The sequence below is a fragment of the Chelonoidis abingdonii genome, chromosome 2, assembly GCF_003597395.2.
Source record: "Chelonoidis abingdonii isolate Lonesome George chromosome 2, CheloAbing_2.0, whole genome shotgun sequence".
NCBI lineage: Eukaryota > Metazoa > Chordata > Testudines > Testudinidae > Chelonoidis > Chelonoidis abingdonii.
Genome location: NC_133770.1, coordinates 161,397,215 through 161,467,649, shown reverse-complemented (window position 1 = coordinate 161,467,649; position 70,435 = coordinate 161,397,215). Strand labels below are relative to the sequence as shown.

Below are 70,435 nucleotides of genomic sequence, written 5' to 3'. Positions count from 1 at the left end.
ATCAGTAAAATGGATACCATATTTCCTGCCTTTCAGTGGGTGTGGGAGTTGATGAATTTTTGCAAAGTGCTTTGAGATGCACATGTGGAAAGTATTAATGAGATGTTCTCAGCACATACTAATTGTTGCACAGGTGAAAAGTATAGAAGAGGTCTAGGGGTGGTGTTGATGCACTCAGATTTTCTTTTTTTCTCAGATCCTCAGCCAGTGCTGGCATCCTGCACTGCCTCTTTGTGTTAATCTAGACAAAACTATTTTGTGCTTTTGTCTTCCTTCCCTTCATATGTTTGCAGAGAACCGCTAATGAAGCGAGGATCTAAAGGAACTCCTTTCCCCTTAGGACTGAACCTGATTAAAATACACTGCAAAAATGAAGCCATTTACCAGTACCATGTGACTTTCAGGTAGTGACCCCTTGCACACTTGAACATCTATCTCAATTATAGTAAGGTTTGTAGAGGTATAGAAGCTAGTGAAATTAGCAGCGGAACTCCTATGACTTCTATAAACTTGCCCTTCTGAATGATTTTCAAGCAATTCCCATGGAGATTTGGAGGACAGCATGCCTAGGGAAAATAGCTTTAATTTAACTTGATTTCACAATTCCTGAAATTAAGCATTGGGGAACATTCTATCCTTTGAGTATCTGGATTTAATTAGAGGAATGTTATGGTAACAGTTCTTCCAGAATCCTTTTAATGGTCACAAAATTATCCTGGAGATGTAACACAATACAAATCCATTCTGTTGGCATAAAGCATTAATACTGTACCATCAGCATTAATAGTTACTCTGGAATAGCCACTAGATGGGGCAACAGTCACAAACATTACATGTTTTAGGTCTTCTTTGCAATAAGTTGCCATAGCATAGGATAAGGATTGTGGCTGTGTTGGTGACACATAGAGTTGATTTGAATCCCTGCTTTCTTCTTGTGTTTTGATATTAATCTGCATATTGCACTGATTTTTCTTCTGTTGCAGTTTCATGGGCTTGGTTTTGGGTTATGGCTGTGGCAGGGTTGTGAGGTGTAATACCAAAGCATTCTGAGAGCCTGTAATGGACACAATAGTGTTAACTAGAATTTGAATGCATACTTGTATTTTCCAAGTAACAGGATATTGCAGACACTATAAAGCATTCTCTCTCCTCTTCTCTCCACTTTCTCCTTAACTCCCTGACCTGCAGTCCTAATGTGGAATGCAAGAGTATGCGGTTTGGGATGATGATGGAGCATAGATCGGTGACAGGAGACGTTATCGCATTTGATGGCTCTATCCTCTACCTGCCTGTCAAGTTGCCTCAAGTAAGACATGATACTGGTGCAGAAAACACACAGGCTGGCTCTTGCATGGTGCCACATGATTTGAGCTATTATAGAGTGCCAGAATGTATCAGTTGAGTACCTGGCTTATTTAAAAATTGAAAGTGAAACTTACCAGTAAAAACTGAAGGTATTTTATCCTGTGACTGGCATATCCTAAGACAGTAATTTTTATGGCCTGGTTTAGATTTACATATTTCATAGAATATGTGTAAAATTCTGGTGAGCACAGAAACAGCTGGCGATTTCAAATATTTTAAATGGCTTCCCCCCCCTCTCGCAAGTAAAGAAAAGCACACATTCCCCATACGCTTCAGGAACTAGAAAAGGGAATAATCTGCCTCTAACAAGAAGATAAGGAAGGGAGCCTAGCGTGTGTGGCAAGGGATCATGGCTTTGGTACCATTCTGTCTCCAGTTAGCAGAATTGCTGCACAATTGGCAGTTTGGGGGACCCAGGACTAGAATAGACCAGGATCTTACATGTCCAAATTGGTGTACTTCAGCAGTTACATTTGGGAAGTTTGCACAGCACCCGTCTGCAGTACTTATCTTTCAGGAGCACAAAATTGTCATTCACCAGCAGGCAGCACACACAGAGATTTGCTAATATAACTGTCTTGGAAGTTTCAAGACTCTTATCACAAAACATATCACTACAAATCTCCTGGGTCAGAACAAATATGTGGTTCAGCATCTTAATCTATCTCAGGAGCTGGAAGCGGGAGAAGGGGGCTGTGATTTTCCCGACATCACTTCAGGTGGAGCAATGTGTTGAGACCAGATACTTGCATCTCCCCAAAAAAGTTTCCCTTCCTACTAGGGATTATCTTGTATGGAGCAGCTCTTGCTTGGAAGACACTGGATGCTCCCTAGTGATGCAGAGATTAATCCTTTTGGACAACAGGAAGGACCTGCTGTAGCAAATTCTCAGCTACAAGGTGGCTCCAAAGAGTTTTTATAGTTAATGATCTGAGTAATTTCACTTCTTGCTGCTGCTAAGATGTCTTCATCCCTTCACTAGACTGTTGATCTGACGTGTCAGAGAAAGACAGATGGAGCTGAGATCTCCATAAAGCTTCAGATGACCAAAATCTTAGAGCCCAGCTCGGACCTGTGCATTCCGTTTTACAATGTGGTCTTCAGAAGGTAAGGAAAAGTTGAGGCCAGTGACTTGGCATGATGCTTAACCATTGACTTGAATACAAGGCTACCAGCCAGTTGACAGGACATCCCAATTGTGTAATGACTGTGCTCTACTAGAGACTTGAGTTGCCTTTATTCAGTCTCTTGCTTCTGGGGTTCGCTCAAGTTTCTAAACAGTTGCAGCTCTGACAGACCGAAGGGATGATTTTTGCCTCAGGCTGTACAATGCTACATTCCTGGTCTGAAGGTTGATGCCTGAGGAAGTGGGGCGAGGGGGTTGTGGATGTGGAGTATAAAGGGAGAGGGAAATCCTACAAAAACATAAGAGGAGGAAGTTCAAATCTTTCAAAGCTAGATAAGGGACTGAGGAAGGGACCTACTATACATATACCAACGCCCTATTACTACAGGGTAATTTTTGCAGACACCTGTATCCTTATCTAAAATCTATCTGTTTATCCTGAACCACATTCAGTAACCTCATCAGTTATTTAGGCATTTATCTCAGACTAACCATCTGCCTTGCCTTCAGGTTATGAATGCCAGAATCTCTTGCAAGGATCATGACAACATTTTGTATGTGTAGACTGGGACATCGGAGGTTTCAGTCCCGTCTCAAACAAATCAAGGAGAGTGTTGTTTGTCTTGAATGAGAACATCTATTTTTTTTTATTGTGCAGTTTCACTCACTAGACTCCATTTTCTCCGCATGGTGTATATAGTTCATTTAGGCAGATTGAACCTGTAAGCAATTTTTTGTTTCTTCCCCTTTCTTTGCTTTGTTTTAAAGAACACTCAGTTCTTTGTTTGGTACGATCTCTAATCTTGATCCTGCACTATTGTCAATGAATGAAAGTTATGTCATTGACTCCACTGGATGCAAGATCAAGACCTATGGAGGGCTGAGGAAATTAACCATATTTTGGTTCTTCAGAGAAAATTGAATGAATCTGTTTTTTGTCTAATTGCTTTTATTTTTTCTTCTATGCTGAAGTTGCACAGGGTTGTTGTTTTTTTTTTTCTGGGAGGTTCTATTTGTATTCCCCAATTTTCTTTGAGTTTTCCAATCTCTTTAAAATGAGTAAAATAACTTTTTATTTTAATGGGCATTGGTAACTTATTTTAATTTTAAATATATATATTTTTTGAGGCGGGGAAAAGCTGTAAAACCTAATGACTAAAGTGCTCTCATGAACACTTACAACAAAAGTCAATTAAGCCATTGTTTTGGATTTAAAATTTTAAACCATCCCCCTCCAGTGTGTTTGCAACACAAACATTCCACTATTGGGCAAGTGCATGAGAACCTGAAAGTGAAGCCAGCTAATCTGTTTTCATTGCCCTGCTTAAGAGAGAGGCAAAAGTGAACAGTAGTTTATTGATGAAATGTTGATTAGACTTGGAAATTCTTTCAGTTTGAGTAATCTTAGGTGGAGGTAGAAACACAGATCAGATTAATCTATACATAATGGTTAACCAAATGAATACAATGACTTAAAAGGCTAGTTTCTCCATATGCAAGCTATTCTAAAAAGGGAATCTGGAAAGAGAAGAGAAATGTGTTTTGGGGGATTATTGGGGAGAATGTTTGCTTGCTTTCTGATAAAAGCCTGAAGTTTTGTGTTTTTCCAGAAAAGTTTTATATTGGAAATTCAGGCCTTGTCTGCTCTGTCTTTACTGGAAAATTCTGTGGTTAACTAGAGAACTCATAGTATTATGATACTCCAGGAACCAAGAGACCAGAACCTGAGCAAGGGAGAGAGACTTGATTTTTAGTCTCTGTTTTAAATGTTTTTGTTGTTGTTGACACCAATTTAACTCAAACACTGACAAACTTGCGGGAGAAAAGAGAATTGTTTTGAAAGATTCAGCAACACTCCTTTTCCCCCATGCCCTCGTCTGAGGTCTGAGAAGTCTCCAACTCCAGTTCTTTAGTCCTTCAGCAAAAACTGGGGAGGTAACATTCCTAATATATTAAGATAAAAGAACAGGCAAGGGGAAAAAAATAAAAAGCAAGCCAAAACCTGTTTCAGGTGTCTTGCCTCAAAAAAAAAAAAAAAAAAAAGATGCATACATATTCCTTTTCCTTGGCAGACGGTCCGTTACTTTTTTTTTTTTTAATGCATATAGGACCCCAGTCCTGCAAAATGGAGTTTTCTCCATTCATGTTGACTCCATTGTGTGTTGAGGATACTAAGCACCTCACAGGATGAGACCTTTAATAACTGTTTTTGTGGTGTCTCCCTAACGGTGTAAGCTATGCAATGCAATTTTATTGGTTACATTTATCTGTCCCGGCCCCTAGAATCCTTTAATTATCCTAGTTTTCTATTCCAGGGTGATGAGGATTTTAGATATGAAACTTGTTGGGAGAAACTTTTATGATCCCACCAGTCCTACAATGCTGCAGCAATATAGGTTAGTACTATTATTTGTCTCCTATTGCCATGGTACCTATGCACCTTTCAATGCTTAAAGTGAATAAGAGGGAGAAGAGCCTGTGCCTTCAGTACGTTAGTCTAACAAGCTGCAGGATGTGTGCGAATGTTTAATGTTCTAAAGTCCTGATTTGCAGAGGTCAAGCCCTGCAGTTGTGGGCTATTGGCAGGAATGGGTTCTATAGATGAGGACTATTGATTGAGAACATCTTCCCAACTGACCTGGGGGGAGGGGAACTCCAGGAACTGACTTTGGAAATGTCCAAAGAGAAAATTCGGGACTCAACAAAAGAAGAGGATCTCTCAGCTACTAGCTCCGGAACCATTCACAGATGATTATTGTTCGCATTGTGGTAGTACACAGAGGCTTCTGTCTGGATTGGGAACCTATTGTGATGGTATTCTGGATGTTCTACAGATTTAGAGGCAGATATGGTCCATGCCTGTAAGTTTACAATCTGTGCTGGCAAAAGGAAGACAGACAAAAAACAATTTGGAGAGGTTGGTGGTTGGCTCATATTCTGTTTCCCACCTTTATGGCTTCTTCTGAGCAATGGGCACGTCCCATGGCGGTCATGTCATGAAAAATCCTTCATTAATCTCCATCCTCATTCAGTGAGAGTAACCCAGGACAGGAGTGTCTGTCCTGTCCCTTACTGGTGGCTTAGACTACTTACAGAGGTTTGAGTCTGCTACTGCCTCTGAGTTAATGCTTTTGGATCCTGAGGTCCCAGGTTCAGTCCTTTCAGACAAACCAACCCAGGCTCCACACTTGGGCTACTTACTGTATTGGTAGGCCTATCACCATTGTGTTTGAGCATCTCAGCTCTAGAAACTCAGACCTTTACAGCAAGGCCTTTGCCACATACATTGTCTGAATGCTGAGGTTCCTGTCTAGTCATTTTTACCTGAAAAAGACTGCTTTCTTTTTGATCTGCAGGTCCGAGATTTTAGCTGAAATTCTACCTGCTGACTAGGTTAAATGTATTCCCTGTGGTGTGCTTGTCTTGTGTTCACTGTACATTCTCTCTGGTAGAACAGGTCTTAGTCATATACTGAGATTCCCTATGACTTATTTGGATGAGCATACTGATTTGTATGCAATCTGTTTTTCCAAAGGTTGCAGATATGGCCAGGTTACTCAGCCAGTATCCGGAGGACGGATGGAGGTCTCTTCCTGTTGGCAGACGTCTCCCACAAGGTTATCCGGAATGATTCTGTCCTGGATATAATGTGAGTAAGAGAAGAGAAATCAGAATTAAACATCTTGTGGGCTCAGAAAACAATGGTGGTCCATACAAAGAACTGCTGTTCAGTAAGTATGCCATGAGGAATAGTTCTCTGAAAGGGGGAATGAGATGATCCCATAGCATTGTCCTTTGAACCTCCCAGAAGATTGGTTTCAGATGAGTGCAATTGAGTTAGGAGTCTAAGCATTGTTATTGTGTATCTTCTGTTTCATTACAGAGCAGTTACGGTACAGATAGTGCAAGCTTCCCCCATGCTGTCTTGTTAGTGCAATTCATCCATGAGCTAGAGAATATAATAATTTATAGTTCTTCCTTGTATAAGAAGATAGTTGAAATCTGAGAGCTTTCATTCATCCTTCTCCACAAAGGCATGTAATCTATCAGCAGAGAAGAGAGACCTTCCAGGATGAGTGCACCAAGCAGCTAATTGGCAATATCATCATTACCCGTTATAATAATCACACGTACCGTATTGATGACATTGACTGGAACAAGACTCCAAAAGACAGTTTCATCATGTCTGATGGAAAAGAGATCACCTTCATAGACTACTACAGGTAGACACTTCTGTATGTGCCACAACAGAGGACCGTGTTGCGGGAAGGAATAATCTGATTAGTAGCTAACATTGAACAGGAAACCTCAGTTTGTGTGCCATTCTGGAGCATCACCTTACGTTAACTTTAATGAAGATGTAGTCTGATCCCTCAGTTCTCATCTCTAGCTCTGTTAGGACAGAGCCTCTTCTGCAGTCTGTGAGCTGAGCTTGTTGCTCTGGTATCAGGAAAGTGCTTCTTTAAAATTGTTCCCCAACTCCTTTTCCAGCAAAAATTATGGTATAACAGTCAGGGAGCTGGACCAGCCGCTGCTGATTCACAGACCCAATGAAAGGCGGACTCCCCAAGGGAAGGTGAGTTGTTTTTGCAGCTGGAAAGTCTTAGTAGTGGAATTTCAGCACCAGATTCCCAATGATAGGTTGGCAGCCTTGGATTGTGAAGGGGTCTACTCACAGGCAGCAGCATCCCCTTTGTGCCCATGTGCCACAATCCTGGTATTGCAGGGGGACCACTTCTAGGAGTCAGAAGAGTTCAATCCCCATGGCCTATTCAGTTTTGACCTCTCTGCTGAGGCCAGTTAGTGCCAAATGTGGTGGCCCCTTAGACAGAGACTGCCCCCACCCAAGTCCTCCCATCAAACCACTCAAACAATTATTTGATAAGGCAACTTCAGTCACTGTACTGAAAACTATCTCTCATTACCAGTCCTCTCAGCCATCCAGGTCTCCTTCTGCAATTGTTCTGTGGCTTCTTTTAACTCTTCTGGTGTCAAGGGTTGGTTCTGCTTGATGTATGCCCTTATCATAGTCAGAAGTGAATTGTTTTGCAGCTCCACAAAGTCATAAGCCTCAAAGTGTTCACTGACCTGCTGTTAGTTAGGAAGGAACCAATGGGGCCAGGCAAAGTACATCTTTGCGTCGATATAACGCTGTCCTTGGGAGCAAACAAATCTTACCGCGTTATAGGTGAAACTGTGTTATATCAAACTTGCTTTGATCCACCGGAGTGCACAGCCACGCCCCCACGGAGCACTGCTTTACTGCGTTATATCCAAGTTCGTATTATATCGGGTGGCGTTATATCAAGGTAGCGGTGTATGTCCAAACTCTGGTCCACGTGCACCCATTTGAGCCCCATCGATGGCAACTGGGATATCAGTAGTGGCAGAAATAGTCCCTTAAAGTTCCTGGGACCTAAACCTGGGACACACTTGATTCCATTCTCTCTTTTTCCAGCAGTATCAGCTCACCCCTTTTTTGCTTCCCCCAGCAGTAGCAAGGGCCGGTAGTATTTTTCTTGTGCATGATATGGCTGGGAGCAACTCACCAGGCAGTATGTGTATGTTAATGTGTACTGGCTCCCCTTTCCCTTCAGCTTCAGAGGGGTGAGATTCTGCTGCTGCCAGAGCTCTCATACATGACCGGGATCCCTGAGAAGATGAAGAAGGACTTCAGAGCCATGAAGGTTGGAGCATTGCTGCACCAGGGCAGGTCTTCAGCCCCCATGAGCAGACATTTCTTGTTGCTTATGTCCTCTGCTCCCGCTCCCAAAACTTGCAAACTAGCACGCAGTTGGTGGTTTATCAGAGTGAATCTAGAAGCCAGTTCGTACTGGATCTGATTATACTAAGCACCTCTAATGCAATAACATTCATATTGATGTCTGTGCACCCTACCCTGTCGTAGGAGATACAGTGCAGTGAGTTGACTGCATGGCCAGTTCTCAGGATTAAACTCTGCACAGCCATTGGCTTGGTCTTCTCAAACCTATTTTCCCTCTAGTGTTCTGCCATAGCCAAAATTTAGAGATTTTAGGCTGAGCTCTGAGATCTGTCAGGCATTTGCAGGATTATGGGCTTATTTCAACAGAGGGGATTGGAGTTGTTAAAGGAGCTGGGGAGTGGGTATGGGTTAGCTAGAAGACTTGGGGGGGCAGGGGTTGAGCTGTACAAGAGAGAGAACATGTGGCAGGGAAGTTTGAGGAACTTGCAATGTCTTGTAATTGCCTATAAATGTAAGGCACCTTGGTGCTTGATAACACACTATTATAAACATCTACGTAAGCAAATCCCCAGATATTGTGTAATGTGGCTCCAAATAAATGGGATTCAGTAATCACTGTCCTCCTTTGCTGTAAGGAGTTACCTGGGAATAACTGGACCAGTACTTGCATTTTGCCACACTCTGATCTTCAAAGTGCATGACTTATTCCTAAGCACATAGCTTTTGTTATGTCACTGTCAGCATTGTCTATGCTTATACACCATGCTGCTGTGTGTGTGTGTGATGACTTATGAAACTGCAGCTGGGTGTCCTTGTGCCAGTGGAATAATATGTGGTGATATCCTGAAAATGATTGCTTATACAAGTCAAGGTCCGATATTGATACAGTTCCACCTCAGGATAGTAACATTCTCAGATGTGACTTCTTTTGTTCCCTTACCCATCCTCTCTAGGACCTAACCCATCAAATTAATCTGAGCCCTAAGCAGCACCACGCATCTCTGAGGAATCTCCTGCACAGGATTGAGGTGAATGAGGCTGCCAGCAAGGAAATGTCACGGTGGGGACTATGTTTGGACAAGGATGTGTATAAGGTAAGATATTTCCCCTCGTACATGAGTATTGTCTAGTGCTTAGAGCAAGGGACTGGATAACAGGGCTCTTCCACTCTATTACAGATTCTGCCACTGGCTTGCTGTGGCCTGGGATGAGTTACTTAACCTCATTGTCTCAGTTTTCCCATCTATAAAATGGTAATAATACTTAGAATCATAGATGATTAGGGTTGGAAGGGACCTCAGGAGATCATCTGGTCCAACCCCCTGCTTAAAGCAGGACCAATCTCCAAATGGCCCCTTCAGGGATTGAACTCGCAACCCTGGGTTTAACAGGCTAGTACTCAAACCACTAAGGGCAAGGGGGTTTAATGTATTGGATAACATGAGAGGTGCTATTGAAAGGCAGATTATTGTCACCCGCTGGAATTCTTTAAGGGAAGTGGTTACTTCCTGCGTCCTAATGACCCTAATGCTGTGAGACTATGTAATGTCTGTCTTCCTCTTCAGAGCAAACCATGCAGATTTTATCCATCTGTAACGGAACTTAGTAAAAGCATGTGTGAATTCCATAGCACACAAGACCAGAAGCAGGTTCTGAATATTGGGGATGTGGCATATCCTCTTGTGATACATGTGTACCACACTGCCAAGGGAACTATATGGCATTTGGTCACCACACTGTGTTCTCTTATACCCACAACAAACAATTGTCTGGCTTCCTGGTGCAACCACTGGAAATCAGCCGATTTAGCTAACTAAATGTCAGTGAATTAAAAACCCAACATGTTCTATGTCCTCCCATTTAACTCCTAGACTAAGGGTACGTCCAGGCTACCCGCCGTATCGGCGGGTAGCGATCAATTTTTCGGGGATCGGTATATCGCGTCTCATCTAGACGCAATATATTGATCCCCGAACGCGCTCCCGTCGACTCCGGAACTCTACTGGAGCGAGTGGCGGTAGTGGAGTCGATACGGGGAGCCGCAGACGTCGATCCCGCACCGTGAGGACCCCAGGTAAATCGATCTAAGATACTTCGACTTCAGCTACGCTATTCACGTAGCTGAAGTTGCATATCTTAGATTGATTACCTGCCCCCCAATGTAGACCAGCCCAGAGATGGAAAAAACCCTTGTAGGTGTCACTCCCTGCTAATGCTGGGTTGTTCCATATGCTATGTTCAAATGCTCTGTCAATTCATTGACCTTTACTGGATCTTGTTCTCCGTCAACTTTGTATATAGCTGAAAACCAAACTGTACCTTTTACTGTCCCCTTTCCTTATTAACAAAAAGTGCATTTAAGTGATGATGGAATGAGAGATCCTCCCAGAATGCTTACATGCAAGGGCCAGCATGTAAAAAAACAAAATGAAAAACCTTTAACTCTGGCTTTCCTGACTTCTGTGCAATTAGTTTCAACCTTAACTCTGTTAATCAAGCTTTGATATTAATAGTCTAGATTTTTCTTTCCCTTGGCAATACTTCTGACTTTTTTTTTAAAAAAAATTCGTAAGCTTTAAGGCACAGCTTAGACATAAATTGACAATACACAGTTCAGTTGACGCTATTTACATACCCTTCATTGGAAGAACAGTAGGAAGAAAGTCTCCTTTCTTTCCCATGTTGATGTATTTGGCAGTGGTATATTGCGCTGCATGAAGCGAGATCACATGAAGTACGCATACTAGAAGGGCAGAGGGGACTTCAGCAGCGTTTCCTGAAGTCTGTAGTATGCATGTATACAACAGTTGCATATCGCTCTTGTTCTCTTCTCTTCAGACACAAGGGCGTGCTCTCCCTATGGAAAAAATAAACCTGAGGACCAGCTCTTTTATGACTTCTGAGGACCTAAACTGGACCAAAGAAATAACAAGAGAAGCCGCCGTCTCTACAGTAAATTCCTTTGCAGACAGAGAGGTTGCTTCCCAGTACCAGGAAGACAGTGGAGTAGCCTGTTCAGCTGATTGTTTTGTGTGTGTGTGTGCGTGTGTTTTTTTGTTTTTTTGAAAGTGTCCCTTTTGATTTCTAAATTGAGAGGGTCACAAGCAGTATTGGTGCTGCCCAGACTGTTTCAGTTCCTACTGGACATGGAGTTGAATTTTTCCAAGGCACCAGCTTTATTAACATTGGCAATGGTTGTCTTTCCAAGGTGTTAGTGGGAAAAGTCTTTCCTCAGAACGTGCATGCTCATTGAAGTGTCTAGTTAGGAGAAAGATGTTCAGAAGTGCTCCATGTGGAACCAGAAGTCAGGATCCTCTCTTTTTATCACTTAATGCAATTTTTTTTTTTTTTTTTTTTTTAATTTTCTCCTCCTGAGCTTGTGTAGATTGAAGTACACGGTGAGTCTGTGCTGCAAGAGAGCAAGGAGCAGGGCCTCTGGAAGCTGACTATGCAGTGCAGATGCACATTTTGTCTGCTTTCTGGCTGTCTTACCTCAAATTTGGTGGGATATGAAGGCAAGACGTTTCTAATAGCTGGGTCTTCTGTGTCCTTTCCTTAGGGTGACCAGACAGCAAGTGTGAAAAATCGGGACGAGGTGGGGGGTAATAGGAACCTATATAAGAAAAAGACCCAAAAATTGGGACTGTCCCTATAAAATCAGGACATCTGGTCACCTTACCTTTCCCCAGCTCATCCTTTGATTAGCTCTTTGACTTTGGGCATGCCACTTAATTTCTCTATGCTATGATTTCCTCATCTGTAAAACAGAAATATATCTATTTTGGTGGGTGGGTAGTGAGGCTTTATTAATGGCTTGGTAAGGTGTTTCAAGATCCTCGGGGGGAAATCACTACCGCCTTCACTTATACAGGCTTTTTGATGATGATGATGGCTGTCTGGTTCTGCTCCTAGATTCCCATGCATTACTGGGCATTGTTTTATCCAAAACGTGTCGTGGACCAAGCACGAGAGTTGGTCAGCATGCTGGAGAAGGTCTCTGGCCCAATTGGCATGCAGTTAAACCAGCCCGCCTGGGTGGAATTGAAAGATGATCGAATAGAGACCTATGCCAGGACTATCAAATCCATGTTGGGCACTGAGGTAATGGAGAGGAAGGGACAGAGTGAATGGGGTTTGGGTAATCCTATTTAGAAAGCTTTTCAGTTGGCATTCTCGTATCTCTAGGAGATTGGGACACTCTGATTGCACATATGAGAAATGTATTTATGAATCTGTCCATTTGGGAGGATCCTTTAAAGTATCATCCATGGACAGACATGTGCGCATAGCGTAGTTTCCTTGTGTTTCTTGTATGTGCGCCACGTTTCCGTTGGAGTCTGTAAGGAGGGCTCTTGTAAAGCATTGACTGTTGGCTTGACATCTGTTGAGTGATACGTAAGCCATGCTGAGCGATCATGGCTACAGTATGCCTGCACTCTGCTGTGTGTCTCATTTCTGCCCTTTTCATCATGCCTCAGTGGGTCACAGCTTAGAATGCCACATTCAGAACAAACCCCTGAAAAATAGGGCAGACTGGTGGTTTTTCTATCATTAGATTACACTAAGCAGTGACAAAAGTAAACTTCTGTCTCACCATGCTATTTAACAAGAAGTCAAAAATGCAGTCTCCTTAGGCATTCCAGCCCTTATTTCACCATCTAGACACTGGACTCTGAGTGGTTATTGAAAACCAGTTTTATCACATATGGTGTCCTCTTAATCCCAGGAGATCAGACACATAGCCAAATAAATATGTAACTCAGATCTTACCCAATAGTCACGCTGCTGCCAGTCTTTTAGTAACTAAAATCTAAAGGTTTATTAATAAAAGGAAAAAAGAGGAGTTGTTAATGGTTAATAGATCATATACATACAATAATTGCAAAGTCCTTATATCGGGTTTGTAGCAGTGATGGTACAGATGGCTGGCTTGTAAAATCTCTCTTGTAGCTTCCAAAAGATTGGAAGGTCCTCAGTCCATAGTTCAGTATGGTCCTTTTAGTTGTAAATCCATGGTTCAGCCAATCAGGGCAGGAAAGAAGCAAAATGGAGTCATCTCAGGGGTCTTTTATACCTTTTGCCATGTGCCTGGAAATTTACTGGTTCAGACACAGCTCACAGCCTCTGTTTGTGCAAAGTCACTGGCCTAAGATGGAGTCCAGGGTCACATGAGCATATCACATATCCTTTCATGCTTTGACACACTGAGGCAGCCATTGGCTCCTTGGAGCCTGAAGCATCCTTCTACTGGGATACGTAAGGGTTTAGTAGAGACCTGGGAAACCGCTAGTATGCTGACATAGTATTAGGGTGTAGAGTTATGGGCAGGCACCGTTTTTTGCGCTTGATAAATAAAGTGCTACCTCGCTCCCTTCCCTTCTGTTTGGTAAGGATTGATAAGTGTTGCAGCTGTGTAAGGAATGTGGTTGTTCAAAGGATTCTCTTTGTGCAAAGAGGTGTTATCTCCCCCCCTTCCTTACTTTTCCCAGCTACATAAACGAACTCGGGCTCATGGCCCCTTCCTCCATTCCCTGTGAACTGCTGATCAAGGGAATTTGTGGCTGCAATTATTGCAAAGAAATGTATCTTCAAGGTAAAATTTGTCTGTAGAATATGCTTAATGCTGTAAACAGTAATCAGGGGCAGGGATGATTATATTCAGTATATAGCTATTAATATTCATTGTATGGGCCTTCATATTACTCAGTAAGGGTTTTGGTGGTGGTATAGTCAGTGCAGATATTTACATACTAACTTAAACAAAAAGAATGTGCTGTAACTAATTCAGTGCTTACTGGACAATTGGGCCGAGGGGAACGAGTGCCACAACAATGAAGCTGGTTTACTCTATCTGCCTCTGGGTCCTCCTGCTCAGTCTCTAACACCCTCCATCCACAGAAAGAATTGTCTGGGCAGAATGAGTGAAATGTCCTTAATGGGCCATCAAGCTTGAATAGCCCATTCACAATGGGCTGGCTAGATTGGATGTAAACTACCCTGTGTTTTGTTCCTGGGGTAACACCCACATTTGAGATAGAGTGATGATAAATGGATTTAAGCAGGATAGTCTTATTTAGCAAATCATCACTTTTCCATTGACACCTTATAGGACATACTTTGCACAAGATTTGTTGCAACTGAATAACAGTGGTAGTATAGAGGATGGGAATGGTCATATTTCAATCATACAGCATCACAAGGGTGTCAGACTCGGGTACACCCTAAATACAAATCATGGGAGCTGGAAAGCTCTGCAGCGCTTTGAAGGCCCTATGCATGGGGGAGAGACCTACTTAGCCACGTTAGACACCATGTACCACTACCTGCGTCTGACGAAGTGGGTATTCACCCACGAAAGCTCACGCTCCAAAACGTCTGTTAGTCTATAAGGTGCCACAGGATTCTCTGCTGCTTTTACATGTACCCTTTGTGGACTGTTTCTGTGGGACTTGTGTATGGTGTTGCTCTGCTCTTCAGCTGCAGCCTATCAAATAGTTTATCTTGAATTAATATATTAATGATAAAGAGCTGCATATTGATTGTGATGCTTGAAGATAGGCGACTGATCAGCAAAGCTCTTGAGAGACTTTGCTACCTGCCCACCTTCTGTTCCTGGGATCTAATGCAGATGTTGTTGTACTTGTAATGTTCCTTTGCATCATTGTGGTGATAAGGACTTGGCCTGTTGACGTTAGTTATTTGTGGAACAATTATTTCCCAGCCCTCCGCAGTAATGCCTTTTGTGCCAGTGGATCTTTCACAACATGCAGTTATGAACGCCTTGGTGCTTGTTATCTCAGTTAAATGAGGCATGAGGTTTGCTTTAATTGCAGTAGTTCATGTCGTGGAGATTGGATGTGAGCCTATCAGTGAAGGACTTTGATACTAGAAAGGAACATTGGAGTTACGCAGTTCATGGTGCTATTACTGAAGACTTGTGCTCCCAAATCCAGTCCATTTCCAAGCCTTAGGTATAAACAAGGGGGTGGAGGGAGCTGGGGAGACCTAACAACTAATGAGACACACGGTTGTTACTGTGAAGGTGCTAATAATACCAAATCTGTTCTTAAAAGTATTGGCATAACTACAGTAATAGGCTCTTGGTGAGGATTCTGCTTGCTCTGTGACAAATAGCTGTGATACTGCTCTTGGCTGCTGCTTTATTAGACAGTGAGAGCTAATGTTCCAGGATTGTGTGTTACTTCCCTTCATCGCAGTGCTACTCAGGGAGGCTGTATTCATTCCATTGCCAAGGCAGAGAAAAGTCTGAACATCCAGCAAAATTTGTGGTGCTAAAGCCTGACTCTGCATTTGTCTCTTGAAGGGGAAGATGCAGATGGTAGTATGTATCATCACTGGGACCAGAGATGACTTGTATGGAGCCATTAAAAAGCTGTGCTGTGTGCAATCTCCAGTACCCTCTCAGGTGAGTCAGATCACTGCAGTATTATAACTTCTTGGGGTTGGGGGTTGACATGCTGGAGACAAGGATTCCGTACACAAAGTTCTTTTCTGGAATGAGACCACAAAATACTGTCCATTTCATCCTTGTCTACATTTGAAGCTTCCTTTCCCATTTCTCTCTGGATCCAGTACACCTCTGGAAGCAGTAGAGCAGGCAGGCTCATCTGGCTATAGTTAAAAATAAACAAAATCCTACAGTAACATAAAATCATGACTATTTAACCTAACCCTTAAGTATACAGTGAACAAGCCATGTAATTTACTGCATTCCTCTAAATTAAGTCCAGAATAGCAAAGATGGCATGCCTAGAAAAAGGCCTCGGGTGGCTGGAACATCATCTTGGTCATCATGTTGTCTATAGTAGAATAACAGTAGGTTGTATTTAATCTGTAATTAGTCACATTCAAATTGTGTTGTGGTCTCTTGCCTTGCTTGTGAATATTGTGTCTAGCCTTAAAGAACTGTTTCATGGTTATCTCTGTAGTATCTGTGGCTAGCTGGGGCTTCATGTGCTTCACACCTCAGCCAACGGAACAACAAGGATAGAACTCAAATCCCCCTGTTCCGAAACCTCAGACCTCTGCCAGTTAAGCAAAAGGAGGTTCTCCTTTAGCTGTGTGACTGTAAGACCTATGGCGACTGTTGAGGAGCTTCGATTCCATTCGGAAGAGGAAGATAGTGCAGATACAACAGCCAGCACATATAGTGTGTGTGTGTGTGTGTGTGTGTGTGTGTGTTTTAAAAAAAAAAAAAAAAAGTGAAACTTGCTAGAAAGACACTTTAGTTTGCTGGAGGATGTAATGCAAACATCATTCCGTTTGGGGAAACATCTTTTCTTTTCCAGTGGGTGGACAGGGACATAAATGCTGGTCTAAAGTGTAAGTGTCCTTAAAAATACTTGGGAGCTTTGGATGAATTAGGAGTAAAGGGCTGGATGGGTATCAGTGTTTGTGTTTGCTGCGTGTGAGACTTTTGCTAAGTGAAGGCTAAATTCTCCCCTCAGATGCACATTCAAAACTCTTGACTTAATGAGAATTACAGTTGCAGATCCAAGGATCAGAACTTGGTTATACAGGCTTTAACAAATGCAAAGTCTTACTTTTACTACTTAAGTTTTGAGAAAAAGCAAAGAAATAGAATACTAATAGAAAAACTTAACAGCCGTTAAAGTTGTATAGTTGGATGCCTTGCAATATGCAAGTATAATCTGTTTAAATTTATGATTGATTTATAGCAGGAATACAGTCTGGGGAGGAAAAAAGTAGACCCTGCTTCTGCAGTCTTGAAAACTTAGCTGGAGTTAACTGATTTTTAATATTTCCCGTTGCTGCAGGTCATCAATGCTCGAACTATCATGACCCAGCCAAACAAATTAAGGAGCATAGCACAGAAAATTCTGCTGCAGATTAATTGCAAGCTAGGTGGGGAACTCTGGGGAGTGGACATCCCATTGGTAAGTCATGTGAAAGTTATTTCCTTCAAGGGAGGCTTCAGCACCCTGAATGACCTACCTGTAGGTGCAGGGCTCTCATCTGTGACTTGTCTGTGGCCTTTCATTCCTTTGTGTGTGCACAAATATTAATTCATCCTAGATCAGATAGAGGAAAATAGTTCATAGTGTGAAAGGGGCATTCAGCGTCTCTGAAATGTATCCCCCTTCTTCCCTCTTTCACAGGGGAATGTACTCTTACCCTTAACCTGTCTCTCTTACAGGCTATCAGCATACTAGCCTGACACTCTGAAGGCATGAGTTTGATTACCAGCTCTCCTACAGACCTGTTCCCTGCACACTTATTCTCTCTCTGCCTCCATTACCCGTCTGTAAAATGGGGATAATAGCACTTCCCTACTTTATGGGGGAGAATGTTGTATACTACAGTACTGATGAAGGATAAATAAAATGAACTATCTGGTTAGCTCTCTGGTGGTAACTAGTACTTTTGATCAATTCTAGGGATTTTATGACCACTACAGGAATTAAACCTGAGGGTGGAACTTTCTCTTGGCATTTAATTCAGCTCTGCTTTTTTGCTCTTTAGAAAGTGTTCAGATGTAGTTTCCAGTGAAATGGTGAGTTATGCCTCTGAGTCACAGTTCCCCAATGCACTGGGCTTCCTTTCTCCTTTCCAGAAACAGCTGATGGTGATTGGCATGGATGTGTACCATGATCCCAGCAGGGGAATGCGCTCTGTGGTTGGCTTCATTGCAAGCACCAATCAGTAAGTTGTTTCTAAATTAGAGTATGTTCTACCCCTTTACATGCCTGTAAACGTGGACCTCTAAGCAGCTCAGTGTTTGGCTGATGTGTGCGCTTCACACTGCAGCCAGTGTTTGCAGGGAATGTGACGCATGCCATGGACTACAGAGGGAGACAGATAGATAGATCTGTTTTTTAATGGAGCATTCCAGATTACTCTGTCACAGTGAAGATCCTGCATAGTTCTCAAGTAGGGAGTTGCTATTTTGATCAGTTTTCTCCTTGTGTATTCCCCACTGCTTTCTGAAGTGTTGGTCAACCAAACACACAATAAGACCTGGCCAATAGCAAACTGGGAGACTCTCTGGGAAGTTTATCTTACTCTTCCAGGCTTTTGACAGTCCGTTGCTGGAGGAAAAAGTGGTGTCTGTGATTAAACTGCATATTGTCATACACAGATGAAAAGTCTTCAGATCTTGAGTGTTTCCCTACACTTGCGCTGCTAGGCAGTTGCATTTTGGTGGAAGAGTTACATCACGTGGCTGGAAGCTAAACTCTCTTCTTTATCAGTAAAGTCGCTTTATGTCACTGCCTTCCCCTTACTAAAGAAGACAAGAGATATTGACTTAACCTTGATTGTCTTTTCAACAGCGTTTAATAACTTGTTTGTTTGCAGTCACCAATTCCAAATGCCAAGGACCACCTGGCATTAACTCTGATCATGTGCTGCCCCTATTGCCGTGTGCATGAATCCTTTTAGAAACAGTCTGAGAAAAGATATATGCAAAGCTGGAGCTGAATTTGTTTTGAATTATAGAACTGTTTTGGGCTTACGCTCACAAGAGTCCTGTAGGTAATATTTATCTTTCTCTTTCTGCCACGAGTGCTCTCTCAAAGTGGTATTCTAGGGTTGTGTTCCAGATCCCTCATCAGGAAATTGCAGATAGTTTGAAGCTGTGTCTGGTTGGGGCCTTACAGAAGTTCTATGAGGTGAGGAAACGTAGTAGGTGACTCTTCACTGACCACTACAAGAAATGGATAAAACTGCAAAGAGAAAAGTGTGCCTAGCCTGAAACATGCATCTTCCTTCCTGTACTCAGGAGTGCAGGCACCATCTCTATTCAGTATCCTAGGGGGAAGAGTTGTGAGTACCATTTATTGATTTAAAAAGAGATGGGATAGTTCTGTGGATATCAAGAATATCCAGAGTTGTTATATTTAATGACAAAAAATTTGAAAGGAATATGACACCTCATGCTTCAGGGCTTAAGCCAATCTCTAACTATTAGAGCCAGTGTGAGGGGCAGATTTGTCCCATATGTGAATGTGCATCTTGCACCTTTTTTAAAAACATCTGGTGCTTGCCACTGTCAGAGACAGAATAATGGATTAGATGGATTTAGGCCTGACTCAGTCTGCTAATTTCTACGTACTGGATTGCTGTCCCAAGAGAGCACCATAAACTGGATCTTGCCCAATAAGAAGCATCCACCTATCCACTGTGCTTCAGTACATGAGTAATTGGGTTTGTCAGTCCATGTGTTCATGAGTGTCAACATTCCCAACACAACCTGGAGTTCATCTCGACTGAAAAACTACTAATATGTAGTATCAGTGGAAGATACTAAATTGGGCTTTCTAAACGAAAAGTAGAACAAATTAAAAGTTAAGTAAGTGAGTTAAAAGACTTTGCAGAGCTCACTTTGAATTTAAAAATTGAAATGGCCCCTTGTTTGGCATGGCATGCTTAATCTTCCTTCCTTATCTCAGGGACTTGCTTAATTACCTCGATGAGGCCTAACTCACAACTGTGGCTATTGCTGAATGACTCTTCTCACTTTCAATACTGCTACCTATCTTAAGCAGTTATATTCTCCTGTCTCTGAATAACCTCAGCCCTTTTATCTTACCATAAATCCCTTCGATGCAAAAATAGGAATGGTACATTCTGTATGAAAGTGTAAGGACCACGATGTAGTTTCTTGATTATTTCACCTCTTCAGCGGGTTGTGTATATGCTTTAATCTTCACTGGGTGTCCGCAAATAAAGCCATACTCCCGGACACATGGTTAGGTCTGCTTTAGGGTTTTGAGTTGCAAAGGCACTCCTTTAAAAGGCAGTCAGTCCTATTTATAAACATGTAAATTAGATACGGTAGGTTTTTATCTCCTGAGTGCTTCTTGTGGAAGGTGCCAAATTAACAACTCTGGAAACTGAAGTCTACTTGCAGGACAGGTCCTTCATGGGCCGTGGTAGGGCAAGCTTTTCCAGATACTGTCCTGTGAATATGCCTTAATGGTGCTCTGGAATGAGAAGGGGGATTCAGTTTCCATGACCCATTCAGTCCTTAGCCTTTTTGATGAGGCTGTCCAGAAAGGTGCTGATTGTGATGGTGGTTTTTCGAATGTGGATACTTGTCCACTTGGGCCTGGACTGAGACGCAGCAAACTCATTCCACATGGGAGTCAAACCAGCATCTTCCAGGGCAGCACTTAAGTTGGCATTATTTGTGTCCAAAAGCAGACTGACTGCATTTAAACCCAAAGTAAAAAGATCAATGGTCAAAGCCAGAAGTGTCAGTGTATTTGTGTAGTCTTTGTGGCCCAATCTGTTTCACAGAATGCAAGCTTTCACTTCAAGGAAAGAAGTTTCTAGCCCATGTGGTTGGGGTTATAACCTTCCAAATAAAAACTGATGCAGCACTGTCTCAGCCTGCAAAATACTTCTTCAAAATTAGGTGTTAACTCTTAATGCTTATGATAACACACCGAGTCAGATTTTTCAAGCAATTTAGATTCACAGTTACTGACCTCTTTCTCACCAAGTGATGCTGCATACCGCAGTGACTTTTTAACTAAAAGGTCCATGTCCTACACTCAACTTTGCAAACTGCCCTTTGATGTCAGTGGGTACTCCTGTTACAGATCAAGAATGGTACTTGACCTTATATTTGTGGATTCTCAGACCATAATCTCCAAATATAATTTGGCCTCCTTCACAGCATGAAGCTGCATTAAGACATCAAATTCACCGATGTTACCCTAGACCATTCTTAGAATCATAGGGTTTGAAGGGACCACGAGGATCATCTAGTCTAACCCCTGCCAAGAGGCAGGATTTGTTGTTTCTAAACCATCCAACATAATAGCTATCCAGTCTCCTTTGGAAAACCTCCAGCAAAGGAGCTTCTATTCTTTGTCTTGTCTTGTTTCTTATTCAGGTGAACCACTGTCTGCCTGAGAAGATAGCAGTTTATAGAGATGGAGTGTCAGACAGCCAGCTGAACACAGTGGTCAGCTATGAGATCCCACAGCTCCAGCAATGCTTTGAAGCCTTTGAGAACTACCAGCCCAAGATGGTGGTCTTTGTGGTCCAGAAGAAAATCGGCACCAATCTCTACTCTGCGTCCACTGAGCACTTTGTAGCCCCTGCTCCAGGGACTGTAATTGACCATACTGTCACCAGCAGGGATTGGTGAGTGGCAGGCAACCCACAAAAGTCTGTTCTCTGCCAGCATCCATATATTCCCCCGCCCCCATCACCATTCTGTAACTGCCAATAAAAGTGGAGAGTCAAGTTGCATTGCATTACTGGCTTGTGGAAACCTAGTGCATATTTCAATTCCAGAGCAAAGAGTTGAATATGGCTCAGCACTGGCTTATAGCAGGAAGCTGCCAATTATACCCAGAGGGGATAGTCTAACGAATTTGGTACCTAGACTTTCTAGACCCCAGAAGTTCAGTTCAGCCCTTAGTTTACCTGCCTCAGTAGGATACCTTATGTAACAATGTCATTTACTCTGGAGCGCTGTCTCATTAGACCTTGCAAAGAGGGTCCCATCTGTTCTCTGTGTATGTTAAACATACCCCTGAACAACAGCTCTGTGTAAGCTCCAAAGTTTTTCTCTCTCCAGCAGAAATTGGTCCAATAAGATATTATACCACCCACCTTGTGTGTCTCATATCCTGGGACCAACGCAGTTACAACACTGCATAAAACAGACCCCAAGCATTTATAAGGGGTCTGTTTTATGAGTCCTTACTCAAAATTTCCCATCCCCTTCTCCACTGTACTGGTTGCTCTCCATCACAGAACGTGCTGCATGAATATAGACTGAAGTGCTTTGGGAACGAAAGGCCCGCTTACATATTCAGCTCTTAGGCATTGCAGCTGTATCCCTGATGTCTAGATGCTAGTGTATCCCTGGGGAGGATACACTGAGGGAGTAGACAATGATGTCATGCTGTGATTTCAACTTAGAATGAAACCTTGATAAAGCAAACTTAACTTCAGGTGTAAACCCTCTTTAACAGACCTACCTAAGGAACTGCCACAGGTTTTTCTCTTGTTTACAGGTGGACAACTTGACTCTTTAAAGTGTTTCTCTTTATCCTTCTCAGGGTGGATTTTTACTTGTTGTCTCATCGCGTCCGACAGGGTTGTGGCATCCCGACTCACTATATCTGTGTGCTTAACACAGCCAACCTCAGTCCTGACCACATGCAAAGGTGAGAGCACTGAGCAGAGGGGTCTTCCTCAAACACCCCATCCCTACAAAGTTCCACAGCAGAGAGGCTGAGTAGCTGGAGGTGGTGCTGATGACATGTAACTCTGGTCTTGAATGTTTTGTGATGTTGTTGCCCAAATCCTGCCCTAAAGAGAAGTGGAAGTTACTTCCTTGTGCCTTCTGATGTGATTGCAGAGGTGCATTTAGCAGCTGCTCCCCACCCCCTGAAATGCTGGCTATCTACTGCTGTGAGAGTCAGTGTCTTGGACTTACTGGTGCAGTGGTCTGATCCAGCATGGCAGATCTTCATTTTGGAAATAGTCTGAGTTTATTTGCGCAATCTGTCCTACTAGGTGAGGTGGGATCACTTGCGAGTTGGGCATCTTTGCATATTATTTCCCATTTTTCTTTTTCAAGGAAATACTAGGATGAGATATTTCTGAATTTATTGAAGGGGCACGGGGGGGAATCATGGCCAAAAATCCAGACATGATGATGTCAGACTCTGATTGGTTTGGCCATTTCTTGTGCTCTAACAGGACTTAATGTTGAGAAATACTCTTGCAATACACAACAGCAAAGCTGGAACTTTCCCCAAGGCCTGTTGTTGCAAAACAATCTCCACTTGGAAGTTAGCTAGAGACCAACATGTACCTTTACAAAGAATGAGGTGAAATTACTTCCTGTTGTGCCTTAGTTCATTGGCTCAAATGCTAACAACTCAAAAATGAATGGTATGGAGAAGGCAGATTGGATGTTCCTGTTTATCCTTCTTCATTATACAAAAACAGGGAGAGAATTGATGAAATTGAAAAAAGCAGTAAATGTAAATCAGATAAAAAGAAACTCTACTTTATACAATGTATAATTAGCAATTAGCCTGTGGAAGTGACTGCCAATGACAATGTATAATTGAACAAGATTCAAAAAATAGTTAGAAATCTATGGATAATGAGCGTATGCACAGTTTGTATTAAGTAGGTCATTGCTTTTTTCAAGAGGATCAGGAACATACTTTTCCTGTGGGTAGATTATTCCATAATTGTCCACTAGGGATTTTTGCACCTTTTCTCTGAAGTAGCTGGTGCTGGCTGTCACACTTCCTGAGGTAACTGCACCTCTGATCCCCTTTGTTGCCTCTTTAAGGGTCTCAGGCCTGTAGCCGTCACCTCTCTTGGGGCACGGTCCTTTGACTCCTCTCCTCTAGACTAAGCATTTAAGTTGCAGTTTACTGTGATAATGTTGTCAAATCTGACTTAAGTTCAGTACCTGCTGTTCTTCTTTTTCTTGAGTAATGGCAGGGTTAACCAGTGACCATCCAGCCTTCATAAAGCAAAGTATTATTTGTTCGGAACAGAAGCATTACAGAGAAAACATATCTTAATGTGTAGGTCTCAGCTTACCAGATAGTCGTCCATCTTCTACATGGAGACCCTGTTAAGAACAGAGTCCTTAGAACCCTGTCCTCAGTATCTGTCCATGTTAGTCACAAGGTTGTTGTGACACTTTCTGGGGGTATCCAGGACTGTGGGGCACCTTGCTACCACCTGCCGTTAGCATGAGGAGGCTGTGTCTGTGCCTGTTGGGGGTCAGCTCCCCAGCTCCACTGGCCACCGACAAAACAGGCCCTCCTCTCTCAACCTACGCAGGCTCCACTGTCCCTCTGCAGACCAGTGTTAGGCACATTCCAACCATTAAGCCCTCCAAGCTTCTCCATTGAGTGTCCAATCTCTGCTCCATGAAGACTCATGGTATTCACCGATCCACTGCTTCCAAAGAAACAGTGCACCTCATTTTCACCTCTACTCACCACTTCAGTTAACATGCAGCACTTAAATATGTTTATAGAGAAATCAAGTATATGTTTATTTAACAAAGCACAGAAAGTCAAGTAGTAGCAACTAGAAGTATTGGAAACAGCTACATTTATAAAATAAAATCATAGCACGCATTCTAGAGCCTAGGTTTAATTAACACAATATTTTATTAGACATAAGAGTATTGCTCACCCAAAATCCCTGTAGGCAGGCCAGGATCTTTTTGTTGAGACATGCATGCTGTCAGTGTGCCTCTGAAGTGAAAGATTAAGTGTCTCTTTGCACTCCAAGATATACCAGACCAATCATTTGTCATAATTCATGAACAGGACACTCCCCCGTATGTGTTCCTGTAGATTTTATAATCTCTCAATTCATCCCTGGCTAAGTATGCACATAGGCACACAGTGTAAGGCATACAGTACACAAATGGACAGGCAGGGAGGTAGGTGTCATTTACGTCCTTCCTGAAAAGAGCATCTCCAGTCGGTCACCTCCTGGTGACATGCCTAAACTCTAAGAGCATATTTTCAATGTAGATTCATAACTCCTTAAATATTATCTGTATGTACATATTTCATGGCTTTCAGTAGAGGCCTCACGTGCCCCCGTTGGTGAACTAGTATCCAGATGTCTGATCCAGGGGACCCCCTGTACAACCCTATGCACCCCATGTGCTCTCTATCAGGTGGCATCAAGGGGTCCCTGGGTTATAGCTGTGTCAGTTCTTGGATTGAGTGAGAGTGACCTCTCCCTTATGTGAGAGTGATCACTTTATACAGCTGAGTTCTTTGTTTGGTAGCCTCCTTTTAACCAGCTCAAACTGGTATGTGCAATTTCCCTCAAGGCAGGAGGATTTCTCCTGACTTGTATACCTGCCTAGGGATTTGCATTGATGTATCACCTCCCAGTTAGTTATTTAAATTCCTGCAGGAAGCTCCTTGTAACTCCCCATGAAGCCAGAAGACAATCCCAAGTTCGTAAAGATACATATACTGTTAGTAAAGCTGATATAATACCTTTGGAGATTCCTCGTGTCCAAAATATGTTGCATGGGCTGCTGTCAGAGCTAGGTTAACAGTTTGCCCCAGTATGGCAATTCAGCGAGAGAAGGGTTTGGTCCTTAAAGAGCTCCTATCCGGTGACTTGGAAAGGACAGCCTTCCACAAACACATGGTGTTCCCTGTGGGTTAGACATACAGTGTCCCAAGTAGGGAGGTATGAATTCTAATGGAATCTTCTTTCCTCCTGTTGTTTCTAGGTTGACTTTCAAGCTTTGCCACATGTACTGGAACTGGCCAGGCACTATCCGAGTTCCAGCCCCCTGCAAATATGCTCACAAGCTGGCCTTTCTCGCAGGACAGTTTCTGCACCATGAGCCAGCTATTCAGCTGTGTGAGAGACTCTTTTTCCTGTAACCTGGAAAGCTGGGAGATGAAGGGGAGACTCTAGCTCCTCAAACAGCAGATGGAGAAGGGAGCCTCTTGGATGGAGCTTTCATTGCTCTGTGGTCACCTTCTGAGGGGACACTGCACACTAGTGCTTCTGACAGCCATATAAAAGGAGACTCTCTTCTAAGTTTGTTTTTATAAATATATATATTCGGCATTTCTTTTTACTTGGTTACTTAAAGGACACTTGAACATTAGACCCAGAAACATGACCTCCTTTAAAATCAATGCAATAATCCAGTGGGGGATTCTGCTTCTTGACTTCTGTTGCTCTGCTCTCCTGCGTATGAAAACAAAAGCAGTATGCTACCTCTGCAGCAGCATTTTAACCCCACTGCTGGGCTAATGGCATTGAGGCTGGCTCAACAACACAGAAGGAAATGGTATTAATTTCGTACATCAAGGGAGGGGTGTGATCAGGGCGTCGTTCCTGGTCATAGGAAAGGAGCAGAATCAGCAGAGGTAGGGCTAGCTTTACTGGAGTGTTGACCTAAGGTTAAAGATACTTAACAGTACCCATTTAAGAGTGGGTTCCTGATAACAGCCATTTGCAAAGGGAGGTGAAGATGCAACAGGAAGGGATAAATCTTGTTTCAAAGGGTAGCATTCAGTTTGCAGACAATTAAATCTGTTCCCGGTCAGCTGGTTTCCCACGGAAATGGGACTGCAGGGTACCATTGTGAGGGAGAGTTTGAGCTCGAGCTCGCTTGCTTCTTCAGCATATGCAGGTGACATGCTAAGGGCTAGTCTACACTACAACGCTACATTGGCTGCACTGATGCAGCTGCGCTGCTGTAGCACATCTGGTGAAGATGCACTGTTCTGATGGAAAAGCACTCTCCCATCAGCGTAATTACTCCATCTCCATGAGAGGAAGGAGCTATGTTGGTGGGAAAGTGTCTCCCACCGACTTAGTGCTGGTGTGGGCAGCGCTTAAGTCCACATATTGCGTGTAGCTTAGAGGGGTAGCTTTTTCACACCCCGAGTGATGTAAGTTACATCGACTTAAGCAGTAGTGTAGACAAGCCCTAAGAAGACAGTCAGGTATTTTTGAGCCTGGTGGCTGGATACATTGGTCAGAAGGAACATAGCACCGCCTTTTATTTTTATTTTATTTTTTTTCCTACTTTTTAAGAGATGTCTCAGTACTTGTACTGTAAATGCAACCTTCAGGAGCTTAAATCTCAGCCAGACGACACCAGGTGTTGGGTGGTGGAGAAAGCTAGAAAGCTAGATCTTCACACAGAGTTCCTGTTTACATTTGGGATGATTTTTGTTGCATTTCAGTGCTAGAGAAAAAGTTCTGTAGTGCAGGCTAAGGCTAAGCATAGTGCAGAAACTGCATCAGTGTGGTGAAAGGCATCTTTCCCATGAACCCCTGTTTCTGCACTCCTACCCTAGAGGGGGTTGCAGTAGGAGAGCTGCATTGATTCAGAACCCAAGGAAAAGTTTTCAGCTAGCAATAATCACGCCTCGGATTAACCTCATTGGCTATGATACTGCCACTCCTCAAACTTGGCAGGGGGAGGGTTATCTGGTGCATTTCTGGAGTTCCTTCCTTCCTCACTCCCACATGGGCTAATAGGATGTCTTGAGGCACAAGAAGTGGTCTGCATGGGGCAGTCACATGCACCTAGCACTTCCAGTGACTGCTAGGATTATTTCCAGCTCCATTAAAGAGTGTGAGACTGAGTGATGATGTGATGTAGGTGTACATTATCACTGTGCCAACCTGGTGAACTGTTCTGATGATCTGCTCCTTATGCAAACTGGAATTTCAGGAAGTTCTCCCTGTTGCTCCAATCCTGGGATTGTCTTGCTGCTCCAGCACTTTAATAGACTAGCAGGCCAGAAGTGCTGCTGCAATGGCATGAGAGATGCCTGGGGACTAGGTTGAGCTACCATACTAGTTCCACTTGTGACTTAAGCCATTTTAGCTCCTTAGCTTTCAGAAGTGGAAAGCCACAGTATATTAGCCCACTGTACCATCCACCTGCCTTCCATCAGGTGCCACCTTTTGCTCCTGTAGCTCCACGAATAATCAAGGTTTCTGTGTGTATTATCCTATCTTTCTCTGTGCTTTGGGTTAGAGAGCATGAAAGTAACTAAATAAAAACTGCATTTGTTGTATGTTCATTCCATTTTTCTCTGCCTCTCTGTCAAGGTTTTTACACCTATTCTGTGTAGTTTCTAGTTTACCACAACAGATTACAGTAGTCCAGAAAACTCCTGAAATGTATGAAACTATATTGGTCGGCTTACATCCAGGATTTACACAGCAGTCTGGGGAAAAGTTTCTTTGACGTTGTCAGCTGATGAGTTCAGAAACCCAAACACAGATGACTAACGTCTCCAAAGGAAATGTTTGATTTACTGGAAAACTAGGTTTTGTGTGTTTAAAAGATGCTGATTTTGTGAACTGATCCATTACGGTCCATGAAGTAAGACTTCCAAAATATACCTTTAACTAGATCATTGAGTTGGCCACAGTCCATGCCTCAGTAGTAGTACATTACGAGCTGTTGGATTAGTGACTCGGAAGCTTTTCTGGAACAGTTACTGATCTTTCTGGTAAACAGTTTCAAACAAACAGTCCATGTTCCAAAAAATGACTGTTTCTGGAATGAACACCTTGCCTATGCAATAGTATTGAATATTTGCCCTTTTCCTAATTTCGAAACCAAAGCACTGGGTGTACTTCAAAAATCTGACAGTGTCTTCCAGTAGCACTTTCTGTTTTTGGAATGTAGCTTTCAGTGCTTGGGGGTTTTTTTTTTTTGTGCTTTACAAATATTGGTCCTTGTATGAAACCAAAGACAACATATTCCCTGATCTGTGTCCAGAAAATCCCTTGCAACACCCTGGCATTTATTTGACGCTTTTGCATTTCTACTTTTTCCTTTTTTTAATCTAATACTTTAAAGAGCAGAATCCTACCTTTTATTTGTTTTTGCAGCTATGTGCTTAAAAGTTGCTGGTTACTGTAAGAAAAATATTTTTTAATTCTTTCTCTTAAAGCTAGGATAGCTGTTTAAAGTACCAAAGTTTTCCAGTTGCCATGTAAGCAGCTTTCCTGAGGATGTTGCATGAATAGTTGAAAAGCTTACAAATAAAAACATGACGATATATTTATGTGAGGGAATGAGGCTAAAAAAACCTAGGATTTTAAAACTGTCTGTGAATATGTTGAGATGCTGATCTAGAACTGACACTCTTGGCTTGAAGATTTCTCCGTGAAATGATTAAAATTCATTTGAAGTTGCATTTGCAAAGTTTCTGCATCTGTCCAATTGAATGGCTCCTCTCAAGGCAGGGGATAGGTTAAAGAATCTTGTATCTATTCCTGGTTTTGTACCCTCTCTTCTCAGTTTTAATACTGAATGGTTGAAAAAATTTTGTGTAAATGTGTAGTTCTGTTCAACACAGTACAATTATAACAGAGCTGTGTTAAACATCGTTTCTTTACTGTGTTGAAAATGTTTTTTTGCATTGGGCTGTTTCAATTCTAAGTGGTGAGAACTCCAGTGAAATGCCCCAAATCTCCCATTAGAGAGGTGGTTTGCTAGACTGGAGCAAGTGAGGGAAGCCCAAGGTATTAAAGCAGGCTCTCACCAGGCATGTATTTAGAAACAGACAAATTCATCAGATTTAAGAGATATCTGAATGAAGAATGTAACCAGTGTGCTGATAACCATCAGGAAGAGGAGCTGAGAGTCTGGTAAATGGGGATGGGCGGTGTGAAATGGAAATGCTCCCAAGCAGGTTTAATTTGATTCATTCATTCACTCAGTTTATTTCTTGACCTAAGGGATCTTTTTGCCTCCTCCAATCACTAATCTGGGTGCAGGCATGTAAATCCCTGGCCTTAGCTGAGGATGAGATGATTTACCCCTCAAAGTCTGAGGCTAAAGAAAGGATTTGATAAAAATTGATGTGAAAGACGGGGAATTATCCACTCTTCTCCCCTCCATACCAGCCTTCAGCACAGGGTCTTCTCCTGTGCTTTGTGTAGCCAAATTGAAATAACACTAGGGGCTGGCTTTCTACAGAGTTGGCTCTTGTGATATTTTAGGGGGGACTAAAACTAAGAGACAAGCTGGCTGGTCGCAATGTTTGCATGCTGTCTGGCAGATGCACTTATGGGAAATACATGACACTTTTTTATGTGTAGGCTACCCGCTGCCCCACCTTTACTGTGCAGCCTGTAGGGGGTGGGGGACCATAGTGTGTGCTTTCAGCCCCATGGTAATGGAAAGGTAGCTCTGGAAACAAACCTACATTCACTCCATTTTTCCTGCTTGGCTTATCTCTGTTACTTGATCTTGTCAGGGTATAAGCCCAAAGGGTCAAAACTGCTTCCCAGGTATTGTGCATGAATGCACTGAGGGCTCAGAAATGCTGCAGAAGGCATGAGTGTGATGTATCTGAGAGAAACAGGACAGGGAGAAATCAGTAAGTCTGGTCTATGCCATTGTTCATCCTATGTACATGCCCTTAACTGTGTTGCTCCCACGCAGATGTATTTGCCCTATAAATCAATTTTCAAACTCACGAAAAGTGCCCTGGAAACCAATATCCCCCCTTTGGTGGATGGTCACTTGGGCATTGCCTACTTCCCCCCACCCTGCCAAAATCCCTGACCTGACAGAACCATCTCTGGAGGGGAAAGGCGTTTAGTCTCCATAGCCCATTCCAATCCAGATTGCTAACAAGGAGAGCAATTTAGTGCCAACTGTCACGGCTTTTTTTGTGGTGTAGACACCTCTCAACTATGAACTGGGCAGCCACTGAACTGCAGTTGGATGGTAACTACTACTAGTCAGTGCTGACGTGGGTTAGATTTGAACTGGAGCCATCCCTCTGAAGATAAACTGGTTTTAACAGGAATTTGACTAATGTAGAGTGACTTGTTTTAATGCTGTTGAACTTGAATGGGTCATGATTTGCTATTTCCAGTTAAGTTCTATTCTGAGCAGGAAGTGTGGGGCTCTCACTTTCATAGGGGAAGTTTTTCAGTTCTATTGAACATTCTTTTCTAATCAGTCTTCCCCCATTCTCCTGGATAAGTCTGGATTTGTAATTCTATGATCTTTCTTTCTGGAGCTTTAGCAGAGTTTGGGATTAGATCTCCCTCTCTCTCGCACGCACCGTCTGCCCCATTTCAAAAGAGATGAGCTAGAGGCTAGACCTAGGGCTTGTCTATGTAGGGACAGTTAGTGCAATTGCTATTCTGGAATAGCTCCCTTTGTGGATCGTCTTATTCCAGAACGAGTGCCTTTTTCCAATTTAGCTTGATCCGCTGTAAAAGGATTAAGATAAACCTGAAAAAAGGGACTCTTATTCCAGAATAAGAATGTCTACAGAGTGAGTTATTCTGAAATAGCCATAGTGTTCTAAATTCAGACCCTGTCTCATTCCAGAATAGCTTCTTTGTGTAGACAACCCTTTAGATCCAACTTGCCTGTGACAGGAGAGCTGTCTGTTAAAAGCAAGCCAGCCTTCTGAGAGTGTCTCTTATAAAACAAAGCAAAAAAACAAACTGTTAATATGAATGAGACCTTGGCAGGATGCAGGAAAGGGAAATAATTACAGGATCAAGACCATCCTTCTGCGAGTATATGGGAGGCTCCCCTGATGAAGGATATAGCTGACACTACACATGGTCTTATCCAAAAGGTTGAGATTCTATTCCCCCTCCCACATTGGAAATAGAGGCTACTATGCAACCTGAAACCATGTGCGGATGCTAAGGCCATTGTGATCAGGAGGCCTAAATGAGAGGTTATGACTATCCCACTCATTGGTAATTTTAGCTGGTTCTGCTGAATGTTGAAACAGGTGGCAGCTTCGGACTGCCACTGAGACCTGGCAGTACTGTGCTGGAGAAAGGGCAAAGTGCAGGGAATCTATCCCACTATGGGGGTGTGCTGACAGAAGCCCAAGCTAAGGACTCTTAATTCCCCTGCACCACCAAGACATTGGTTGAACAACCCGTTATTACAGTATCTGCAGGTGACTGGGAGTTGGAACAAAATAGAGCTTCCCCTTTGCATTCTAAAGGTGCTGCCTGAGGCCTGCAGGGATGCTTTTTGTGTATCTAATGCTGCATCTGCTATTGTGCAATAGTGCCTTCTCTCGTTTGATGGAATACAAGATATTCCCTGCATTGCTGCAATTCCTCTTACACCAGATGCTAAGACGTAGCCTGGGGGCATTATTTTATGTTGTATAGTACCAGCGGTGTGCTAGGTCCTTTAGACAGAGATGAAGTCAGGGCCTCTGTGATGAAGAGTTTACAATCTAGCTAGGTGATGTAGAAACAAGGCTGAATGGGTTTGTCTGTCAAAATCAAGGCAATAGTGAAATAGTGATGCTAGATTCTGGTTCTGTTTGCAGGGGGGGGCTGTTGGCCTCGTACATGTGAACATCAGCCAGAGTCTCTGAAAAACACCAGTCTCAGTTTTAAAGGGGCCAAAGTTAGGGATTCTGTTCCCCTTGACTTTTGAACTCTGGGTGTTTCATTTCACTACCTTAAATCCCCAAAGTTAGGCACCCTGAATAAATGACCTGACTTCTGAAGGTGCTGGGATCCTGCCATTCCTATGGATGTAAATGGAAGCTTAGCATACTCAGCCCTGGGAGGAATTAGGCCACCTTTATTTAGGTGCTTATCTATGGAGTTGGGTGCCTAACTTGAATTTTTGGGCCATCATTTTTAATACACTAAGAGAAATAGGAGGCTGTGTTGATAAGGTGTTTGGCCTCTTTGGGGATTTTATGGGGAGGGAGCGACTCATATCTGGTGTTTCTGTGCCATCTGCAGACAGCCTCATCTTTGCTGGGGAATGATACCTGTGCTGCAGACAGGTCAGTCCCAGTACCAAGATTGCAAACCTATGAGAGGTCTTGAAACCTTTGTTTAACTATTAAATCGTATCAAGCTATCCTGTGGTTGGCATAGCTAAAGCCAGGGTGTAGTTGGCTCAGGCTGCCATGTTGTGAGGTTAGTGCTGCTGGTGTCACAAATGGTGCTTCCTCACAAGTGCTGGCGGCACCAGGTCTAAACACTGCTTCTAATAAAACCTATCTCCAAAGGCAAGAGGGTCCTTGCCATGAGGCTTTGGAGGGGCTGAGCAGATAGACTGCAGCTCTCCTCAAAGGTAGGAGGCTGCAGGACAGCCTGGGATGGACTACCATAAGCAAGAATTGAATGTTTTCTCTCTGCCTGCTTCCAGTCTTGAGAACTTCTGAATGCATTACATACTTTATTTTCTTCCCTTGGTTAATTATTTACCTTCTACCGACTATATTCTCCTAGTGTGCTAGCGATAGCAGGTTTTACTCTGTTTTATTTGCCAGTCCCACCTCAGCCCATGTGGATTTTGGCCGCCTTCACCAAAACCTGGTTAAGAACAAATTAGTACTAGGCTGAAGAAAGGATAAGGTTGGTATCCCTTCATTCTGTGTGAGCCATTGCCTTGTGCTCTCTCGATTCTCTACAGATGATTACATCCAAATTGCAGTGAGCACTGCGTTCAGTTCCAGGGATTGGTTATATTTTTGCAGTGACTGATTGATGAATCCACAGTTGTATTTTTGGGTAAGCTTTGGCACTCTCCAATTGCTTGGTTTTTAAGGCTGAGATTTGCTCAGGCTACTAACTGTTCCCTGGTATGAAATACATTTGGGGAAAGGTGCATGGGAAGTAATCGAGAACAGCCCCACAGCCGCTCTTCCATGAACATCAGATCTTTGGTGCAGGCACAAATCTGTTCTCTGGATGACAAGGTGGCCTCTTAGGGTACTTCTAATCAGCCAGCAGCAGCCCATGGCAGCACGCCTCTGAGCTTGGGTTGACAGACTTGGGGGGCTTGCACTGTAGTGCCAAAACAGATGTGTAAACAGCAATTTTAAATTGCAGCTCAGGCTCTGAAGCCCACCCCACTCCCTAGTCTTTGGAGCCCAGGCTCCAGCCTGAACCGCAATCTCTGTGCAGCTATTATTAGCACAATAGCATAAGCCTGAGCCTGTCAACCTGGTCTTGGACACTCGCCACCGCAGATTGTGCAGACACACCCATAAACTTTCAGGGCTTGGCTACACTTGCAAGTTGCAGCTCTGGTGAGGGGGTTACAGTGCTGCAACTTACCAGGTGTCCACACTTATAGAGCTCAGCCAGCGCTGCAACTCCCTTCCTGCAGCGCTGGCTGTACACCTGGTCCGCTACGGGTGTAGCGAATCCAGCGCTGCTGATGCAGCGCTGCTCATCAGGTGTGGACACTCACCAGGCTGTTATGGGCCTCCAGGGTGTTAGGAGTATCCCACAATTCCTGTTACAACAAACGGAAAGTACCTCCCCGGAGCTACTTATCTAAAAAACAAACACAGCTGCTCTTTGCTGCAGTGAGCAACGAGCCCGAGCTTTGGAATGTTCACAGCTTGTTTGCTTGAGGAACAAAAACAGCACGGGGGGGGCGGTGGGGGGGGAGTCCCGTCGGAGGAAGCTGCTTATCTGGTCTGAAGCCTTTTTACATTTAAGAGATGATTGAGAAGAGGGGTGGGGAAATGGCAGAATTTGCAAGGCAGGGAAGCTGCACACAGGTCTGCTCCAAAAATTCCACTCTATCTCCCCGACGCTCCCTGTCACACTCCCACCCACCCCCCTCTTTTGAAAAGCACGTTCCAGCCACTTGAACGCTGGGATAGCTGCCCACAATGCACCACTCCCAACAGCGCTGCAAATGCTTCAGATGTGGCCACACTGCAGCGCTGGTCGCTGTCAGTGTGGACACACTGCAGCGCTGGCCCTACACAGCTGTACGACCACAGCTGTAACTACCAGCGCTGCAAAAATGTAAGTGTAGCCATGCCCTCAGAGTGACAGCAATTGCAACTCTGCATCAAACCTGGTTTAGGACACAAGTGAAAAGAAGTTTGCTCTCTTCCTATTTCTTGACACTGACACACACGCATGCACACGCACACACAAACTGTTGATCATATTCTGCAGAAATGCTTGGGACTGGAATAGCAGGAGCATGCTTCAGGTCAGGACTGAGGGGCATTGTTAGAGATAAGTATGTTTGTACAAGGCCTACCAGCACACTGCTTGATTTTAGTTGGTGCTGTTAGTCCTTTTTCATGAACGCTAAGTTCAATGATCCCTCTTCTATGCATATTCAAAGAGCAGTGCAGTGTTTGGTGCCCCTACAGAGTCTGGGTCTAGTGAAGAAGTTCTGCTTGCTAAGAACCACTGTTCATAAAAATGGATCTTGCTCCAAGATCAGACAAGAAGGTTCGGGCACTAACCCTTCCCTATCAGTAAATCCTAGTGCTGACCTAACACTGGCATCTTTTCTCTCTTTTGCTCAGTTTGCTGTATCAAGAATCCTTAATATAGCCCCGCCCTAAGGTCTCTTGCTCTCTTGCAGGGAGTCAGATTTAAAGATGGAGGTCAAGAGCTCAGCCTTGCAAAAACACCTGCATCTGCTTCATTTTCAGCAAGTTAGCTCTGTTAACTTCAGTAGGTTTGATGCTTAAGATTAAACACGGGCATATGTGTTTACAGGATCAGACCCAAATTTGTACTCTCTGTCCTGCAGTCTTTTTCTTCGTAGAAGTGAAAAATTGAAGACAGCTTAATACAGAACCAAGAGCCAGAGCTTTATGGTGAATACACCCATGCAGTGTTTCTCTAGAGCGGGCCTAGCTTCCAGAGTCTGTGGATCCTACCTGTTCCGGCATTAGAAGCTTGTAGAAGGATGTTGACTGAGTAGCAGGCCAAGCAAATAGACCTTATATGGGATTCTGCCTCCGCTGAGCCCTAGGCATTGAAAGGAGAGTGGCTAACTCTTGGGAAGGAGGCCGGGTGCGACTGGAAGTGCACTCCCCTGCCTCGGAATGAGGACTCTGGGTGTGAGAGTATGAAGAAGTGCTGCTTCATGAGAATGGGCCATCTAGCCCAGTATCCTGTCTTCCAACAGTGGCCAATGCCAGGGGCCCTAGAGGGAATGAACAGAACAGGTAATCAAGTGATCTATCCCCTGTCACCCATTCCCAGCTTCTGGTAAACAGAGGCTAGGGACACCATCCCTGCACATCCTGGCTAATAGCCATTGATGGACCGATCCTCCATGAACTTATCTAGTTATTTTTTTAAACCCTGTCTTAGCCTTCACAACATCCTCTGGGAAAGAGTTCCACAGGTTGGCTTTGCCCAGCCCCACTAGAAACAAACCCTGGTGTTTGGCTTCAGCTGCTATTCAGCCTCTCTCAGGTCTTAATGCAGTAGTGATTGTACATTACTTTACTTTTCTTTGCTGTGCATTTTGTTGACCCACGGCTGTAGCGGAGAGAATCCTAATCTCAGTGCCTGTACAGATGAAGGTGAAAGTAAACCTGTTGTGCGCAAACAGCAACTCGTTCACCCTGTATGTTGTTTTTTTTTAATTTGAATAACGCCCTACTATAAAGTGGTAATTACCCCTTCAAACGCTACCTGCTGCTTCCAGGGCCGAATCCAGGTACTGTTTTTGCATCTAATGAGTCAACATTTTTTCTTGCTGACGTGGTTCTAAGCAGCTTCCCACGACCCAGCCTTGACTAAAGTCCCTGGCATTGGCCTCTTCAGTTTCTGCTGGAGCGTTTTCTTAGCTATACAGACTGCTTTGCATTCTTCAGTCACTGGGTACATCCCCACCTGCTAGAACCAGATTTTAAGGAGCCTGGGTGCAAGACAGCAAGAGACAGGGTAGCAGTGGTGCCAGCCTCATGCCTTTGAAAAGCATGGTTGGCATTCAAAATCTCTCTCTATATTTTTAAAGCCAAACAACCCATTTTGTGAGGGATTTATTTACCGTGTGGCTTCTGGGCCCTGTAGGCTGCACTTAGTTTGTGTTCTTGAGCTTTCCTCAGCAACTAGCAGGGCTTGACAGTTTCTAAAATGAAAGCTAAGGGTCTCACAATCACATGACTCCAGGAGAACACCGAGTAGCATGAGACTTGCAATAAAATCATTGGCACTGGAAACATTGGCGCAGCCTCTCAACCCTGTTATGTTGTCTGGGTGCTTCACTGCAGCTTTGCCAGTCTCGTTATCCTGGTTTCCTCAGAGTTCTTAGAGTTTCTGCCAAGTGGCATCATTTTATTGTTTCTATTTACAGTAGCCCCTGGAGGCCACAATCAAAGATCAGCGGCCCAGTGTGCTAGGTGCTGAACAAACAAGTACAGAGAGAGGCCGTAGCTCAAACTGCTCCAACTCTAGACTTATTTTTGCAATAGCTGGAAGTAGCAAACCGGGACTAGATGTGGCCTAATGCCCCTAGTGCCAGCAGGCTGGTGTACCTTGCTGTGGTAGGGCAGGGGACTAGGTTCACTCTTAGTGGAGGGAATATTCTAAATAAACAGGATTTAGTGATAAACACTAGTGATTAAAGAATAGCAGCTATACTCCTGGGGCACTTGTCTAGCACCTTTCAGTGTGTGTTTGGGGGTATGTGGGGGAGCAGAGCACATGCATCTCCAGGGAAGCATAATCTGCAGCACTGTAAACAAAGCTGCCCTACCTCTTCCTTTCCTCTACCATGCTGTGCTTATCTGATTATAGGGCAGAGCTGCCTGTGATAGCAGGGACCTGGACTCAATCACCGAGGAAGTCCCTTCCAGTCCTGTGCCCTATGAAGCCCTCAGTGAGTGAGTATGGCCCTCTCTCTGTTCTGTATATGCCTCCTGGCCATGCTGCTTAAGTTGTGTCTGAGCTCCTCTTTTCAAGCAACTTAGGGCAGAGGGGATGTTAGTTTGAGGCACTGAGCCAGCCAGCTCACTTGGGGTGCTAGGAGATAAATGACCATGCAGGTGGGGAAAGAGCAGAGCAGTAGTGGGGACAGGGTGAAAAGAGCACAATTTCATTTGGAAAGAGTTAGAGGAGGCCTGGGTCATGGCTTTTGTCATCCGTGGGGCTTTTGTTCAGAGGGGCTGCCTTAGCCTGTTCAGGTAATAACACTAGGAGTCCCCTGGCCTGCTGTGCAGGGCCTGACTAGTAGCGGGACACCCGTACCATCTACTCACATCTGCCCTTTCTGACATTACCTGCTCCACATCCTCTGTCTCTAGGTACTTCCCTGGCCCCCATCCCTGTGGTTTCCAAGTATCTATAATTATCTCAGGTCCCAGGGCTGCTGGCCTAATAACAGACTCCTTTTTATAAACCGCCTTAATTGCTGCTTTTAGGGGACAAAGCCTGCTGTATCCTTTTGCAGGACAGGGTTAAGCCCCTACCCCTGCAGCCTGGAAAAACGGTTGTCTTTTCAGCTTCAAGCTAGACAGCAATTGGGCCTTCTGCCTCCAAGACCAGGAGTCTGCTCTGTAAGCTAATAATTTGGGATAAGTGACCAACACTTAGGTTAGGAATCAGACATCTAGTGCAGTGGTTCTCAACTAGGGGTATGTGTACCCCTAGGGCTACTCAGAAATCTTCTGCGGGGTACATCATCTCATCTAGATATTTGCCTAGTTTTACAACAGCCTACCCAAAAAGCCCTAGCGAAGTCAGTACAAACTAAAATTTCGTACAGACAATGACTTGTTTATACTGCTCCATATACCATACATTGAAATGTAAATACAATATTTATATTCTCACTGGTTTATTTTATAATTATAAGGTAAAAATTAGAGTCAGCAAGTGTGCTGTTTTTAAGTGAGGTGAAACTTGGGGGGTACACAAGATAAATGAGCCTCCTGAAAGAGGTATATTAGCCTGGAAAGGTTGAGAGTCACTGCTGTAGTGTAACTGCTTTGTTATTTACTGTTGATACTCTGTGGGATGCTCGTACTAAGGGTACCGCGGCGCATAACAAAGGATAAGGAGCAATGGGAAAGAGAATCGTGAAGCAGACTAACAATCACCTCTGGTTTTTGCTTACAGCAGCTTATTTCCCCCTTCCAGCAGCAGAAGGGATTCTGCCGCTGTGGAAGGCTGTGGTTCTCCCTGGTATTTCCACAACAGGCGCAGAAGGAGAATGGGTAGCTAATAAATTATTCATGTGTCCCAGATCCCATTTCTTGCTGTTCAGACCCTTTGATTCTATTAGCAACTCCGATGCGTAATCTTACACCTGCTCCAGGGCAGCACTTCCGGCCCGCTGCACCTATGGGTCTACAGTAGCGAGGGGGCCTTGTGGAGCGGTAGCAGAGCTTGGGGGCTAGCGTTTCCATTTGGAACACAACTTGGTGATGTGGAATCAGGAATTTTCTTAGTATGATTTGCTAATTTACAAAACATGCCCCAGTGCTATATGCAAACTACCCCTTGGCAACTCCCTTGTGCAGGAGCCTCAGACTAGCCCTGCTGCCCTGTCCCAAGAAGCAGCTACCTCAGGCCTATGTCACTCCAGAATTCAGATCAAACTCCATGCTCCATACCTGGTTTCCTCCTCCTACCCTGCACTCTTCCCCTAGGATGCACCACGGCTCATGGGGACCACAGGGCCTGGAAAGGTATAGCTGCTCTACAACACACAGGAATATTGGAAAGGTCTAACAGTCCAGACAAAGCAGAGTGCTTTAACCCACACGATTACGCTAATGACCTTTGGCTGCAATTACTGCATGGCATCTTTGTGCTGTGGCATACCCTACAACACAAGATGAGAGCACAAAAGCTGGAACCAATCTGGAATTATTTAAATTGAGTTGTGGGATTTCCTAGGCTTATCTCACCTTTACCCGCAATCCCCAAAAGAACAGACATGTTCTACTACCTATACCCCGCAGAAGACACCCTACAAGAGTGCAGTTTGCTGGGGCGCTATGAACCATGGCCTGCATCCCCTAAAATCTTTGCATTTCCCACAATCGGATGCAGTGCCAGTGTGTGTGTGCAGGGTATTACCGGAAGCACACGAAACTCAGCTGCTCTTTTTCAGCATGCCCAGTTGTGTTCTTGATGACTGACTCAATGGCAGTAAGTCTGTGATAAAGATTAACCCTTCAACAGTTGTTCTGGAAAGTTTCACTGGTTCTTGAATAGCGCTCGTTCTGGTGGAGCATGTCTCTGTGTGGGGCTAAGGGGAGCCAGGCTGCTGAAGATACTTTTTATTTAATGAGGCTTCAAACAGAAGCCTTGACAACTCGTGATCATTAAAAATCTCATGGCACACGTGCAAGAGTGTGGGTTTATTAATCCTGAGTCCTTGACACATTCTAGGTAGCCTGATTAACTGTCTTCTGCCTCCCAAAATTCTGCCAGCATTTCAGCTGGTCATGGTATTCTTTGCTGTCTTGCCTAAGCTGTTGCACACTGTTGTTGTGCACTATTAAAACTGCTGCATCTCAGCCCCCAACTAGCTACAGTGAGTCTCCTAGAAACACTTCATAAAATGCTCTAGAAATGTAACTCGCTGGCAGTGGGCTGAAAATAGAGGGGCAAGAGGAAAGGCTGCTAGAAAGGTGGGAATTTAATGGCCTTTTCCCTCTTAACTGATATTGCTAGTGCTCTGGCTGAGACGTCTTCCAGCGAACTCTTGGCTTGCTATAGTTCAATAATTGGCTCCATCTCCTGCGTGCTGTGTCCACTTGGTATCAGCCCCACAGATACTGTGTCCTCTCCTTGCCTTTGTTTTTACAATATGTTATCAGAAGTCTTAGTTTTGGAGTCCACCACTGCCATCACCTGAATATTTCTCACTTTTAATGAGACAAAGACCTATAATCACAAGGCTGGTTATAAAGAAAAGAAGGTTTATTATCTCTGGTTTCTAAAAGACCCTGTTTTATGTTATCAAAGGGGCCATGTTAAGCTTGACCCATCTCTCTAAATGCTGAGATGACAGAGTTGCTGTATCACTGCTGTGTAATTTACAACAGACAGTATAATTAGGGGAATGGGACAGGGGCTGCACATAACAGGAAGGCTTCAAAATCTCTTAAATAGGACTGCTCTGTGCTCATTTGCTGTAAGTGACCAGCCAGGCTTATGCCAGAACGTGACTGAGTCAACAGCCTTTCAATCTGACTTCCAGGAACAAACAAGCAGGTAGGCAAAGGTTTGGGTTTGTCACTATCAGTGTTGGTTCTGTCATGCCAAAGAGTTGTCAAGAGAAAGAAATGCTAGACTCAGAGGATAGAGCCTCACATTAGGACTCAGGAGATCTGAATTCCATGCCCAGCTCTGCCACAGGCCTGCGTGGTGACCTTGGGCAAATCAGTTTGCTGCCTCTGATTCCCCATCTGTAAAAGGTGGATGATACTGACCTCCTTTGTAAAGTGCTTCCAGGTCTGTGGGTGAAAAATGCCACGGAAAAGTTGGTTATTGTTGCAGATGGGGATGAAAAGGCCAGTGCTTGAGCTTGGCCCCAAGGCAGGGAGGTGGATGGTCTTTTGGTTAACATGCAGGTCTGGGAACCCGGTCGCTTGTTTTCTGTCTCTGCCGCTGACTTGTGCGTGACCTTGGGCCAATCTCATGCCTTACTTTCTCTCTGTCTAAATCTGGAGCGATGCTGCCTTGCTTCATGAGGCTGTAACTGAATTCATGAGGGTTTGTAAAGAGCTGTGAGGGCCTCATGAGGAAGGGGTTAGAGAAGGGCAAAGGGTTGTTTTTTATTCATTTATTATTTATGCTCTTGTCATCCACCATAAGCCTGTGATTTCAATCAAGTTAGCGCCTCACTCTGTGTGGGAAAACTGCAGAGCCCTGCATTCCTAGGGCTGCTGGGTGTGGGGTTTGTAAGTATGTAGTGGGGTGTGTATGAGTACGTACACACGCAGAGGCATAGGCAGATGTGCAAGTGTAGATACAGGCAAGGAGTACAGCCCCTTCTCTCTCTCTCACACACACAGAGCGCTGTCACACGTGCAGGGCCAGTGCAAGGATGTTTCACGCCCTAGGTGAACCTTCCATCTTGACCCCTCCCCCGTCCCTGAGCCCCCCGCCCTGAGGTGCCTGGCCCCCAAGAGGCTCCCCGCCTCCGCCCTGAGGTGTCCTCCCTTGCAGAAGCTCTCCATCCCTCCACCCTCTGCCCTGAGGCAACCCCTGCCCCAGCTCACCCGTTTTGCGCACGAGCACCCTGAGCATGCCGTGGCTGCTTCACTTCTCCCACCTCCCAGGCTTGCAGCGCCTAGGCTGACTGGCATGGCAAGCCTGGGAGGCGGGAGAAGTGAAGCTGCCAGGGTGTGCTTGGGGAGGGAGCGGGGCAGAGGTGAGCTAGGGTGGGGAGTTCTCTTGCGTGCTGCCACCCCCCCACCCCTTACTTGCTGCAGGCAACCCTCCCCGCACTCCCGCGCCCCAGCTCCTTCCGCCTAAATGCCAGCAGCGACTGGGGCAGCCGAAGATCCGGCCACCTTGGTCGCTGCTGAAGAAAATGGTGCCCCCCGCCCCAAATCCCAGTGCCCTAGGCGACCACCTAGGTAGCCTAAATGGTTGCACCAGCCCTGCACACGTGTTTTAATAGTGCAGATCATATTTGGAATTCACCTGCCCCTTATTTATTACGGGTATTGCAGAAGCATCTGGCAGCCCTAGGCAGGAACCAGGCGCTCACTGTGCTAGCGGTTGTATAAACGCAGAGCAAAACAAGGGGCTCCCCCACCTCCCCTCCTTCCCTCACCCTAGGACCTTCCCCTCCCCCTTCCACCACCACTGTCACTGGGCGCCAAGCAAGGACGCCGGACGCGCCACGTGGTGCTCCTGGCTTCCGAATGGGGGTGTCGCGGAGCCAGCAGAGGCGTGGTTATGCTAATCGGCGCGGGCCAGTGGCGAATGGCTGTGTGCAGAAGGCGGAGCCGCCCCTCTCCCCGGGTACGTAGCGTGCGGCGCCAGTGTCGTGCAGTCTGTGAGGGCCCGTGCGGTGCTGGGGACTGGCCGGGCTCGGGGGTGAGCGCACAGGGCCGCGGGGCTGCGCCGGCAGGTGAGGGCCGGGATCGGGGCCGGACGGCGAGTGGCCCCAGGGGCTGCAGCTCGGGCGGTGAGGTCAGGGCCGCGTGGCTAGGGGTTAAGGCTCTGGGGGGGTGCTGAGTACAGGGGGTTGGGGCACTGTGGGGTGCTGGGCAGAGGGTAGTGCAGGGATCAGGGGTTGCTGGGCAGACGGGGTGAGAGGCCAGGGCAGGGGCGCTGGGAGTCAGGGCATTAGGGCGTGCTGGGTAAAGGGGGCAGTCAGGGCACTCGGGGGTGTTGGGTAGAGGGTGTCTGAGGATCCGCAGGACCTGGCCAGTAGCGGAGGTGAGGGCTGCAGGATCTGTGGGTGAGTTTGCAGAATCTAGGCTCCAGGAGAACTGGGGGTTGAGGGGTGGAGGGGATGTGTGAACTGGGTGTGATGGTGCAGCAGAGTTGGGATGCTAGTGCCCAGTTGCTGTGATGGGCGTTGGCTCTGGGTCCCTGGGAGTGACACCAGGGCAGGTGCTGAGGGCACTAGGAATTGGGTGGTATCAAGGTGGCAGTGAGCGGGTGATCTGCCTGTGGGAGCTGCGGGGCAAGCGGAGAAGGCCCTGGCTGTGCAGTATCAGTGGTATCTGGGGGTATGACAACAGGGAGCTGAGCACCAAGGAGATGGCAGGGCACTGAGTAGGTAGAGGGAGTGAAGCCAGGGGAGAGGGAAAGAAAGACTTTGTTGTGGGTAAGCAAGGGGGCTCTGCTGGGCCTGGGGAGTGGAAGAAGTAGTGGTTTCTTCGAGAAGTGGGTAAGTGAGGCAGAGGGCTTGGAGAACAGCTGATATCAAGGCCTGGTCGGGGGCATGTAGGGAGCAGAGGTAATTTGCGGACATTCATTTGCCTGAAGGGACACTGCAGGACAGGCAGGGACACGCTTGGGGAGAGCAGTGAAACTAGTGGGCTGTTCACAGTATGCACTTATGCCTAATGGGTGCCAGGAATAAATTCCCCCCTGGAGGACTGGATGCTGCTAGAAGCCAGATATTGCACTGGAGGGGCTGCTCTTCTCTTCTTATTTGACAAATCCCAGAAGGTACCCTAGCTCCAGGTAATGCTGTAATTGTTGGCCAAGACTGCAGTCCTCACATAGAGCACATGTACTACTCAAAGCTCTGGGAGGGAGGCAGAGGGTCAGAACTCTTGGGTTCTATCCTGGTCCTACTATTCACCCCCTCTTTGGGCTTGTGCAAGTCATTTAGGCTCTGCATCTCACAGAAGAAGAGAGTTACTTCACAGGTGGATTGAGAGCTACTGGATGGAGTCTGCACAGCCTATTGGTAGAAATATTTTAATCACTCAGACCTTTCCTTTGTGTTTAAATATTTCCCTGTCACAACTTTCCCTGCTTTGCCACTTGGCCCTCGTGGCATTGGGCTGAGGCTGGAGAACAGGGAAAATGCTTAGAAATAGAAGTGACACTGGTTGCTCCCTTATCTCTTGCTGGGCTGGGGGAAATGCAGACCAACTAATTGCATAAATGCTGTGAGGTCAGTTTCGCTTTCAAATGCCCATCAGTACAAATCACCAAGGGTGTTACTAGTAGTGTGGACTTCTTGTTTGTTTTTTCTTTAAACATGATTTTTAACCTGCTCTCCTCCCTTGTTTGTGAATTGCTGCGATATCTGTAGATGCAAAGCAATACGCAAGGCAAAGGGCAGCTGGTATGCCATTCAGTCCTTGCCTTCTGCGGGAAGACTGCCAACAAGAGGGTTAATTATTACCCTGGTGGCAATGACTTTTGCTGTCTGGACACTTGCCTATGGGGAACTAGCCTGAGACGCACCATCCCGTGCCACATAGGACTGTCAGTTTTGAAAGAAAAGGCTCATAGGCCAGATTTAGACAGCCAAGAACTGTTTAGATGGGTACATGTATTCCCAGTAGGTGGTAAAGGGGATACCATTACAAGGCCAAATGCAATACTGGTATGAGCAGACACAAGTCTGGTGACATCAGTGGAGTTGTTTCTGCTTGCACTGTTGGCCTGTCGTGCATGTGTTGTAAGATTGTGGTGTATTGCACACCCCTTTATGGTTGCAGTAAGCAAAAGTGTGGGGAGATAATGTGCTTTAGAGGGTTGAGAAACATGCTGCAGTGGGAGAGGGGAATGCTAATGCTGGTACTACAGTAACGATGCTTCCCTTTCCATCCATGCTCTGGGAGGAGAAGGGGGTTAAAAACATCAGTGTTGAAGAGGCTGAATAGTCTGGAAAAGTCTGAGCTTAAAGCATGAAGGGAGTGGTTAGGCATATGGAAAATGTGCCTTTTTGACCTTTTTACAGTAAAAGCTACAATGATTTCTCCTGTCCCCTCTGCTAGAGGTTTTGAGTGCTGTTCGTGTTGACACAGCCAGTGTCTTGTGCTGTTTCTGGAAAGTGGCATGGGTTGGGTGAGTTATGAAGAGGGGTGATGATGAGACATCCCAGGGTCTTTATCAGAGGATTGCAAGCTGAGTGGTAGCACCTTACTGGTGAGCAGAAAGGGGAAGGGAGCATAATGCTACACCACCATATGCTCTTAACTCTTTGTAATTTGCCTGTTTGAACAAATAACACAAATGCTTGAAAATAACAACTTTCTCACATCAGGGTGGCTTCTTGCCCTGGGAAACATTGGTTCTCCCTCTAGCTGAAATTAACATGTTACTTCCAGGCTTGTGTTCAAGCATCACAATTATGTGTAATATTTTGCATTTCCATTGCACATTCAAAGAATTACACTTTACACTTAAAGAACTAGGGTCTATCCCTAGCTCTGCTCCTGACTCACTGTCTCCCTTGGGCAGATCATTTTTCTGCTCTGTAAGATGGGGTTAATGACGAATTCACAGCATCCTGGTTTTGAGTCCTCTACTCACTGTTTCCTCCTGACATTCAAACATCCTGGGGTTTGAGAGCAGCGGAGCCAAAGATGGGGAGGGGGACAAGGACGAAATATTGCTCTCTCCGATTCCAAGTAGGTCAAACATTGCTGCTTTTGACTGTGTCATTTTCCAGGTGTTGGGGTTGAGCCATCAAGCGGTACTTGGGGGCTAGATCTGACCTGTTTGGGACTCAGGCCTCCCACCCCCTCTGTTTAAAAGTAATGCTGCAAATCTCCTTTCCAATGAAAACCCAGCAGACTTTCAACTGTATCAAAAATATTCCTGCTCAGAGGGCTTCATGAGCTGACAGAGAGGCTAATCGGTGTTGAATCAAACAGAGGATACCTCAGGAGGTCAATCTGTGGTGGGGGTGGAGAATTCTAACATGAGATGGAACAGGCAGGATGCCAGCCAGTGTAGCTGCAGGTTTCTGAATGTGAGAGAAAGGCAGGGAGGTGGTGGTTTTCCACTAGTTGTGTGAGGTGTCTCTTGTAACCATTGCATGTGGGCAGCTGGATTGCTCCTGTTTCCAGCAAGCACTGGAAATTCCTCCCCCTCCTCTGTTCAGAAGGGGATGCTCCAGACTCGCAGCTTCTTTTCTTTCCAGGCTGTTGCCCTGTACTGTTAGTCTCCTCTGTTCTCAGGCTTTTGTTGTCTTTCCTTCCCGAGAGGCCCGCTATCCTGTCCTGTCTCTTCTCTAAACAATGCTGGTGGCTCCAAAAAAATTTAGTAGTAGAGGACAGGTCGGGGTTGATTCCTCCAGCATAGGGAAATAAATCTTGAAAGACATCCTCCATGCGTTTCTCTAGCACCCTTTACACAGCGGCATGGGAGTAGATGTCTAGCGACACGCAGGATCTGCTCTGTAGAACTCTTCCTGCATATTGTATCATCACTTTTCCTGCATGTTCTGGACCACGTGTTGTGCATGCACCAGGGACGCCAGACATGCTGTTGCCTGTCTGAAAGAGTCCCTCAGAAGAAATCTCTGCAGTCTCCCAGTGCAGCAAAAATGGCGGCAAAGCAACATGGGATTCTTCTGACTGAGGGGTTGCAGCATTCTGAGTGCTACACATTGTGTAGTCATGATCTAGGAAATGCTGACAAAGGACAAGAGGCACCATGAGGGTGTGATGGGGAATCTCATTGTGATTAGATCCCATCTGTGGTCCCAGTACACTATCAACTGAGAATGCCTTTGCTAGCTTCTGAACCTTTAAAAGAAATGCAAAAAAACACCCTGCTCCCCAGTGCCAGTGAGGTTCAGACAGAGCTCCTGGAGATCTAACCCTTTGTAATTCCTATAATGCTAGTGAAATGTGCTGGCTGCCATCTCTGGAAAGTGAACTATCCACAGGGCAGACACAACATGTGGCTCACCATCCCCTGCCAATGTGTTTTGGCCCCACTCAGGAGGAACTTCCTTTGGGGAAGCGAGGAGCTTGCTCCCTGTGGCCCATTCCATTCTTGGTCTCTTCCAAGATTGCCAGTAAGGGCGAGGTACTGACTTGTGAAACTGACACCAGTCCACCAGATCTTTCCAGGTCGGCCACTGAACAGCTGTCAGGGGAATGAGTTTTGAACACTAACAGCGTGGTCTGGTTTTGAACTGCCAACTTCAGAATGTGACTGAATCCTGTCACCTATCCTCTTTTGCCATTGAGGCTCCATGTAAACCCTCGTAATGTACTGTGACAGGTCTCTCTCTGGCTGCTCTTGCGTTGTTGTGCTCAGTTCTTGCATTGTTGTGCTCAGCTCTCCAGTGGTTATGGGGTATGTTCTTTCACAAAGAAAACCAGGCACTTTAGTTTTACTACGAGGTAAATTTTTCCAGAGGTCAGCTGTGGGTGGGGTCGGGTGGAGTGGGTTTTCCTGACTGGTTATGTGCTTGGTGTGTGTTGTGTTTTTTACCTTGGGACAGCCCACACATATTAATCACCCTAAGGTTAAAAACACACCACTGTTAGCGCTGAAGACAAGACCCAAGCCACATGCATTGCTTAGCAGGCGTCTTTTTAAACTGTAAAGCTATGACGTATGTGAGAGCAGTGTTGTAACTTCTACTGCATTGAATAGTCATTCTTGTTCTATGCCTGCACCTCAGGATACAGGGCTGGCAGAGAGAAACTTGGGAGCGGTCTGATCTTAGTGACATGCTCATAGTTTCCATTAATTCCAGTAGCTCAGACTTCTGGGAAGGTTTTTTTGTGTGTGTGGTGTTAGTTAAAAATTTCTCCTTCAGTCAGTATAATGCATTTACTGTAGTTACTGAGCAGATGACTTAGATGGTCAGTTTTAAGCAAGGCAGGAGGTGGTTAATAGGGTGTATATTTGCCCTGGAGCTGTTCAAATATATTTGATCTGGAAAAGAGGATTGGACAGAGAGGTGGCTGCATTTGCAGTGAGACAAACATTCATGGGTTATCTAGAACTAAAGGATTATGCGAAGCTTCAGAGGGACCTAACAACATGATATCAAATGCAATTCACTGCAGGTATGCTGGAAGCAGCAACTTGAATTACTCGTACATGTTGATGGGGGTTCTCCCCAACAGTCACCATTCAGGGAAACAAACCTGGGTGTCATTGTGGGCAGCTCAGAAAGGAAGTGTTTAAGGATTAAACGTGCCTGTGAATGCGGATATCACCTGCAGTTACAGTAGCTAGGATAGAAATGTGTAAGGGGTAAGTGTCTGTCTTCATGCCTATGGGTATGAGCCAGCCACTAACTGTTGGTGATCAAGAAGAAAATTCCTATGGTCAGATTATTGCAGGGTTTTACACTCTTGTCCTTATGGCACTGTGCATTTGGACTATTGATGTGATCTGCTCTGACAATTTCTGTGTTCTGTGGTGACTGGCTTAGTATGGGTTGGGGGGGACAGAAATAGCTGGTAAACGAAGTGCTGGAAAGGGGGGAGACAAGAAACCTGAGGCTATTCTTCCCTTCTCACCTAGCTGCCAAGCCCATCTAAAAAGACAGAGTAGCAGCAGCTGAGTCACGCTCCATCCTCCCAAGGGCGAGAATGTGGTCGGCCTGGGCTGTACCTTTTAACCTCAATCTCCTGTCTGTGTGCTGCAGACCTTTACCAGGCCTTGTTCCCAGTTCTTTAAAGCAGCAAGGAGCTCTGAGACAGGGTGGGAGCAAGGGGTGGGTCCTGCAGTCTTGAGGGGGATTGGCGGAAGTGTTTGTGTTCCTGGCACCTCCCGAAATCTGTGCTGCACTGCTTCCAGATGGATTGTCTTTCTCTGGATTTGTGAGAAGAGGGGTTAAATCAGCAAAGCATTCCCCCCTAAGCCCTTGCTAAAACCTCCCTGGCCAATTCCCTCTCAAGGAATTCCTGGTGCTTTTTAAAAAAAACAAAGATTTCAAAGTTGCAGTAAGCTCTTGAGACTGTGAGAATGTCGATCCCTTTTTAATAAGAAAGTGGTGGATGTGGCATAACAACACCATTGGACGCCTGGGTTTGGTTTACTTTGATTTGATTAGTCTTGTATTGGCAACAGAACCTCTGCTTCTCCCACCCAGCCTGTCAATGTGAGGGGCTGGGAGAACCACTCCTTGTAGAGCAGACCTGTCAGGAGAGGCCTTACCAGTCCAAATATGGCTCTGGCCAGTGAGCCAAACTTTTATTTTCAGAACATTTGCTTGGGTAGGGTCCAAAAAGGCCTTAGATCAACTTCTAGAGGAGACCAAAGTCTGTAACACATCAGCAAAGGTTTGTTTTGAATATGGCTGTGGGCCTAGTGAATGGGAGCTGAGACCGAATTCCCCTCTAGGTCATAGCTGTGTGTGTGTTAGCAGAGCAACAAAAGTCAGTGTCTTAAGTGAATGCAATACTGGTGTGACACGCTTCAGGCGTAGGACATATTGCACCTGCATCCCACCCATAGCAGGAGCAGCCACCACTAGGGGAGGGGAAGGGTGATAGTCCCCCTGGCCCATTCCATCCTTGGCCTCTCTGATCTTTCCCCCAGACTCATTTCACAGAGAGCACTAAACAGCTGCTAGGAGGGAGTGATTTGTGAGTCCTGCCAGCCTGAATACAAACCACCTCCATGGCCCCATAGTGAATTATCCATCCCCCTAAATCTTGCAGTAATCGGTCTGTGTCAAAGTATCAGAGTGTGTGTCAATCTTTAATGCACTTATTCTCACCACAGCTGTGTGTGGCAGGGAAGTGTTGTTATCCCTGTTTTACAGATGAGGAACTGATGTATAGAGAGGCTAAGTGACTTTCCCAGGGTCACACAGGACATCTGTCCCAGAGCTGGGAATTGAACCTAGATCTTTGGAGTCCTAGGCTAGCATCATGTCTACTTCACCATCATTCTCTTGGGCAGTTGAAGTAGTTTATGGAAGCCCAGAGTCCTGGAAATAACTATACTCACAGCAGGGACTTGTCATTAACATACAGCTATGGGTAGCATAAAATCCCTCTTTTACCTGTAAAGGGTTAAGAACCTCAAATAACCTGGTTGGCACCTGACCAAAAGGACCAATAAGGGGAGAAGATACTTTCAGATCTGTGGGAGAAGGTTTTGGTTTTGTGCTCTTTGTGTGTTCTCTCCAGGACAGCAAAGAACGAGGGCAGGGAAAATACATCTCCTAAAGCCATATTTGAGCTAAGCATCTAAGATTACAAATGGTAAGTAATAGGAAGGAAATGCGTTAGATTATCTTGTTTTAGCTTGTGAATTTTCCCTACGCTAAGAGGGAGGTGTGTGTGTGTGACTTTAAAGTTTTGCCTAGACGGGAATCCTCTGTGTTTTGAATCTGATTACCCCATAAAATTACCTTCCATCCTGATTTTACAGAGATGATTATTTTACTTTTTTCTTTATAATAAAGTTCTACTTTTAAGAACTTGATGGGTTTTTAGTGTCCTAAAAACCCAAGGGGCTGGTCTGTGCTCACCTTGTTTGCTCTCAAGCCTCCCCAGGAAAGGGGGTGAAGAGGCTTGGGGGGGATATTTTGGGGAAACAGGAACTCCAAGTGGTCCTTTTCCTAAATCTTTGTCTAATTCACTTCGTGGTGGTAGCGCAGTCATACTCTTCCAAGAACAGGGAAGAAATTGTGCCTTGGGGAAGTTTTTAACCTAAGCTGCTAGAGATAAGCTTAGAGAGTCTTTCATGCGGGTACCCACATCTGTACCCTGAAGGTCAGAGTAGGGAGGGAACCTTGACAGGACTCAAAGCAGCTTTTCCTCAGGCTTAGTGGCTAAGATACCCCACTTGCTAAAATACTGGGCACCAGCTGGGGAATGTACTGCTACTTCTGTACCGAAGTCTGGTTTAGCACCGTGTGGCCTGAGATCTGGGGAGAAATCTGGCAAGGTCTAAGCAAAGAACCTAAATCATACTGAAGTGTGCAGATGACCTTCCTGGAGAGAGAGTCTAACATTCCCTGGCACCCTGATTTTTTTGTTAGAGAGTCTAACAAATCCTGGCACCAGGTTTTTTCCCTGATAAGGTCTCAGCAGCACAATGTGTCAATGTTCCTGTATCCCAGAGACACAACTTTCCCCTCCCATGGAGACAGTCCAACTCTGCAGTGCTTATCGGAATTGCAAGCCATAGCCTCATTCCTGGACTGCAGCAAGAAACCCTGTCCATGTTGTGTCCGGGCAAGTGTCTTCCATTTCTCAGCTTTGTGGATTTATATGGAGGCTTAATTCTCTGCTCTGTGCTGGATGCTGTAATGCGCCTCCTGTTGCTGTGCTGGGGAATAGGGGGGAAAGTTTTCCTGACTCCAGCTGGCCATGAACCAGCTGGGACAGAAATAGCTGGAGTAGCTATCTGAAGCCTTCCCATGGGTGCCAGGTGGCTTTACCCTGGAGAGATTTGCCATGCAGTGCACAGCAGGTGAAATTCTGGCCTCACTGAAGACAGTGCTGCCACCGCCATTTAACTGGGCAACTATTTCACCCAACACATCGTGGTGACTTCACTGGACACATGAAACATTACCCACAGTAAGGCACCGTGTAAGCCTGTTTATTAGAATAGATAGGAGAAGTCCTAGATCAGCTCCTGTGTGTGATTTGGTGACTGTCCTGGCAGTTACAGGATACTGGTATTGGTCAGGAATATTTATAATAGTATTTTTTTAATAAGAGCCTGGAAGGGATTTTGACCCTCATGCTTCAGGAGTTCATCTTGTCTCAAGGTATGGGGGGTCAGGAGGAAACGTTTTCTGATGGCAGATAACTGCCGTCTATAAGGTTCTTGCATCATCATCTGAATCAGCTGGTATTGGCCCTTCCAGAGATAGGATGCCAGGCTAGATGGGAGCACAGATCTGATCCAGCCTGGCAATTCCTATGTTCTTGCGTAAGGCCACCCTCTTAGCGCCTCAGGGCGTATTGTGTGGCAGAGCTGGTGCTGCCCAGCATTCTAGCTCTGCGCAGTTTTATTGATTTCTTTTATATAAAAGATTAGTGATCAAGGACCAAGTAAATATAAATATGTATATGCCTGTGCCTGGGGAAGAGGCCACTGGGATATGGTTCAACTTATTTTAACCATGCTGCTAATTGTATAACATAATGCACACATCTTATTCCTCAGGCCCTCGAGCTGCTGCATGCTTCTCCTGGGCTCCCAGACAGCTCAAAATGACTTGCTACAGCCCAGCACCCAGGTTTCCACAAAGCTGCACATCCTGATCGCTGTGCTGTCATCTGTGTTTCTCCTGTCTGAATGTGGGTGTGGGATTTGTGTGAGTTAGGCTGGAAGCCCATGGAGCAGGGACCTTGTCTTGAGTGTGTGAAGCCTGCACTGGGGTTACTCAAGGCCCTGGATAGGTTGTCAGGGTAACTGACCATATGGGGAGGGGTGTGGTCATAGGAGCCCAAGTCTAAAGCCGTCTCTGCAGGCTTTGAGCAGTGGTTGTAACTTAGAAGATACAGAGGAAAGAGAGGGGTGAATAAAACCAGGCATGGTGCAGCTTTCAGGCCCTGAACGCGGCAGTCGGCTACGCCCCGGCTGTGGTGCCTATCTGTCTACGCCAAGCCCCAGCTGGGACCTGGGTGCAGTAGGCAGGTACAAATTCTCCCCCTGCACCCTCTGTGGGTCTGTGTGGAGTGGGCCTCCTGGCGCTTGGTGTCTGAGGGAAGCGAAAGCTCCTGCAGCCAGCTGACAACTCCTTGGCCTGGCCCCTTAACAGGAAGTTTTCCAAACCTCTGACCCGGCTGCTCTGGTTTCACCCCATGTTTGTAACGCTAGGTCAAGGCTGCCATGTTCAGCCTCCAGGCACTGCAGGGACTGGGGTGATGTTTGCGCCAGGGCAGCGGTGGCTGCTGGCGTGCAGGCTGTGCTCCAGAGAGCTCTGCAGTCTTGGAGGAGGCGTGTTTTGTGGGCTCTCTCCCTCAGGGCCCTGTAGACTTGAGCGTCCCCTGGAACGCACTGCTGCATTACTGTGGTGGCTCTGCTGGCATGGTGTGCTGAGAGCCTGATGGCCTTGGCGCTCTGGCGTGAGAAGATAAGAGGTGGGGGAAGCAGCCTGCAGCTGGCCCATCCCATGGGTTGCAGAAGCACAAGAGGGTGTGCTGGATCTGGGATGAATGCTTTTCAGCAGGCAGCCTTAGCCATGCACATTGACAAAACCCTTCGCTTCTCAGTAGCTCCTGGCTCGCTGTCCCGTCCCCTGGGCAGAACCTTGTGACAGCAGGAGAGCAGCATGAAATGCTATGGTCCTCCTGCTGCAAGCTCCATCCTCCCTTCACACTGCCTCTCCCCTTTGCAGGGACTGTGAGCTCTGCTGCCCGTGAGCATTCGGCACACCCTGATTGCCAGTGCCTGTTCCAGGTTACTCCAGCGTGTCTCTGGACCGGACTAAGGTGAGTGCCCTGCATCAGGGGAATGCTGCTGTGAGCATGGCTGGGGTTCTCCCAAGCAAGCGAATACCTGTGTGGTTCTGGCAGCAGATGCTCTGGGGATTCTCCCTTCATTCATAACACCATGCCTCTCGAGGTCTGCTGTCACAGCGCTGCATGGGAGTGGGGTGAGGCAGGCAGTGTGGCCCTGTCTGCCACGCAGGGCTCGGTCCGTCCTGCTGGGCTGGAGAGATGGACAGTCCCCTTTACCTCTGAATCCCTTCAGTGAGGCAGTGCTGCCTGGTGCCAGAGCCTCCCAAGGACAATTCCCACATCTGACGGAGAGTCCCTCTGTGGCTTGAGGCAAGTCACATCTCTCTCTGCCTCAATTTCCCCATAGGCCAAACGTTGGTGGTAATCCTGACCGCCTCATGTCATGGGGGTGAATGTTTCTGTATGTGCTGTATATCACCATCCAAGGGAGGGGGATGCCAGCCAGGGAGCCTGTACGGCTTCACAAGCAGCTGAGAAACTGCTAGACACAAAGCCAGCACGGTGGCCAGTGGAGACTGAAGAGGTGGCCGGTGGCACCGTTGCCGGGCCTGAGAGTTTGTAAATTACCTCCCAAGACTGATCTGCAACCTGGAATGTGCATCACCCCCATTCCCAGCTCCTGGAGTTCCAGCCGCAGTGAGAAGCACTGTGTCCCCCAGGGCTTGCGTGTGCTGCCAGCCCCTCATCTGACCTCATGGCATGCTGGACCCCTCCGTTAACGTTCCTGCCCATCTGCGTGGATGTTGATTTTCTCCCTTAAAAAATATTGACCTGACTTGACCTTTTTGACAGCAGCCCTGCAGCCTCTCTCTCTCTGCCCTTCTGCTCCAGCTCCTCGCATGCAGCAGTTCAGCAAGCAGAGCCTTTCCTGGCAGGCCTTGCAGCTGCGACCCTTTGGGAATGGGCCATGTGGCAGTGCTGCTTTCCTGGCAGTGTCTGCCTGTTTCGCCCTGTGAAATTCTTACATGGTGCAATCGCTGGTATTTGGTAGAGCTGCCATGGACTTGAAGTCCTGATCTGGGTACAGACCAGGGGGGGAAATCTCCAGGTACCTTTCCTGTGCCAGAGGGATCGGTGTTTTTGCTACTAACCGTGGCAAGTGTTGGAGTTCTGTTCCACACTGAATCATCAGCCTGTGCAGGTAAGGGAGCTGGGCAGTGTGGCTATCACACTAACAGCTGGACACCTGCAGGTGGCATGGGGTTCAGTGATGTTCAGCTGCAAATGGAATCTGCTGCCCCTGCAGGGCACACTGCCATACTTTGCAGGACGTAGGAAGGCCTGTGTCACGCTCACCGCTGGGTGCACGTTATCTTGCATGGGGAAGTCGAGTAAAGGATAGGACAGCTGGAAGGATGGGGCCTAATCCAGCCAGGCTGAGATGCTGGAACAATTTGTGTAGTGGGGGTTCTGTATAGAATGGAAACCACTTCAAATCAGGGGGTGCAGCAGCACTCCCAGTTCCAGCATGTGTGCAGCCAGGTGTGCTCACTGGAGTGGGTCTGATCCAACAAGGTGCTTGCTGCATGCCTTAGCACCTAGGCTGTCTGTGCCCTTTCAGTCCAGCAATCAGTGGCTGGTGCTGGACATGGAGACTGTTGCAAGGAACTGTCTGGAGTGATTACCTTAGTGCTCAGGGCTGCAGGGAACACTAAAGTTAATCACAGCATCTGTCTCCTTTTGCAGGATCGCCTGGTCACCATGGTCCTGGGTGTGAGTCCCCGACGTCACCTCCTGGTGATGCTGCTTTGCCTCCTGGGCATTTCCTGCCAGGCGCGGGCTGGGACGGACGCCTCACTGCAGCCTGCTGTCACTGCAGCTTCCTTTCTGCAGGATCTCCTGCACCGGTACGGCGAGAGCGACGTGCTGACCGTGCAGCAGCTCAAGGCTCTGCTAAATCGCCTCGACGTGGGGGTGGGGCATGAGAACGTCTCCCGATCAGAGCTGCAGCGCAGGAACATCTCCCGGGTAATGTGAATTCCTGTGTGTCCCCCTCTGCAGTGCCCCAGGAGGGATGGCCCGAGCCTAACACACGGCCCCTCATAAACAGTGTGGGATCGCCATGCCACTGGCTAAGCTTGTCCGGAATGGATGATCAGATGGGCCATGTTCTCTGCAGGGATACTCCTTGGGCTCACGTGGGCCCTGTGTCACCCATGCAGGGAATCTGCTTGAGCTCCACTCTGGAGGCCATTGCTTCCCCTGCTATTTCGGCTTGCTCCCCTCGCTGCCCCAGCTGCTGTGCATTGTGTTCTGTGTTCTGCTCCCAGGGAGCCAGCTGGTGAAGTTGGGCAAAAGTTGGGGGGAATCCATTACAGGCCAAGCAGAACTGCTGTGATGGTGGGAGTTGGGATATTGCCTTTGAGTGGAGAGAATTCTCAGGGAGGGGGAGGAAAACAGCCCCTGCAGCTAGGTGGTTTGTGGGACCCATTAGACATGCAGAGGGAGTTAGGGCCTCACATGCAGTGGGATAGGCCTGAGTCCAGCGAGGGGTTGCTGTGTGTGCATTGCGCCAGGAGGGAGAGGATGCAATCAAGGAGCCCTCTGGGAATGCCCATATTGCCAAGCCGGACGGCCGAGCACAGCCATGGGATGCTAAAGGTGTCTCTTTCCCCACGCCAGTGCTTCAGCTCCTCTGAGCTCCTCACCACCCACAACCTGAGCGAAGGGTCCCATGTTGGCCCGAGCAAGTTCCAGGAGTTCTGTCCAACCATCCTTCAGCAGCTAGAGTCTCGGGCATGCACGGCAGAGAACCTGGAGAACAAAGAGAATGAGCAGACGGAGAAGGGGAAACCCAGCTCGGTGGAAGGTGAATGGATAGCCAGGGGGCACAGAGAGGGGGACTGGGATCCGCTTTAGGCATTGCTGAAGCGTAAGCTTTCTGATCACCTCTCTCGAGTGCAGGGCACTGGTGCTTTTTCTAGCCCTCACTGCAGAAACAGGGCATATTCTGAGCCTAATGTGATAGAGCCTGTTCATAACACTTCTCCTTCTCAGCCAGCAGCTCAGCTCTGCAGCCAGAGCGACACACTGGGGCTGTGCAATGCTTCCAGAGCTCTGTCTTTGGCTGACAGCAATTAGAAAATGGCGCTAGCCTGCCCAGAAAGAGAGGAAACATGGGATGGAGAGAGTGGAATCATGGGATTTTGGGAAGTTTGATTACCAAGTCCCAGAATTCCACTAGCTTCACTATATATCCCACAATGTGCAGCGAGAAAAATCCCAGAATGCACTTGGCAAAGCAAAGGAGCATGGGATACCCACCTGGAATGCCACACAGCGTGCACCAGCCCCGCCGTAGGCACACAATGATGTGAACTGGCACAGCTGTCCCATGTGCATGCTGTTAGTGCAGCTTACATGCCACACACCAGCTAGTGTGTGTCAGCCCAGTATGAACTAATTCCCCATATAGACAGGCCCTTTGGTACACAGGGGAGTTGTGGATACAGAGATCTTAGGCAGAGGGGACCTTTTTTGCATTAAACCACAGGTTTCCAAAAGGTATCCCTTTGAAGGTGCTTTCTGAGTTGAATGTGGAATTGGGCTGGCAGTTGTGATGGGGCTGCTTGCTAGGTACTAGCCCAACTAATGCTAGATGGCAGAGTGCAGGGGCAGGGTGGTCTGAATCGCCATCCCCCAGCTGTTACATTACTGAAAGTCGCATCAAATGCCCCCACACCTCCATTTTCCCATCTATAATCTGTGTGGCAATCCTTACCTGTCTCCCAGGAGGCTTGCCTGAGAGTGAAGTGCTTTGGGATGAAAGATGCTGTCAAAATGCACTGTACAGCTATTAAGCTGGTCCTCTTAGCGATGGCTTTGGGGCAGTTGTTTGGAACCAGAGGGAACCCAATAAAATCACCCCTCTACACCTGCATATGCAAGGCTGGATTTTCTGTGTTTCCTTAAGTCATTGCAAAGACTTTTCATGGTAGGTGGGGGGAGAGATTTCTCTTGATAACCTTGGAAAGCAAACTTTCCTGGGGTAGCTTGGAATCTTGATGGCTTTTCCCCAGTGTAATTTTCTTGCAGATTGCATTTAAAGTGCGGAGGCACTAGTGTTTGCAGCCTGTTGAATCTGCCCTCGCCTTCCCTACCAATGGCACTGCTGGGCAGAGAGAGAGCAGTAATTGGACCATTGACAATGCAGAGGGGAGAATTTGCTGCTGGGGCATGTGACTTTAGTTCCCAGAGCAGTCAGTGCTCTCTTGCACCATAGTTATAGCGAAGGCAGTGCCCTCTATCAGTGAGAAAGTAGTGATTGGTTACCTGTATTTGTGTCCTGCTACCGCAGCCCCACACATTCTCTCTCACGCTTGTTCCAGGTTAATTAAGCTCAGCAAGGCCTGTTTTTTATCTTTCACTAGTGGATCTGGTTGCAGGTTAATAAATAACAGGGATTTCTATAGCCCCTTTCATCCAAAGCACATTACAAACTGTTTACATGAATTGCATTTTATACACTCCTAAAATCGCTGCCACCTCTGAGTGGACCCCAGCAGCTGTCTCAGTGGTCACAAAACAGCGCTGAGGGACAGACTGAGGAATAGCATGCCATCCGTCACCTGGCAGTTACAGGAGAGTGCAGAGAGGCAGCATGCAATTGCTCAGCTTAGATTTCCCACAGATGCCAGGTTTGTATTATGGTAGTGCCTTGGGGCCCAGCCATGGACCCCGTTGTGCTAGGCGTTGTGCAGACACTGTCCCAAAGGAGCTTATCAAAGTAGAGTCCTAGGTTAACTTTCAAAAGTGCCTGGAGACCTGCAACAATCAAAAGTGGCCCAGGCCTCTGATTGGCTTCTCAGAACAATAGCGCCCCCTATTGGAACACACAGTTATTGTCTCAGGACCTCCTTGTTAGACCACCTCTGGTGCCTTCGATTCTCCCCCATGCTCACAGGCGTTCTTTGCTCTGGCTCACTTTGTCCTGCCTGTTAATGGGCTACAACTGAGCACAGCACCTGGAGCATAATTACTGCCAGTGCCCTTTAAAATAATTCAGAGACATGGAGAAGCATTAACCAGGTTTATTTTCACCCTCTCGCCTTCCTGTAACTGTCCCACCGTTAAAGTATCTCAAGGAGCACAGTGGATGGGAGTGATCCTCTGTCACAGCAAGGCCCCCTCCTCAGTGCGGCCTGACTCCCCTGGCCTTCCGTGCCCAGCTGTATGCAGAGCTGCTGGCATCTGCCCCTTCCCACCCCCAAATAGCCTTGGTAATCCAGCCCTCATTTCTTCTTGTTCCACAGTGTGGGGCTTTGGCTTTGTCAGTGTGTCACTGATTAACCTGGCCTCCCTCCTTGGAGTCTTCATCGTGCCCTGCACCAACAAGGCCTTTTTCCAACGAGTCCTCACTTATTTCATCGCGCTCTCCATTGGGACGCTGTTCTCTAATGCGCTCTTCCAGTTGATCCCAGAGGTGCAGTAGAACATGCCCTGCCCTTCTCTCTGACCCTCAAGGGGCTGGCTCTCCCGCTGGCCTTTACAGCAGCCCCTGCCAAACAGATTTCTCCATCGCCAAGACCGAGGGAAACTTTTCTTCCATGCTTTCCAGGTCCTTTCTGCTCCTCTGAGCACCAGGAAACATCACATGGTCTCTTCAGGGTCAACCTTTGGTGTTCAGGCAGCATGGGGAGCCCTGTGCCATCCTAGCTTGCTTCCCCCTTCCTTCCTGTGGAGTTGCCTGCAGCCTCTCTGAGAACAGCAATATCCTGTAGTCGCAGTGCAGTTGGCAGGGATCCTAGGTCTGGAGGGAGGGAGAAGAGAGCTCCCTTCCCCCATGTGACTCCTGCTGGGTGGTCACACAGCCCCTCTCCTCCCACTCGGTTGTAGTGGTTGGAAATATGGGTGGTCCTAGCTCCAGTGAGATCTCTCTGCTCGTGGAACAGATTGTAGTAATAAAGATCCCTTGCTCTTCATGTTCCTGTTAGCCTTTGGTTACCAAAGGGGAGACTTCCCAAAGCCTGCCTGTGGTGAGTGACACTAAGCATAGACAAAGCTTATGCAAGTACATCAGGCAGTGTCTGGGAGCTTTAAGAGGACAGGGCACTCCTGTGCTGGGTTGGCAGCATCTGTGCTACGTCAGCGTTGGTCTGATGGGCAGAGCCTGGTGTAGGGTCATTCCTGGAGCTCATAAGAAGGGTGTGAGGAAGGAAGGAAGGACGGAACAGAGGGTAAAAATGCACAGAAGGGATTGAAGAAACCCCTCCTGCCAGGGATCCCAGCTTTCTCCTGGCTCCTGGTCTTGCTGATTAAAGGCGGCAGAGCCCCTGAAAAGATCGATGCAAAGTGAGGTTTCCTGGTGCCCTGATGGGTTTGTCAGATACATTACAAACTACTTTTTATTTTAATTGCACAATTCTGGAGCTAAATAAATATCCCCATGTGCTTTACAATCAGATGTTGGAAACACACACATTCCTCCAGCATCCTGCTTTCTGGCAGCAGGATTTTCTAAGCAGGGTCTAGGTGCTTAGGGACCTCAAATCCATTCAGATCCTCAAACTTTCAGCCTAGAAGTCATGGAATTAAAATAAAATCTCAGCTTCTCACTGGAGTCATCCTCCCGCCGTGATCCCAGGGCTGCTTTGCATTCAGTATGTGTGCATTGTACTGCCCTGAAGAAGACAGGGTATCTAATCATTAATTACCCTTCCTTGCCAGTGCTCCAGAGTGCAGGATCTCTTGGCTGTTTCAGTCAAGTGCCTGTTGGCAAGCAGACGGAGTTGGGGACAGTCGGTTTGGTGCTTGTTTCTCTTGGCCCCTTGCAAGCTAAAACAAAGCTAGTATGTTTCATGTTGAGTCTTCCAGGCTTGGTGGTCTCAACCTGACTCCCAGTATTCCTACATATCCCATGCTGGCAAGGGCTGTTACCCCGTCTCTAAACCAGAGTCTGATGGAGCCCCTTGCTTGTGGGACTTGGGGAGGTATTTTTCAGCTCCAGAACTGTCACTTTATTGTAATTTTTTTTTAAAAAAACTGAAGAAAATGCCTTGTATCTTGATCTGATGGGAACTAAAATGATGGCATACACTCCACCCCCATGGGACGCACGTTGCAGGAGAACTCCCACAGCATGGAACGTAAATGCAGGTTAATCCATTAGGCTGGAAGCGCCTCATACAACCCAGGCAGAGTGCTTGGTCTCTCTGATGTTGTCTGGTGCCCAGATACTCCAGTGATGAGTGCACTAGGCATGCACAGGGTGAAGAGACTCAGCTGTGCGATGAGGGTGGAGTGTACGAGATGCTAGCTGTAAAATTGAAGTGCTCCATGGGATGCTGGAACTCTGACACGCCCCCTCCCCTCCCCCCAATTAAAGGGGCCTTATACCCTTGGGAATGGCATGTGCCCACTGGGAGCCTGACAAGGTCACCAGGAAAGTGAATCTGTTTTGGGAGTAGAACCCTGATTTTTATTTCTCTCTTCAAAATATACTTCATGTCCACCTGCCACAAGCTAACCTCCATTCTTGGAGTGTTTATTGTAAAGTAAGAGCCTTGTTAGGATGAGGAATCTCATTCCTTCACCCAGACCTCTGCTTCCCCAAGGAGAGAATCCATCCTTTTGTCAGTCTGTGGTGCAGCTATTCACAGCAGCTGCATCCTGCAGTGTGGGCTGTATGGCTAGCTCTGCTGATTCACATTCCCTGTAGTGTTGCAGCCGTGATCCTGCCCTCCCCAAAGAGGCTGGCATGTCAGAGTTCCAGAGCGATCTTGTACCAAGTTTGCTTCTGGCCTCCCTGAACCAATTCCAGATTGATATGAAATCACTAATGAATGTCCCCTTTTTCTCCTCCCTCCCCCCCCCCCTCTGGTGTGGATTCACTTCTTTGCTGTCCTGTGTTGATTTCGCTGGACTCTCCTGCCCTTTGTGGTGTAACTGGGGTGGGGTTGGCACGCACGCTGCAGTCTGGGGTTACGGTTTCCTCTGCGTGACCGTCATCTCCCTCTGCTCCCTGGTGGGAGCCAGCGTGGTGCCCTTCATGAAGAAGACCTTTTACAAGCGGCTGCTCCTCTACTTCATAGCTCTGGCGATTGGAACTCTCTTCTCCAATGCCCTCTTCCAGCTCATCCCGGAGGTATGGTGAGGGCCTTCTGGCCGTGTGTGTGTGTGTGTATGTAAGCCAGTGGGACTTGAGGAGAAACATGAGTGACTGCTGCAGGAAGACACAGATATGGTCAGACCTGGTCTGTGGCTGCATCTGGTGCTGGAAACGTTTTAAGGCCCATCAGCAAGGCTAAATTCTGCTGTATGACTGTGTTAAGCTCCTAGCTGCATTGCCATTGACTGTGTGACCATGGACAAGTCACTTCCACCTCACCTTTTGGTGCCTGTGTGCCTATCTATAAAATGGCACTGATGGTATTTATTTACCTGCTAGGATGAGGTGTCTGGCCACGGTCTAGCACTATCAGAGGACCTCGGAGCCATAGGGTATGTCCACACTATGGAGACTGTATAGTTACAGCTATGGCTCCACAGCTATGCTGGCATAACCCCATATCTTAGAATCAGCCTGTACCAAGGGAACGCGTTTTTCCAGTGCTGTAGGAAGCCAACCTCCCTGAGCTATAGTTGCCGTGTCAAAAAAAGCATTTGTCCATTGACCTACTTACATCTACGGTGGGGATTAGGTCAGCATAGCAGTGGTGTGTGTGTGTGTGGTTTTTTTTTGTTGTTGTTGTTGTTTTTTTTTCCTTCCTTCTCCCCTCACACCTGAGCTATGGCAACCTACTTTTAAGTGTAGACCAGGCCTTAGCCATTTTCAGGCCATATAAAGAAAGTGGCTTTGATGTGTGAACAAAACCAGGCTTGACTGGGTCACTTTTATGGTAGAGAGCAGACGAGGTGGAGAGAAGACTCCATGTTGAGGAGAATCTTAGCTGCCTGTTGGTGTCACTCGCGTCCCTTATATACGGCTCAGTGTTTGTGCTGGCCGAGAGTAGACACGCTTAGTCCCGGTGGTGAGTTCATTGTGAGAAGTGGCTTAGACAGTCTGGGCTTTGAGATAAAAGGGTCCCCAAGCCCATGTGCTAGAACTTGCCGAAAACACCTTCTATGCACCCAAGAAATGAATAAACTGAGAAAGGTGGAGTGTTACTGTTCAGAAAACCCCTACTCAGGTACCTGATATGTGATCGTTGGTGCAGTTGCTGTGCAGTTGCTTCTCCTGATTCCGTGCTCGAAAGAGAGTAGGGAGGTCAGCTAATGATGTATTAGCAAGCCCACTCCCAGAAAACAAGAGAGTTGATTGGCCCACCTGCCTGTGTTTATATTCACACCTGACTTGTGAGAGGAGGGACAGTGAATTTAAAACCAATAGATGTAAAGCAAAGGCATTTTATAATTAACCTGTGGAACTCATAGCCACAGGATATCAAGATGAGTAGCTGAGTGAGATTATGGAGATATTGGATACTTTTTAGATTAATGTGAGTAGGATCTGCAGTGACACTGTGTCTGAGATAAAACTGAGATGGGCTAACAGTTCTCATGCATCAGGGCATGAGCTGATTACATCTGGGGTCAGGAAGACATTCCCTTCTAGCATGCAGTTGTATTGCACAATGAGGTGTGTTAGGCCTTTCTCTGAAGCACTCATTGGGGGAGAAAAGACTAACTGAAGTGCTGTTCTGCTGTCCCTGTACTGAGAGCTCCTACAGACAAGGGGAGGGGAGGCAAGGGATGCTGCTGGAGTTCATGGTTCTCAAACCTTTCTCTGTTACCCCTTGTCTTCAGGCCTTTGGATTCAACCCTCAGAAGGCTGATTGTTTCTCCAAATCTGCAGTGGTCTTTGGGGGCTTTTACTTGTTCTTTTTCACAGAGAAAATCCTGAAGATGCTTCTCAAGCAGAAAGATCAGGTGAGGTTGAGCTAGTCCCATGGGGGAGCGGGTTAGGCATTCCCAGATGGTATCTGCCAGAAAGGTGCTTCCCAATGGGCTTACTCTAATGCAGTTTTCAAACAGGTCCACTCAGGAAAGGCCACCTGCTTTACTGACTCTTAAATCCTGTGTGTGAAGAGAAAAGCTTAGATCCGGGGTGGCCAACCTGAGCCTTAGAAGGAGCCAGAATTTACCAGTGTACATTGCCAAAGAGCCACAGTAATTAGTCAGCCGCTCCCCTGTCCTGCTCTCAGCGCCTCCCGCCCACTGGCAGCCCTGCCAATCAGCGCCTCCCTCTCCCTCCCTGCACCTCCTGATCATCTGTTTTGTGGGTGCAGGAGGCTCTGGGGAAGGAGGGGGAGGAGTGAGGACATGGCAGGCTCAGAGGAGGGGGCGGGAAAAGGTGTGGGGGGCAGGGCCTGTGGCAGAGCCAGGGGTTGAGCAATGAGCACTCGCTGGCACATTGGAAAGTTGGCGCCTGTAGCTCCAGCCCCAGACCTGGTGCCTGTACAAGGAGCTGCATATTAACTTCTGAAGAGCCGCATGTGGCTCTAGAGTCACAGGTTGGCCACCCCTGGCTTAGATCTTTGTATAACAAACAATGGTTCCCTTTTTTCATTTAGGGGAGGGTGATATTTTCAACAGAGAAGGGGGAAGTAAGAGACACTTGGGCATGATGCTGTATGTTTCTTCCTTCTCCTGATCCACCCCAAAAGCTGTCACATGCCATCCCAGAAATAGCTGTAGTGACTCGTGTGTGTAGTTTGTACAGTTGGTTAGCAGAGGTGGAAGTGCTCTGGGATGAAAGATGCTATGAAAATGTACAATCACAATGTTGGGTTTTAAAAACAAAGACACACTAGTTTCCTAGTGGTTTTAGTCAGCTTCAGCATCGCCGTCTCTGTGACGTTTCCTGTTCTAGCTTGTGGGCAAGCTAAAATAATCAGCATGCCCCAGGCGTTTGAGCCGGAAATATACAAGTGACTGCACGCATCCATGCTGCATGTGGCTAAAGCCTGTAAATCTGTGTATCCTTCCAGCACCATCATGGGCACAGCCACTACAGCCCTGAGACCCTCCCCTCCAAGAAGGACCAGGAGGAAGGGGTCACTGAAAAACTGCAGAATGGGGACATGGATCACATGATCCCTCACAGAACCAGTGAGCTAGAGTGCAAGAATCCAACTGTGGATGAGAAGGTCATTGTGGGCTCTCTGTCTGTCCAGGTTAGTGCTTATTCCCTGGGGTTGTTACCAGTTACAGCTACTGATTGGAGGCGTTGGCTTAGTGTGCAGAGATGGGCATGACATTGGGCAGCGCAGTAAGACAAATGGAGTTGTCTGCAGTCTGGTGTGGGTTGGTGACCCAGCCAGTGGGATTCACATGTGACTTTGGGTGTTCCCTTGCAGGACCTGCAGTCTTCCCAAAGTGCGTGCTACTGGCTGAAGGGGGTGCGATACTCTGACATTGGCACGCTGGCCTGGATGATCACCCTGAGTGATGGGCTCCACAACTTCATTGACGGCCTGGCCATCGGTGCCTCCTTCACCGTGTCTGTCTTCCAAGGGATCAGCACCTCCGTGGCCATCCTCTGTGAAGAGTTCCCCCACGAGCTGGGTACGTGGCTTTGACGATGCAATTCTGGCGGGACCCAACTTACAGTGCCAGTTCAGGACCATTTGCTTAAACAGGGCAGTCACAGCCCAAGGCTGGGGTTTTTCTTCCTCTAAGGCAAACCAAACCAGCCAGGCAAAGAGAACTTCGATTTCACCCCACTGGCTAACCACAAGTCACACTAAGCAATTTCCTTAGACGCTCCAGTCTTCCAGTATTACCACCAGTCCCACTCATCCTGGGGATGAATGGTTATGAAAACCAACACCCTAATAAAAGAAAACAGTTCTCTTGATTCCAAAGAATCAAGCCTCAGACCCAAGTCAATGTACACATCAGATCTTACCCACAAATCACGCTGTTGCCAATCCTTTAGAATCTAAAGGTTTATTCATAAAAGGAAAAAGATATAGATGAGAGCTAGAATTGGTTAAATGGAATCAATTACATACAGTAATGGCAGAGTTCTTAGTTCAGGCTTGTAGCAGTGATGGAGTAAACTGCAGGTTCAAATCAAGTCTCTGGAGTACATCCCCAGCTGGGATGGGTCATCAGTCCCTTGTGTAGAGCTTCAGCTTGTAGCAAAGTCCCTCCAGAGGTAGGAAGCAGGATTCAAGACAAGATGGAGATGAGGCATCAGCCTTATATAGGCTCTTCCAGGTGTAAGAACACTTCTTTGTTCTTACTGTGGAAAATTACAGCAAAATGGAGTCTGCAGTCACATGGGCCAGTTCCTGCACACCCTGCTGAGTTACAAGGCGTATCTGCCTCCTCTCAATGGGTCAATTGTGTAGCTGATGGTCCTTAATGGGCCATCAAGCAGGCTAGGCAGAGCTAACACCAACTTGTCTGGGATGTCACCCAGAAGCATAGCATAAGTTTGAAATACAGACAGTTTAGAGCCAATATTCATAATTTCAACTACAAAATTGATACACACACATAGACAGCATAATCATAACCAGCAACCCATAACCTGGTCTTAGACACCTTATATGACCCCCATTACATAAGATTTGGTGCCACTACAGGACCTTGGTTGCAACCATGTTCTATATGGTCCCAGATTATCTCAATAACATCACAGTGGCTCTTCAGCTGTGCACCATAACTGCATTTGGTCGCCATCCAGCCAAGTATTTAAGCATGTGCTTAAGTCCTTAAGGAAAGCGTGAAAGCACTTGTTGAACTTGAACTTATTTCACCATTTTCTTTCAACCGTCAACAAAATATACCAACTTCTTGGTCATTTAAAGAGAAGTTTGTGCGTATGGTGGAGGGCGGTATGTGAAACAGTACTAGCCAGGGGAGGAAAGCTGCTGAATCACATTGTGTAATCTGTTCTGAAAACCAGGGGTGTTTGTCATTAAATTTTAGATCGTGAGACAGCTGGTAAAACACCTGTGCTGTGTTTGAATGTCAAGAGTTATACGTGGAAGTAGATGTACACCTTGGGCACTTGGTGAATCAGCAAGTCTGTCAGTGTAGCAAAGTTTTGGTTCCTTTGTGCTAGGATGTCCTTGTTCTTGCAGTTAACTGTCTTGATGGGGCTTGACACAAGATGGCTTCTTGAGCAGTGTTGTGCACTGCTCTGAGGGTTAGGAGAACCTGGGTTCTGTTCCTGCATTTACTGCCAGCTCGCTATGTGACCGTAGACCAGTCACTTCCCCTCTCTTTACTTCTGTTTCCCCAGGTGTAAATCAGAATAATGGTACAGTACTCTCTCTTTTTTTTAAAGCACTTTGAGGTCTACGGATGAAGATGGTCTATAAGAGCAAAGCATTATTATTATTTAGTTTATGTAAGGCCTTGATTCAGCAAGAGGGTTGAGCGTTGAAGCATTTCAGGAGTCTCATTGACTTTGACTTCAGTGATGCTACTCACATGCCTAGAGTTATGCATGTGCTTAAGCATCTCAGTGAAAAGGGAGCCTGAGTGCTGTTGTCTGGTGGGATGCTGCATTTGGGCAGGAGTTTGCTGATGCATCCATCGCATAAATGATCATGTGTAGCTGTCTGTCTCCTCCTCTCCTTACATTTTCCTCCCTTTTGCAGGTGACTTTGTCATCCTGCTAAACGCCGGAATGACAATCCAGCAGGCGCTCTTCTTCAACTTCATCTCGGCCTGCTGCTGCTACCTAGGACTGGCCTTCGGGATCCTGGCCGGCAGCCACTTCTCTGCTAACTGGATCTTTGCTCTGGCTGGTGGGATGTTCCTCTACATTGCATTGGCTGACATGGTAAATCCCAAGCCAACAGTAATGGAGGGCTGCTGGCTAGGGGATCGGAGCATTGCAGGGTTGTTGTTTTTCCTGCAGTGACCACCGACCACTGAGCACTGATGAGCCTCGGTCACGATTATTGTTGCACTGCAAAGCTTCTAGGATGCAGAGCTTTGGGAGCTAAGAGGACTTGCCTAATGACAGCGCTCCGCAACATCATGTGCTGTACACCAGAGTTCGCACCCGGCTTTTCACAGTGAGGCCTCTGGGTGATTTTGAGGGAGGAGTATTGACTGGCCTGTGTAAGTCAGGAGTATTTGCAACCCTGGGCACGGAGGGAAGAATGGTGACAATAGCATGCACAGAGGGATGGTTATTCCCTCATGCCCACCAAATGGAGGGTGTGTAGCTAGCCTATAGCCAGACCACTTTGAGCTATAAATTTATCAGATCTTAGCCTAGCAGGGTTGGACAGAGTCAGATCAAAAATACTTGGCCTTGATTGTGAATAGCTCTATATAAATTAATGCCTAATAACAGATGGGGGTGGGGAGAGAGGAATACAGTGCTGGGATCTGCAGCTGCGAATTCGCAGGGAGCCTGGAGGGGGGAGAACTTCCACGACTGAAACGTTCCGATTCTTTTCCCAGTTCCCGGAGATGAATGAAGTGAGTCAGGAGGACGAACGGAATGGCAACGCCTTGATCGCCTTCGCTATCCAGAATGCAGGGCTGCTGACGGGATTCGTTATTATGCTGCTGCTCACCATGTTCTCGGGCCAGATCCAGATAGGGTAGGGATGGACCTGGTTTGACTGGGCTTCCCCATCCTCAAGCATATGAGCTGACAGCACCTGTGTGAAACATCAGCATTGCAAAAGCACTACAGAAAAGAGGCATTTTTTTAAAAACTATCCCATAGACTTTGTATTGTTTATTTCAGGGGGCTGATGAAGCTCCTTGCCCTAGATCTATAGTGACCCAAGGACCTGTTTCCAGTGTAGCATCTCTTCTACTCTCTTTGCATCAAAGGGACTCCTGGGAAGGACGTGTGAGAGGATCAGGAGAATGGGCTCTCTGGCTGTATCGCTCCCTTCAGAGAGCTCCAGCCATGGACATTACTTCTTCCTTTCCTCTTCGAGTGGCTGCGGATGGATGTGGTATTGGTGCTGGACGGGAGGCTACTTTACTAAGCAGACGCTGTTGTTGAGGCTTGTACTCATCCATCCCTCATACTCAATCCCTCCACAGGCAATGGAAATGTGAGGCATAGGAACAACCGTGAGTCCCAGGACAGCCCCAGTATTTACATCCGTTACCTGTAGCCTCCGATGCTCTGGTTGTGCCAGTAGCCGGTGTTTCTCTTTAAGATGGGGAGCATGCCTGCCTTTTGGACCTAAATATGTAGTCGAGACCTGTTCAAGAGTGGCTCTCTTCATCCAAAAGCTTCCCTTGCCAGGGTCTCTGCAGTGTGCGCTGGGCTGGAGGAAGGGGCAGAGTGTGAAAGAGAGATGAAGAGGTTTGGGAACGTCGCACTGGAGAGGGAAGAGCAAGACCATATCCTGCTGCTGTGCTGGAACACTCCTTTTCTGGCACAGATAGTGGATACTGAACTGGGCAGGCAGCTTAGGTTTCCCTGCCCCCCTGCTCTCCTAGTCACAGCTGTTGCTGCTCTGGTCTCTTCCCACTTAGCTGCACGGGCAGCACTGAAGATGCCAGGGCAGGAGAAGTATTTGACATGCAGTCAGGCTGGCTTCGGGGTGGGAGTTATACTTCTGTAGGGATTTAATGAACTATACAGGTGCATCTGCTGGTCAGAATTACTGTAATAGACACTTCTGGGTGGTTTCCAGGAGGTAGAACAGCCAAACACCGCTGCCTCTCACAGGAGTCCCTCCACAAAGAGGAAGAGTGCTTAGATCCCTCCATCCTAACTCAGGACACTTTGAGAGCAGAGGGAGTGGAGCTGTGAAGCGAAGATGCTGCAAGATCTCACCGTTGCAAGGGAAGAGCATGGCAGCTGCAATCAGGCCAGGGCGGTGTGGAACACAAGTCCTGGTGCCAGTTTCTCAGGCCTTCCTGCGAGAGCGATCCTTACACTGTGACCAGGTTCACTTTGAATTGGACATCTGGTTTTAAATACTGACACTGAGTTTCAAGGTTTTTTTAAAAATACTGTACTTTTCTTCAGGGCACAGGGTCCCAGGAACACAGTCTCTGGAACTGGAACCCAGCTCTGGGTGGCAGCAGGAATTGGGAAGGGAGTTAAAGGCATTTCAGAGCTCTACTTCTGGGCTAGCTTTCCTCCAATTCACTAGGTGAACCAACTTATTGTTAATGTTTGGCCCCTTCAGCTTGGGCAGGGAATAAGGTTCCAGACTCTGCCTCCCATGGTTGTGAATTTATGGCTACTGACTAACAGAAGTTCCTGCCTCTGCTACTAGCTTGTTGGGTGACCTTGGGCTAGTCACTTCCTCCCCTTTCTGTGCCTCAGTTTCCTCATCTGAAAAATGGGCATAATGATGTTGACCTCCATGGTAAAGTGCTGTGACATTTACTGATGGAAAAACATGAGATAAGAGCTAGGGATGATGATTATTCTTATTTCTGTGAGGGGCATCAAGTTTATTGCTGCCACTCTGTCTCTTGTGATCATTCCGTCTGCCTGATTGGCCGCCTGGTGCATAAGGGAACGGTTGTTGTCCAGTCCCTTGTCTTGTAACTTGTCCATTGACAAACAAAGTTGTGTTGCCTTGTTATGCTGTCCTCATAGCAGAGGCTGAGCAGAAGCAATTCCTGATGGTTTCCCCCTGCACCCCTTCAGAAGAAAGGTGAAAGGCCTGTTCGCTTATCACACCCCATGCTTTCACACCCCACACCTCAAGGATTTAGACCCCTCTTTGGTAAACGTGAGCTACACCCAGACCCACTGTCTGCCTCCCTTCAATGAGGGCAAGCCGAGATCAGAGTGACTCCAAAGGAATAGATCTCATAACCAAAACCACCTGGGACAACAACTGGCAGGCACAGCCCCTCCAGCAGGATCATGACTTGCTTTGACTGACTTCTAATGTTGAACTTTAACTCGCTCAATAAAGACTAGACATCAAACCCCAGTCTCCTGTAGCTGTCAGTCACCTGTTCCACTGCACTAGCATGATTGGCCCTAGTGGAGACACACAGCTGGGTATTATTTACATATGGCAGCAACCAGAGTCCTTGTCTCCTTCGTAGCACTCCTAGTGTCCTTGTAAACACATTGAACAGTATAGAATCCTGTCGTACCTGTGCATTACAGACTTTTGTTCACATAACCAATTATCCATAATAGCCTACTGGGCTATCCTACTTTAAAAACAGTTTCAGAGCAGCTCTGTCAACTTGGGCAAAGGACCACAGTCT

At 46.5% G+C, this 70,435-nt stretch overlaps 2 protein-coding genes and 1 pseudogene across 2 annotated transcripts in view; 2 read left to right on the top strand and 1 right to left on the bottom strand.

The window, feature by feature from the left end:
- Positions 1-27,096, top strand: part of PIWIL2 (piwi like RNA-mediated gene silencing 2) — a 35,049-nt gene extending 7,953 nt beyond the window's left edge. Inside the window, exons 5-22 of the mRNA XM_032800873.2 lie at positions 294-404; positions 1,189-1,306; positions 2,348-2,472; positions 4,807-4,887; positions 6,027-6,140; positions 6,526-6,714; positions 6,983-7,067; positions 8,089-8,178; positions 9,170-9,310; positions 11,055-11,168; positions 12,129-12,317; positions 15,541-15,642; positions 17,015-17,134; positions 17,812-17,900; positions 18,763-18,868; positions 21,100-21,353; positions 22,280-22,387; positions 25,465-27,096. Of these exons, the coding sequence (XP_032656764.2) occupies positions 294-404; positions 1,189-1,306; positions 2,348-2,472; positions 4,807-4,887; positions 6,027-6,140; positions 6,526-6,714; positions 6,983-7,067; positions 8,089-8,178; positions 9,170-9,310; positions 11,055-11,168; positions 12,129-12,317; positions 15,541-15,642; positions 17,015-17,134; positions 17,812-17,900; positions 18,763-18,868; positions 21,100-21,353; positions 22,280-22,387; positions 25,465-25,621 (2,293 nt within the window). The 3' untranslated portion in view covers positions 25,622-27,096. The remainder of the gene's footprint in view (positions 1-293; positions 405-1,188; positions 1,307-2,347; positions 2,473-4,806; positions 4,888-6,026; positions 6,141-6,525; positions 6,715-6,982; positions 7,068-8,088; positions 8,179-9,169; positions 9,311-11,054; positions 11,169-12,128; positions 12,318-15,540; positions 15,643-17,014; positions 17,135-17,811; positions 17,901-18,762; positions 18,869-21,099; positions 21,354-22,279; positions 22,388-25,464) is intronic.
- Positions 27,049-27,171, bottom strand: LOC116836933 (U4 spliceosomal RNA; annotated as a pseudogene).
- Positions 27,172-42,473: 15,302 nt separating this feature from the next.
- Positions 42,474-69,670, top strand: SLC39A14 (solute carrier family 39 member 14). The gene is made up of 10 exons (XM_032800874.2): positions 42,474-42,558; positions 53,188-53,281; positions 54,998-55,279; positions 55,934-56,120; positions 61,225-61,394; positions 63,056-63,178; positions 64,240-64,425; positions 64,609-64,816; positions 66,868-67,052; positions 67,685-69,670. Exons 3-10 carry the CDS (start codon positions 55,013-55,015, stop codon positions 67,829-67,831), a joined length of 1,473 nt encoding a protein of 490 aa, XP_032656765.1. The 5' UTR covers positions 42,474-42,558; positions 53,188-53,281; positions 54,998-55,012; the 3' UTR covers positions 67,832-69,670.
- The last annotated feature ends 765 nt before the right edge of the window (positions 69,671-70,435 follow it).

What these genes read in the sequence shown, in the direction of transcription:
- SLC39A14 (XM_032800874.2), top strand. Translation starts at nt 55,013, where the DNA reads ATGGTCCTGGGTGTGAGTCCCCGACGTCACCTCCTGGTGATGCTGCTT. An exon ending in AGCGCAGGAACATCTCCCGG is followed by an intron (nt 55,280 to 55,933) that starts GTAATGTGAATT and finishes TCCCCACGCCAG; the next exon opens with TGCTTCAGCTCCTCTGAGCT. An exon ending in ACATTGCATTGGCTGACATG is followed by an intron (nt 67,053 to 67,684) that starts GTAAATCCCAAG and finishes TTCTTTTCCCAG; the next exon opens with TTCCCGGAGATGAATGAAGT.